This window comes from Medicago truncatula, chromosome 7 (genome assembly GCF_003473485.1).
Source record: "Medicago truncatula cultivar Jemalong A17 chromosome 7, MtrunA17r5.0-ANR, whole genome shotgun sequence".
In the NCBI taxonomy this organism is placed as follows: Eukaryota; Viridiplantae; Streptophyta; class Magnoliopsida; order Fabales; family Fabaceae; genus Medicago; species Medicago truncatula.
In genome coordinates, this window is record NC_053048.1 from 4565953 (window position 1) to 4638041 (window position 72089).

General features: G+C 33.3%; 2 protein-coding genes and 1 long non-coding RNA gene across 3 annotated transcripts; all 3 read right to left on the reverse strand.

The window, feature by feature from the left end:
- Positions 1-2433: 2433 nt before the first annotated feature.
- LOC11414862 (receptor-like protein EIX2) lies at positions 2434-5826 on the reverse strand. The gene has a single exon (XM_003621433.3). The coding sequence runs from the start codon at positions 5601-5603 to the stop codon at positions 2823-2825; it is 2781 nt and encodes a 926-aa protein (XP_003621481.1). The 5' UTR covers positions 5604-5826; the 3' UTR covers positions 2434-2822.
- A 6038-nt stretch (positions 5827-11864) lies between these two features.
- Positions 11865-16670, reverse strand: LOC25497533 (uncharacterized). The gene is made up of 2 exons (XR_003007203.1): positions 15561-16670; positions 11865-14307 (listed from the first exon to the last, which is right to left on the reverse strand). It is a non-coding gene; the product is annotated as an uncharacterized lncRNA (long non-coding RNA).
- Positions 16671-17561: 891 nt separating this feature from the next.
- Positions 17562-19024, reverse strand: LOC112416538 (uncharacterized). Its single transcript, XM_024770744.1, has 3 exons — positions 18420-19024; positions 18046-18239; positions 17562-17938 (listed from the first exon to the last, which is right to left on the reverse strand). Exons 1-3 carry the CDS (start codon positions 19022-19024, stop codon positions 17562-17564), a joined length of 1176 nt encoding a protein of 391 aa, XP_024626512.1.
- Positions 19025-72089: the final 53065 nt, after the last annotated feature.

The window sequence follows — 72089 nt, forward strand, 5'->3', positions numbered from 1 at the left end:
TTTCTCCAAAAACTTGTTTCACGTGAAAACTATTCTGACCTATGTTTCTCCTATTTATTTCCTCAACCCTCTTTATCTTATATCCACTTAATCCACTAAACTCTTCTAAATTCAAAAACAGCTCCCACAACTTAATCTTATTTAATTTTCAAATCTTATTCTATTAAATAATAAAATAACACCACTTAATAAAATAACAACACACCACATAATCATTTAAATCACATAAATCATATAAATATACTCTAAACTTAATAAAATAATCTAATAATTAAATAATTAAAGAGGGCGTTACATCAATGATGTCTTCTTAAGAGTTTTTAGGTTAACCAAATTTTCTCCGGGAAGCTAATGAGGGCAGCTCCTACCCCCCAAGTCAATGGTGTCCCCTATTTAGCTTCCGACCCTCTTAATAATCAACCAGTTTTAGGCACTTGATCATTTGATTAATGTCTTGGTGACCAACCAGTTTTGGGCACTTAGTCACCTTGATCTTTTTATTCCCCATACTAACTTATATTACTTTTACTTTGAAAACTTTTAAGGGTCAATTTACCACTAAACTTAGAACGTGCTCCTTAAAATACCTAACTAAACACTTACTCAAAGACTGCAACTTTGTGCTTTTCTCAAGGAGAATTTTCACAATAAAACTGATGTGGGTATAGCAAGAACACACAAGAAATCATTTTCATGTACAAAAACAACCATTTTGGAAGAAACTTAAAAAAATAAAGTTGCTTACATGCTTTTTGCAACAAAACAAAACAAAAATTCAAAATTCAAGGGAGTTTGAAACACTACGACACTTACTGGACTAGACACTTTATTGACTCCCCCCATACTTGGGTTAAACATTATCCTTAAAGGAAAGCTCACGATTTATTGTGGACCCGATGGAGGATCTTTTATGTGGCTTTTCTTCTATTAATCTGCAAAACATAAACAAAGAAAAAAAATAACATTAACCCGTGGGTTGCCTCCCACGCAGCGCTCTTTTAACGCCATTAGCTTGACGATCAAAATGTTTCTCTACCCTTACCAAATCTTTCACAAAGGAACAATGACATCAAAATAACACTCGCTCCTAAGTCACGCATGACTTTCTCAATGGTTTCATTCCCAATCACACAGGGGATGGAAAAACTACTAGGATCTCTGAGCTTTGGAGGCAATATCTTTATGACAGCACTACATTCCCTTGTCAAAGCTATTGTCTCATTATCATGTATCTTTCTTTTATTTGATAAAATATCTTTCAAATTTTTTGCATAGAGAGGCATTTGAGACAAAGCTTCAGTAAAAGGGATATTAATGTATATTTTTTTCAACATGTCAAGAAAATTTTTAAACTGTGCCTCCAGGTTAGGCTTAGCAAGCCTTTGTGGAAAATGAATTTTGAGCTTATGAGGTGGTGAAATAATTGGCTTATCATTCTCTCCTATGGCTTTCTAACTTTGCGGTTTTTCACTTTCTATCTCACTCTCAATTGTCTTAGTTTTCACAACGGGGTCTTCTAATTGCTTACCATCCCTAAGTGTAATAGCATTTATATGGTCTTTGGGGTTGTCTTATGTTTGACCCGGAAAGATTCTGGAGGTTTGTGAGGAAGAGGCTATTTATTGGGCTACTTGAGATATTTGAGTCTCTAACATTTTCTTGTGAGTACAAATAGAATCCACTTTTGATGAAAGCTTAGCGAGAGAGTCATTCAAAAATCCAGTTTGGGTTTTAAGTTCTTGGAACTGCTTGGATTGACCCATTACATAATTTTCTAGCAAAAGTTCCAAGTTGAAGTTTTGAGGGACTCTTTGGTTGTTTGCATAATCGGGTGGTGCTGTTTGTTGTCCAAAAAGATTTTGAGGGGTTTTATTATAAATTTTTTGATTGTTCCTAAACCCTTGATTATATTGAGCATAGTTTACTTGCTTAGGACTTCCAACAGCACTACCTAGTTGGCATTCAACACCAGTATGACCAAATATTCCATAAACTTCACAAGGTGGCAAAACAGGGGCGTGTGTGACAACATTAACAGTTAACTTATCAAATTTTTGAAAAAGTGCGTCCACCTTAGCATTCAAGTGATCAAGGGTAGAAGTCCATTGATAGTGGTTTTGAGCCATGTCCTCAATCAAAGCAGTTGAAGGTAGAAAAAAAAAAATTCAGTCTAACCGGTACTAAAAAGGTAATCAATATTATCTAACTCCCCGGCAACGGCGCCAAAAACTTGATGTTTATTTTCCGCAAGTGCACAGTTTTATTGAAGTAATAAAAGTATTGTTTCAACAGGGAGTTGTTGTAATTGTGATTCTCTTTTTAAAGGTGATTAGCTGAAAGTTTAAAGGTTAAAAAGTTTGGATTTTTGATTGATAAAATTAATAATAAAAAGCGCCTCGGGATTATTGGTTCAAAAAAAGACATAAAAATAAATAACAAGAAAATAAGAACTTTTATTCAAAGAAATAATTGTCGCGGAAAATTCCCAATAATAAAAGATGAATAATAAGTCTGTTGGCTGCTCTTTTTATAGCCTAAAAGCTAACTTAAGCCCTAAAAAAGGTACAAACATTACATAGCAAGCAACCCATGGACTTTTGGGTCTGAAAAATAACAAAACATAGCAGTCTGGGACTTGGCACGGTCGTGCCTGTACAGGCACGGACCGTGTCTGTCTTTAACGGGGCTGGATATCATATACTTCCAACATCCTGGTAGTATTAACAATATGAGACTTCAATGCAACTTCAATATCGACCAGACTCCTAGTGGCGTGCGGTATGGTCCAATTTCCACATTTTCATCCCTCTTGACAGGCAAAGTCAAAATACTGCAATTGTCCTTCTTACCTTTAAGACAAAGGTCTCATAAACAAGATCTTTCAAGCGGTCAAGAAAATGAAAATAAGCATGCCTGCAAGTTCTGTTAAAGAAAATAGCAATGCAAACCCCCCAAAACCCTGCTGCAAATCCAACTCCCATTCCTACGTAGAAATCTGATGTGTCAACGAAACCAGCATCAGAATTTCCACGCTCCAAAACTTGTTTCATTTTTGTACAATTATTCATCACAGGAGGACCACAAAGCTGAGGATTACCTGCATAGTTAAGTGCTTCAAAGCTCTGAAGTTGAGTGCTAGTTGGAATTCTTCCTGATAAGTTGTTGTTTGATAGATTCAGGAAACTTAAAAATGACAAATCAGACATACTTTGAGGTATTTGACCTGAAATTTTGTTCAATGAAAGATCAAGTGATTCTAACAATTTCATTTTCCCCATGTCATTTGGTATCTCTCCATAAAGACTGTTTTGAGACAAGTTCAAAAACCGAAGCGCGGATAGCTTCGCAATTTGAGGAGGAATAGTTCCAAAAAGATTATTACTTGAAAGATCAATCATTCTCACAAGTATCAAGTTGTCTCTATACTCCAACTCATCTCCTTTTGGAACCAGGACAAGACTTTCTTTGTAATTGTTATAGTTAAAGCCAAAACCATAGTTATATTTTAAAGGGTTGGCAAAGAAATCATCTTCACCAGCCATTGTTTTCATTTCATTCAAACAATTGGGGATTGTTCCTGATAGGCTATTGTTGGCAATATCTAGCACAATAAGGGACGAAAGTTGACACATCTTTTGAGTAATGCTACCTTTGAATTCGTTAGATCGCAGACGAAGAACCATTAGATATTGCATTTCCCAAATCCAAGATGGTAATGTGTCAGAAAGTTTGTTATTTCCCAGGTCAATGAACTTCAACATAGAACAATTTTGCAGAGTTGAAGGAATGGATCCATAAAAATCATTGTCATCTAGTAGCAAAGATTCAAGTTCAGATAAAAAACCAATGGAGTTTGGAATTTCACCAGACAAATTGTTTCTTCCTAAATTCAAGTGCATTAAATTTTGCCAATGAATCCAACAGTGGCCAAGATTACCAGATAACAAGTTATTTGAAACATCAAGCACAGTTAACTTGTTCTCAAAATTCAATCTTTCACATAGAAAAGGAGAAGAAATTGGACCTGAAATTGAGTTATTGGCAATATTTAACACTTCAACATTTGCAGACACACTTGGTAATCTACCCTTGAAGTGATTAGAACTCAAGTTTATGATGCTTGAATTTAGGTAGATGTTAGATATATCTCCACTTATGAAATTGTTAGAAATATCAAGAAATTCAATTTGCAAAATCCAATTCCAAAACCAACTTGGAGCCAAATCCGAAATACCAGAATTCGACATTGTAAGCACTTTGACGGAACTTTGCATTTTCAACCAAGATGGAAACTTGGGACCTATTCCACAGGAACTCAGTAAAACATATTCAAGTTGAAAAAGAGGAGTCCAACTCGAGTCGACATTGAGGAACACATTCGTTGAAGACAAACGTAGTTCCTTTAATTTGGAAAGTTTTTCGAGACTTTTTCCGTGGACTGGTCCTTCCAAAAGATTAAATGAAAGGTCTAATGTCACTAAGTTTGATAGAATTCCAAGGGTTGCAGGAATTCCACCAGTTAAGGAATTAGCTCCAAGGTTTAATACCTGCAAGTTTCTAAGGAACCCTAAACTCTTAGGAATTGTACCATTTAGTTGATTGTGACCAAGATTTAATGTCCTCAATGATGATAAATTTGAAAATGACGTGGGAATTGAATGAACAATGGTATTCTTACTAAGATCTAGAACTTCAAGATGCTTAAGTCGGCCTAATGAATCAGGAAGTGCACCACTGAGTTGGTTTCCTTGAAGTTCTAAAGTTTTCAAGTTTTGAAGATTTGAGATGATTTGAGGAATTTCTCCTTGTAGAATGTTACTACTCAAATCAAGTTGGACAAGAGTTGTACTTAGATTGGAGAACCATGAAAGGATTTCATGATTGAGATTGTTATTTGAAAGATCAAGGACTTGGAGATTTGTGAAATTTGTTTTCCTTGTTGCTTCTATGTTATCAAGTTGGCAATTTTCCAAATGTAATTTTAAAAGAGAAGGAAGTGAATTACTCAATAGTTCAAACCAGTTTGTTTCATTATAAAGGTCTACACCACTTAAATCAAGATGTTCTAACGAAGGAAGTTTTGTTATCCAATCAAGATTATCTATTTGAAGAGCATAATTGTATCCAAGATTAAGGTACTTTAGGTTTGAGAGATTTCCTAGCTGATGAGGGATTAGTCCCATGAAACCACTATAACTAAGGTCAAGGTAAGTTAACCTCTCCATAGAGCCAAAAAAGCTTGGTATTTTAGTATGGACAAAGTAATTTAAGCTCAAGTCCAAACGAATCAAATATTTTAGTTCTAACAAGGAAGGACTAATCTCACCACTCAATTCCATGTATTCAAAGTCAAGAGGTGTAAGATCGAGTTCCATGACTCGGCCTGTCATGTTGTTGCATCGAACTCCCATCCATCGACAGCAATCGTCTGCAGCAGACCATGATGACAGACTTTTTGAAGGGTCAGACAATCCATGCTTGAATCTGAGGAGTGCATTCCTCTCTTTATCATTGCAAGTCACCTCCATGCATACAATGAAGTTGAGAGTTGTTATAATGGAAAAAATCAATACAAGAGCTTGAGTTACATATTGGACTGCCATGAGGAACAATTAAGACCAGAGAATAAGATTCAGTTACACAGTTGAATGAGAAACTTTTACAAACAAAAATAATGATGGTTGCATATGCAAACATATGTATTGTTTTTATTTTGGGTTACAAGGCAAACATATGTATAGTTGTGTCTAACAATATAATTTCTTTCGAAGTGATCTATATTTATGTAAAAAATTTGGTTCGTGATGGTTCAGAAGCCTTAAATAATGGTTCGTAATGGTTCAAGTTCAGTTCTGTTTTTCTTTTTATTAAACCGTTCGGTTAATAACTGATACTGAAATCTCGTTGGTTTCAATATCGGTTCAGCAGCTCAGTTCAACATTTTGGTTTTTTTGTACATTCCTAGTAATAATACTAAATAGGCTTTTGAAGTCGAGTTAGTTGGTTTGGGTCTATGAAGTGTGTTCTTTTCCTAAGTCTCATATTCAATTCTCCCCTGTATAATTTCGGTATGCTAATTTAACTTCTTAAAAAAAAAAAACGTGTTTATTAAGTGCTTAAAATACGAAAAGTTTGTAGAGTAGTTATTCTTATATACCATCTTCTACAAATGATTTGTATAATGGTAAACAACTACAAAATAATTTCTATTTCTTCAAAAAATATATAAATTAATTTTACAAATATAAATTATTCATAAGTTCTTAAATAATAGGATAGCTCATTCTTACTACTTTGAATTTTAAGCTATGCTAGTCTTCCTTTTTGTCACTGTATTTTGTGGTAGAATCCAATTTGTTTTTTGTAAATCTCATGCAACTCCAAAATTTGCATAAGAATTTTATGTGGTCTTCGGCAGCGTGTGGAAAGTTCTTGTGGATGATAGCATAAGAACTATGTATTCCACTCACATAACAAGTGATAAAAGTCATGACACCGCAAAGCTTACTTTGTAGACGACTGTTATGGTCTTTCCAACCATTTTCCTTAGACATTTGAAATATGGCTATTATTTTTTTTGTCCTATAGTTTTCTCATGCACCTTATTCGTATTCTAAAATCTGAAATATTTTAACTTCTTTTAGAGATTTTTATCGAATGTTTTTGCCATTGGAATTCTATAATCCAAATTGCATAGAATATGGTGAAATCAATAAAGTGAAAAAGGAATGAATCTTGAGGTATCTATTATGCAAAGAAGAAAATAAGTAGTTTTAGACTTTTGGCTTTAAGGTTGGTGCAGTAAACAGGGAAGAATAAGCTATTCAAATTGCCAATTGTAATTTTGTTTTTTTAAACTATTGGAACACAAGGAGTGTTAATGTGTGAATTAATAAAATTCTTAAGCCAACTTTTCCAACAATTACTCATTTATGAGACGAGAGTAAACCATTAATTTTATAACAATTAAACGATCCTAGCCATTTGATTTGCTACTCATCTACGGCTTATCACCTCTAAATAGAGCACATCTCCTTCAGTTCTACTCGCACCAAAAGTTATCTAGAGTTGAGTTGCAATAAACTTTTCTCTCTTCTCCCTCCTTCAGCATGAGTTGTCAACAAACTTTATGCCCGTTGGATTTAAAGAGTGTTCTTAAGACCATATTTCGTTCAAGTTATAATGTCCCTTTAGAATTAAGTGTGGTTTTAATATCATAGTCCATTCAGTAAATTTTGTCCCTTCAAAAATAAAAGTATTCTTATGATCAAAGTGTATTTAGATATAAATTGTCACTTTAGAAAAAAAAAAATAGTGTTCTTAAGAATATAGTTCATTTTAATGTTTTATGCCCTTGAAGAAATTAGAGGTTAATTGTTTATTGGTGTTTTTGATAATAAAATAAGACTAATTTTAAATTATTACTTGTAGGATCAAAATTTAAATTCTAGAACATAATGTGCAATGATTTTCCAGAAAATATATTAACATTCATTATATTCATGAATTCGTTTATTAACAAGATGAATAACACTGTTTTGGGATGAAGATAAATGTCTTTCCACATAAATAAACAAATTAAAATAAGTAAAGACTTAAAGTTTTAAAGGCAAAAAGAATTAAAGAAAAGTAAATTGAATAGCATAAAATGAAAAATGGTTCATAAGATCATCAATATATACATTCTGACTCATTTCTCTATGGGTTGGTACTTTGCGTGTATAGAACTTTTCCTAAATTATTTGTGACATGTTTTTCCTATGAATAAGAAATACATAAACAAAATAAAAATAATTGCACAGACCAGCGGTCAGAAACTAAATCCTTTCGACAACATTGACTTATTTTTCATGTGTTTGGCCCTTCAATCTTGCCTCTTCAAAGAATTTGAACTCTTCTGGTCGAACCCTCAAAACCTTATTGAAACAAGCTTTGTCAAAAGCTTTATCTTTTGTCTTGGAGTTAGAGAATTATGTAGTTTTGGCTTCCTCCTTCCTTGTCGAAACACATACTAAAAAATACAGGCTAACACCCCATGTGTCTGAACTTTCAACCTTGCCTCTTCCGGGAGGATTTAAAGTTGGTTGAAATCAAAGAGACTGTCAAAAACATGCATGTCAAAAGCTTCATGCTTTAATCCTGGACTTCGAGAATCTTGTAGTTTTGGCCACCATTTTGCTTGTCGAAATGCACATAAAAAATAAAGGCTAACACCTTCAATTTTGATTATTCAGTGAGAATTCAAATCTTCCCAGACAAAGTGAACAAACACTTGTCGAAACCCTTCCATAAATCTGTCAAAATATTTGTACTTCAACTTGTACTCAGAGAATTTTGTTGTTTTGATAACCATTTTGCCTCTCGAAATGCATACTAAAAAATACATGCTAATATTAGTATGGTGGAAACACCATATCAGACTGGTCCAAGTTCCATGTCATAATGGTTCTAGTATCATATTAGAATGGTCTCAGTACCATAAATGGTGGTATTAATACCATATTAGAGTTGTCTTAGCACCGGTGGCAGAGCCAGAAATTTTAGATTGTCGGGGCAATATCCATCCATATACTATAATACCAAAAATATTAGTTTACCAAAAATAAAACTATATATTATTGGAGATAGTGCAAGATGAAAGTAAAATAATCATCTTACAGTAATATAGCGAAGTGAAATAATAATACTTTTACAAAATTACTCTTATCAAATATTAATTTATTACATTTCAATAGATATCAAGTGGAAGTCATTAACTTGAGAATTGGAGCATAAATAGGCTGAGTTGAGTTAGGTTTTACAAATTATGAGTATGTACTCAACAGGCCAACCTTGTATGCAAAAAAGACTTTATCTATGGTTTGTGGCCTGACTTTTCAGCTAAATAAGATTCTAATAAAATATTGGTATTCCCTATTTAAAAAAAAAAATGGTTTAACCTAATGTAGGCTAGATTAAAGGCCGGACTAATCTGTTTTCACATGTACTTGCAAATAATTCAACTATTAGTGTATAATAAAAAAAAAAAAAAGTGTTTACGATTGCATTGAAAATTAAAACGATGATTTAATTTCTAAAAAAAAAAATTATTACAAAGAATCACTTATAGCACAAAAGAAATATATGTTATGATTAATGAATCAATTTATCAGTAAATGAAATATTAATTAGTTAGACTAACTCTACTTTAGTCAAATGAATTATTTACTTTAATACTAAATAATGGGGGAACGAAGTTGGCTTATCAATAATGTTATATACTAAAATTAATAAGTAGTGGAGGCACATTCCCACACAAGGGTACATGTAGCTCTGCCCCTGCATAGCACCATATTTGAAGGTGTATTTTTATAATGGATTCTACTGAGCAGTAGGACTCCGATATAGTTGTAGCAAGGTTGTTTTATTTTAGCAGCGTCGTGATTGATAATCTATCTACAAAATTTTAATTTATGCCACAAAATATCTTAATGAGAAAGACTTAGTCCGCGACTCGGCCTAATAATATCTTCAATAACAAAAAATATTTTCAACTATTTTTTTTACTATTGTTCCAACATAAACTTCTATTTTTCTACAAGTCATGGCTAATGTTGATCAAGAAGTTATTAATTGCGCATATTAAGATGTATATGGAGATTCGCATAGATAGTAGTCACTCGGTTTTATTTTAATTTCTTACCGAAAGTGTGCACTTTTAAATCTATTTATCAAACAGCAATTATGTCTCCGTGGGATTAGTTCAGTTGGTAAGAACAATGCATAATATATACATGAAAAAATGGTAAAATGTTTTTTGGCCTTTCGAGGACATCTGATAAAATTGGAACGATATAAAAAAAAGGGCAAAAAAAATTTTGGGGTGAAACAAAGGGAATACTATTATATTATGTTTCATATTTTAAATTATATTATAAAATTACTAACCTTTTCAATAATTTAAATTCATTAACTTACATGAATTAATTTTCACATATGTTTAAATGTCTTATTAATAGGTTAGTAATTTCTTTCGAAGTGATCTATATTTATGTAAAAAATTTGGTTCGTGATGGTTCTGAAGCCTTAAATAATGGTTCGTAATGGTTCAAGTTCAGTTCTGTTTTTCTTTTTATTAAACCGTTCGGTTAATAACGGATACTGAAATCTCGTTGGTTTCAATATCGGTTTAGCAGTTCAGTTCAACATTTTGGTTTTTTTGTCCATTCCTATGTATAATACTAAATAGGCTTTTGAAGTTGAGTTAGTTGGTTTGGGTCTCTATGAAGTGTGTTCTTTTCCAAAGTCTCATATTCAATTCTCCCCCGTATAATTTCCGTATGCTAATTTACCTTCTTAAAAAAACGTGTTTATTAAGTGCGTAAAATACGAAAAGTTTGTAGAGTAGTTATTCTTAAATACCATCTTCTACAAATGATTTGTATAATGGTAAACAACTACAAAATAATTTCTATTTTCTTAAAAAAATATATAAATTAATTTTACAAAAATAAATTATTCATAAGTTCTTAAATAATAGGATGGCCCATTCTTACTACTTTGAATTTTAAGCTATGCTAGTCTTCCTTTTTGTCACTGTATTTTGTGGTAGAAGCCAATTTGTTTTTTGTAAATCTCATGCAACTCCAAAATTTGCATAAGAATTTTATGTGGTCTTCGGCAGCGTGTGGAAAGTTCTTGTGGATGATAGCATAAGAACTATGTATTCCACTCACATAACAAGTGATAAAAGTCATGACACCGCAAAGCTTACTTTGTAGACGACTGTTATGGTCTTTCCAACCATTTTCCTTAGACATTTGAAATATGGCTATTATTTTTTTTGTCCTATAGTTTTCTCATGCACCTTATTCGTATTCTAAAATCTGAAATATTTTAACTTCTTTTAGAGATTTTTATCGAATGTTTTTGCCATTGGAATTCTATAATCCAAATTGCATAGAATATGGTGAAATCAATAAAGTGGAAAAGGAATGAATCTTGAGGTATCTATTATGCAAAGAAGAAAATAAGTAGTTTTAGACTTTTGGCTTTAAGGTTGGTGCAGTAAACAGGGAAGAATAAGCTATTCAAATTGCCAATTGTAATTTTGTTTTTTTAAACTATTGGAACACAAGGAGTGTTAATGTGTGAATTAATAAAATTCTTAAGCCAACTTTTCCAACAATTACTCATTTATGAGACGAGAGTAAACCATTAATTTTATAACAATTAAACGATCCTAGCCATTTGATTTGCTACTCATCTACGGCTTATCACCTCTAAATAGAGCACATCTCCTTCAGTTCTACTCGCACCAAAAGTTATCTAGAGTTGAGTTGCAATAAACTTTTCTCTCTTCTCCCTCCTTCAGCATGAGTTGTCAACAAACTTTATGCCCGTTGGATTTAAAGAGTGTTCTTAAGACCATATTTCGTTCAAGTTATAATGTCCCTTTAGAATTAAGTGTGGTTTTAATATCATAGTCCATTCAGTAAATTTTGTCCCTTCAAAAATAAAAGTATTCTTATGATCAAAGTGTATTTAGATATAAATTGTCACTTTAGAAAAAAAAAAATAGTGTTCTTAAGAATATAGTTCATTTTAATGTTTTATGCCCTTGAAGAAATTAGAGGTTAATTGTTTATTGGTGTTTTTGATAATAAAATAAGACTAATTTTAAATTATTACTTGTAGGATCAAAATTTAAATTCTAGAACATAATGTGCAATGATTTTCCAGAAAATATATTAACATTCATTATATTCATGAATTCGTTTATTAACAAGATGAATAACACTGTTTTGGGATGAAGATAAATGTCTTTCCACATAAATAAACAAATTAAAATAAGTAAAGACTTAAAGTTTTAAAGGCAAAAAGAATTAAAGAAAAGTAAATTGAATAGCATAAAATGAAAAATGGTTCACAAGATCATCAATATATACATTCTGACTCATTTCTCTATGGGTTGGTACTTTGAGTGTATAGAACTTTTCCGAAATTATTTGTGATTTGTTTTTCATAGTACATAAACAAACGAAAAATAATTGCACAGACCAGCGGTCAGAAACTAAATCCTTTCGACAACATTGACTTATTTTTCATGTGTCTGGCCCTTCCATCTTGCCTCTTCAAAGAATTTGAACTCTTCTGGTCGAACCCTCAAAACCTTATTGAAACCAGCTTTGTCAAAATCTTTATCTTGTCTTGGGAGTTCGAGAATTATGTAGTCTTGGCTTCCTCCTTCCTTGTCGAAACACATACTCAAAAATACAGGCTAACACCCCATGTGTCTGAACTTTCAACCTTGCCTCTCCGAGAGGATTTAAAGTTGGTTGAAATCAGAGAGACTGTCGAAAACATGCATGTCAAAAGCTTCATGCTTTGATCCTGGACTTCGAGAATCCTGTAGTTTTGGCCACCATTTTGCTTGTCGAAATGCACATTCAAAATATAGGCTAACACCTTCAATATTGATTATTCAGTAAGAATTCAAATCTTCCCAGACAAAGTGAACAACCACTTGTCAAAACCCTTCCATAAATCTGTGAAAATATTTGTGGTTCAACTTGTACTCAGAATTCTGTTGTTTTGATAACCATTTTGCCTCTCGAAATGCATACTTAAAAATACATGCTAACATTAGTATGGTGGAAACACCATATCAGACTGGTCCAAGTTCCATGTCATAATGGTTCTAGTATCATATTAGAATGGTCTCTGTACCATAAAGAGTGGTATTAATACCATATTAGAGTTGTCTTAGCACCGGTGGCGGAGCCATAAATTTTAGATTGTGGGGGCAATATCCATCCATATACTATAATACTAAAAATATTGTTTTACCAAAAAAAAAACTATATATTATTGGAGATAGTGCAAGATGAAAGTAAAATAATCATCTTACAGTAATATAGCGAAGTGAAATAATAATATTTTTACAAAATTACTCTTATCAAATATTAATTTATTACATTTCAATAGATATCAAGTCGAAGTCATTAACTTGAGAATTGGAGCATAAATAGGTTGAGTTGAGTTAGGTTTTACAAATTATTTGTATGTACTCAACAGGCCAACCTTGTATGCAAAAAAGACTTTATCTATGGTTTTGGCCTGACTTTTCAGCTAAATAAGATTCTAATAAAATATTGGTATTCCCTATTTAAAAAAAAATGGTCTAACCTAATGTAGGCTAGATTAAAGGCCGGTCTAACCTGTTTTCACATGTACTTGCAAATAATGCAACTATTAGTGTATAATAATAAAAAAAAAGTGTTTACGATTGCATTGAAAATTAAAACGATGATACATGTTATGATTAATGAATCAATTTATCTGTAAATGAAATATTAATTAGTTAGACTAACTCTACTTTAGTCAAATGAATTATTCACTTTTTTACTAAATAATGGGGGAATGAAGTTGGCTTCTCAAGAATGTTATATACTAAAATTAATAAGTAGTGGAGGCACATTCCCACACAAGGGTACATGTAGCTCTGCCACTGCTTAGCACCATATTTAAAGGTGTATTTTTAGAACGGATCCTACTGAGCAGTAGGACTCCAATATAGTTGTAGCAAGGTTGTTTTATTTTAGGAGCGTCGTGATTGATAATCTACCTACAAATTTTTGTTTATGCCACAAAATGTCTTAATGAGAATGACTTAGTCCGCGACTCAGCCTAATAATATCTTCAATAACCAAAAATATTTTCAACTATTTTTTTTACTATTGTTCCAACATAAACTTCTATTTTTCTACAAGTCACGGCTAATGTTGATCAAGAAGTTATTAATTGTGCATATTAAGATGTATATGGAGATTCGCATAGAGAGTAGTCACTCGGTTTTATTTTAATTTTTTACCGAAAGTGTGCACTTTTTAAATCTATTTACCAAACAGCAATTATGTCTCCGTGAGATTAGCTCAGTTGGTAAGGACAATGCATAATATATGCAAGAATAAATGGTAAAATGTTTTTTGTCCTTTCGAGGACATCTGATAAAATTGGAACGATATAAAAAAAGGGCAAAAAAAATTTAGGGGTGAGACAAAGGGAATACTATTATATTATGTTTTATGTTTTAAATTATACTATAAAATGAAACACCCCTACTAGACATTACCTAGGATATCTAGCATGTGTGTTAAACTTGGCGGTGGATGCATTAAAATTACAATAATAAAAATTTCTTCTGAATAAGATATGGAAATGCTCGTCTTATACCTCTGAAATAATACCACTGACGTGAACTTTATATGATCCAGCTACTTCTGCTTTCTCTTCACGAACCATCATGTCGTATAATAACTTATACATCTGAAATAAATAAAAATGATTGGGGTGAGACAAAATGTCTCAGTGAGTTCCACCTATCCTAGGCTGTAGGCAACCTCGGGAAACCTAGGATCATCATCTGTTACTAAACTCAACCCATTTCAGGTTTATATGATTTCATTATGCATAACTGAGCGATCAGGGGATAACTAAAATCGTTGTCTAAATACTAATTTGATTATATCATAAACATAGTTAAACTCATAACTTTAATCATAAGCATAATCACCATAATCATAATAATAATCACAGTCATATATCCAATATATCGTATTCTGGTATAACTTATACTTTGACATACTTATCTGAGTATGTCTCTGATTCTTTTCTGATAACAACTAGTTTCGGCTAACTAAACCGGAGTTCCATAACTAAAATTCCTCATTTCCAACGATTGGTAAAATGTCCAATGAAATAATGCCTCGTAGCTAATTCATTCTAAACATAACTTTCATGTTAATATGTGTATGCTATGTTAGTATTCATGTTGGAGGGTTCTTGAAATTTTTCCTTGGTTCCATAATTGAAAAATATAAGTTTTTTTTTTTTTTTATACTAACCGAATAAATCTTTGACTTAAAATTTCATATCATTAACTATATATTTTACGCATTTGGACCACATTGTCTCTTCGTTGTGGCAAATGGAGTTTTTCTCAATTTGTTACTATGAGCCGTACCTCATAGGCTACATTATCTCTTCGTTGTAGCAAACGGAGTTTTCACATTCGTTACTATGAGCCGTACCTCATAAGCTACATTATCTCTTCGTTGTAGCAAACGGAGTTTCGCATTCGTTACTATGAGCCGTACCTCATAGGCTACATTATCTCTTCGTTGTAGCAAACGGAGATTTTCTCAATTTTATTATTTATTTCTTTTTTTTTTTTTTTATATGAGCATGTTACTCATTTCAATTTTCTTTCAAATCATTACTATAATTATATACATCAATTGCGTTGATAGAATTTCCTTCCAACATTTATACTAGCATAAACATACTTATTAACATAAATGAGATTTTAGAATAAACAAATAAGGATACCTAATTCAGAAATAATCATTCTACTATCTCATATTTATTCTGTTTCAAATGTACCATTCATATGGCATGATAGTCATGCTTGCACAATCGGCAAGTAATCATAAAAATGGTCTAATTATCCATATTATCTCAATAATCTAACATAATCATAATTGATCCCCAAAGGTGGGTTCTAAGCTAAAGGAACTCACCTTGGCATTAGTCCCGAAATTGCAAGCAACTTATCCACAATTTGAAGCTTTTGCTAGCTCCAAAACTCCATAATCCATTTTCCAAAATAGCTTATGTCTTGGACTATAGGTCTTGCTCTTTCCAAAACAATTCAACTCAGTTGTGACATACTCTAACTTCATCAAACAGCATATACAAAAATTTCATTCCAGTCCCTGCACCCGAAGCTCGACATTTGGCTATTTAAGCACTTCCAAAACAGCTTAATTACCATTTAAGCACCTTTACCATGATTATAACAGCTTATTCTTTCTCCATTGCTCATATACCAATTCAACATATCCCTCCTGAACTGTTCATCACAAGATAATACCTGACACAACTTAAATTCCAACTTAAGCTATTATCCAAAGGGTTTAACTAGCAACTTATGACTTTTTTTTCATATCAAATTCGACCCAAACTTTAACGCAGCTGTTCCAACCTGTATAGTAAGCCCTATGAACCACTTACATAGCAGTTTAAATTCACAACTTAGTCATTTAAGGCATTTTGCTTAAAACAGCTTAACTGACAACTTATACCCTCTAAACAATTCAATTTCTGTTCAAATTTTCCAGAAGCAAACCATACATGTATACACAGCTCCTAACCCATCCCTACAGCAATTCTAACACGTTCATTCCAAAAATCAGTTACGAAAGCTTTTGAAACAACTTATGGCTTTTAGCTTCTAGCTTTTCATTCCAAACAGCAACAACAACAACATTGCTACTACTAACAGCCCAAAATACAGAGTTATCTCAGAATCCAAAGGCAATAACAGCTTATGCTTATAATTAATCAACATAACTTAAATTTCTTCTCAAAATAAGCACTTTTACCTCAATTTTAGCTTAATTTGCAAACACCCAAATCTGAATTTTGAAGAAAAGGCACGACCAGGGCAAGGTAGGAAAAAGATTGAGCTTGTTAAATAATCTAGAGGCTCCAAGAATCAATATTGTGTGATTGTTTTGTTGCATTTTTGGAAGAAAATGAAGAAAAAGAACTTGAGAGTGAGAGTGAGAGGAAAGTCGGTTGTGAGGAAGGTAGAAGAAGAAAATTCAGATTTTTCTATTATAAGAATGTTGTAGAAAAGTGTAAGAGTTCCATATGATTTGTCTTATATGCCCCCAATCATGGAAAAGACCATTTTACCCTCATCTACATTTTTCTACACTCTTCTTCAAACCAAAATATCCGATAAAAATGTTGCGTAAGTTTTAAGCGAGATATTTCATTCCCCGTGGTCCGTTGAAATATTTGTTATGATTAATGAATCAATTTATCAGAAATATTAATTAGTTAGACTAACTCTACTTTAGTCAAATGAATTATTTACTTTTTTACTAAATAATGGGCGAATGAAGTTGGCTTATCAATAATGTTATATACTAAAATTAATAAGTAGTGGAGGCACATTCCCACACAAGGGTACATGTAGCTGTGCTACTGCTTAGCACCATATTTGAAGGTGTATTTTTAGAACGGATCCTACTGAACAGTAGGACTCCGATATAGTTGTAGCAAAGTTGTTTTATTTTAGAAGCGTCGTGATTGATAATCTACCTACAAAATTTTAGCTTTTTTTTAAGAGGCAAAAATGAAACATATATTAACAATAAAGGCAAAAAATTTAGTTTTTTTTCAACCAATTGATGTATAGAACTTTCGATGTTATTGAACTGTCTGTTATTACGCTCAGTCCACAACACCCACACACTAGCTAACCATAAAAGTTGCATGAAAGACCGATATAGTTGTAGCATATAAGTGAATTGAACAAAGTGATCAGAGATGTCGAAGGGATCGAGCCCACTAACCCCAATCCAAGCACGAATCTGCTGCCATAATTCTCTGAAAATATGGCAGGAAACAAATAAATGTTGAGCTGTCTCCACTTCCCCGCAACCAGAAACACAAAGATGCATATCATGAACCAAGATACCACGGCTCGCCAAATTTGACTTTGTTGGCAATCAATTGCGAAGTAGCCTCCAAGCAAGAATAGAGACCTTTAGCGGGACTTGTCTGTGCCACACTAAAGATGACACCTCATCCACATTAACATTACCACCTGAAGTTAACAAATCATAAACATAACGGACATAGTATTTTCCTAGATTATCAAGTCGCCATCTCCATTCATCTGACTTTGTGATATGCAAAATAACATTAGCAAACAACGCCCTACACTCCTCGACTAACGCTTCCTCCCAATCCCACAACCGCCTGCGCCACTGCCAAGCCTCACCTCCCTCCTCCCACCCCAACACATGCATATCCTCCACCGTACAATGCTTATCGACACTTAAATCATATAAGCGTCTAAACCGCACCGCTAAAGCAATACCACCTAACCATGGGTCATTCCAAAAATAAGAATTCCTCCCATTCCCCACTACTTTCGAAACACAATCTCCAACCACTCTCCACCCACTCCCCCTCCTCCATCACGCACACGAGCAAGCTCACGCCACCAACTAGAAGCCCGCCGCCCTCTATCCTTCAAAACACCACCCTCCTCACCATAACGAGCCACTAACACCCTATACCATAAACCATTTCTATCATCTAGCATCCTCCAACACCATTTTCCGAAGCGAGCCAAATTAATTTCTCTCATTCTTCGCACCCCCAAACCTCCTTCCTCCTTACTAACACAAATGGAATTCCAGCTAACCCAGGAGATTTTCCTATGATCCTCACTACCCCCCCCCCCCCCCCCCCCAATTTTTTTTTTTTTTTTATTAAACATAGATTCAATAGAAGAGATTATACATGAGGGAGCTTTGAAAAAGAAAATGGCATATACAAGTAGAGAAGATAGGACATACTTTATGAGAATCAAACGGCCACCAAACGATAAAAACCTACTCTTCCACATAGACAACCTCTTCGCAATACGGGCAACAACATGATCCCAAAAAGATAATCTGCTAGCATCCCTTCCAACGGGAAGTCCCAGATACATAAAAGGGACCCTCCCCATCCTACAATTCAGAACAGTGGCTGCTGCTCCCAACCAAGAGTCACTAATATTAATACCTGACAACATGCTTTTATTGAAATTCACCTTTAAACCAGACACACTTTCGAATAACACCAAAACAGCCCGTAAAGCACGGACATTCGCCCAATTCTTCTTACCCAACAACAATGTATCTTCTGCGAACTGAAAATGGGAAACAGACAACCCATTAAGCGCTCCAAAACAATACCCCGTAAACAATTGAGAGTCCACCACCGCCTTCATCAAAACATTGAGACCCTCTACAGCCAAAAGAAAAATAAATGGTGACAAAGAGTCACCCTGTCGTAACCCACGCTTTAAAGGAAACTCTGCCGTGGGACTACCATTTACCAACACAGATGCTGAAGCAGTTCCTATACATTCTTTAATCCATTTCCGCCATGGAGTTCGAAATCTCATTTTGGCCATGACTGTATCCAAATAATTCCAATCAATTGAATCGTACGCTTTCTCAAAATCAACTTTAAATAACAGTAATTCTTTTTTCAATTTTTGAGCCTCATCCACCGCCTCATTAGCTATAAGAAGGCCATCCAATATATGTCTGTCATGAACAAAAGCAGTCTATCTCTCCGACACTACCTTACCCAAAATTCGTTGCAGTCTATTAGCAAGAAGTTTAGCTAATATTTTATACAAACTTCCCACTAGAGAAATGGGTCAGAAACCATTAAGCTTCTGCGGACTCTCCACTTTCGGAATCAATGTAATGGAAGTACTATTAATTCCTTTAGTTAGCTTTCCATTACGGTGAAAATCTCCAATGAAACTCATAATGTCTCCGCTCATCTCCGATCGAAATTCCTTTATAAATCCAAAATTAATTCCATCAGGACCTGGACTTTTGAAATTGTCGCAATCCCACACCGCCGCCTTCACCTCATCGATAGAAAAAGGGCGCACAAGAGGCACCCCATCCCCATAATCAAGTTGTCGAAATACCATCCCATCCATACTAGGCCTCACGGATTCAATAGACTTGAACTGATCTGAAAAATAATTAAATACCACTTCACGCACCGGATGAACACCTTCAACAATGCTACCGTTGACAACAAGAGATGAAATCGAATTAACACGCCACCTTCCCGTCATGACTACATGAAAGTACTTTGAGTTGACATCACAATCTTGTAACCATAATAACCGCGACTGTTGGCAAGAGATACTAGAGGACAACCGAGATAAAGAATGCATATCAAGAGTATTACTTCGCAAATCATATAGTTCCTCCGCTGTCAAAGCATTTTGTTCCGCCTTTTTATCCAACATATGACATGCTCTTTAATGGCCTGAATTCTCCCAGGTAAGTTTCTGACATGAGTACTGTGCACTCTTTCAGATCAAATTTAATCTTCCTTAATTTTTCTTGCAAGACAAAACCGCCCCACCCTTGAAAGTCCATAGCCCTCCACTTTTCAATAACAAATTGTTTATAACCAGGGACGTCCGACCAACATTTTAAAATACGAGATGGCTTAATGAGAATGACATAGTCCGCGACTCGGCCTAATAATATCTTCAATAACCAAAAATATTTTCAACTATTTTTTTTACTATTGTTCCAACATAAACTTCTATTTTTCTACAAGTCATGGCTAACGTTGATGAAGAAGTTATTAATTGTGCATATTAAGATGTATATGGAGATTCACATAGATAGTAGTCACTCGGTTTTATTTTAATTTTTTACCGAAAGTGTGCACTTTTTAAATCTATTTACCAAACAGTAATTATGTCTCCGTGAGATTAGCTCAGTTGGTAGGGACAATGCATAATATATGCATGAAAAAATGGTAAAATGTTTTGTCCTTTCGAGGACATCTGATAAAATTGGAACAATATAAAAAAAGGGCAAAAAAAATTTAGGGGTGAGACAAAGGGAATACTATTATATTATGTTTCATATTATAAATTACTAACCTTTTCAATAATTGAAATTCATTAACTTACATGAATTAATTTTCACATATGTTTAAATGTCTTATTAATAGGTTAGTAATTTCTTTCGAAGTGATCTATATTTATGTAAAAAATTTGGTTCGTGATGGTTTAGAAGCCTAAAATAATGGTTCGTAATGGTTCAAGTTCAGTTCTGTTTTTCTTTTTATTAAACCGTTCGTTTAATAACTGATACTGAAATCTGGTTGGTTTCAATATCGGTTGAGCAGTTCAGTTCAACATTTTGGTTTTTTTGTCCATTCCTATGTATAATACTAAATAGGCTTTTGAAGTCGAGTTAGTTGGTTTGGGTCTATGAAGTGTGTTCTTTTCCAAAGTCTCGTATTCAATTCTCCCATGTATAATTTTGGTATGCTAATTTAACTTCTTAAAAAAACAACGTGTTTATTAAGGCCCCGTTTGGATTGACTTATTTTAAGCTTATGTGGGCTTATCTACTCCCATAAACTTTTTTAAAGGTGTTTGGGTAAATAAATAAAAATAGCTTACCATAGTTTCATAAGCTGCTTATGCCATATTTTAACAAGCCTAAATTTTCAGCTTACCCTCGAGCTTAACAAGGAGCTTATGAATTTATGTAACCCCTTCTATTCTCTCTGGATCCACTTTTTCAAAACATATATTTTTTTTCTTAGTTATCTGTGCCTGAGTAACAAAATTGTTATACTTATCTTACTAAAGTATGTTGGAACAAAATGTGTTTCACAATGAACCTTATTAAGTTTTGATGATAACAAGGTATTAAAAATTGTCAATTGGTTATTACTAATAATTGTTCAAGTGTACAGGACCAAAGGCTACTCAAGTTATTTCAATAGGTCTTGGAAGAACAATGGAAAGAAAAAAGAAATTCTGAGCATCTGAAGAAAACTGCTCCTGAAGCTAAACTGCTCCTGAAGAGATGACGTCATCAGAAGCAGAAAGTCATCAGAAGCAGAAAGTCATCAGAAGCAAAAGTTTTCATCAGAAGCAATATCTTCACCAGAAGCTACTTTTGATCCTTTAATCAAACTGAAGATTCAAAGTTGCTGATTCTGAATTCAGTCTTATCAAAGAAGAACAAAGAATTGAAAGGGAGGTATCAACGGATATATGGATAGCACTGAGCTCTTGTCTCTCGTTAATAGAGTTGACAAAGTACAAGTGTACAACCACTACCTCCACTACTCTGTTTTCTGTCTACGCTACAAGACAAAACAACAGCCATGCCTGCAGAATTTGTACACTCAAGATGGGAATGAATTTGAAGTTTATTCTTCAAAGGACTACACCCAAATCAGGCAAAGGATCACTGGTGGATAATCAAAGGATTTCAAACGACTCTTTAGACGTGCTGATTATCTCAACGTCTCTTTCACACCTCTATATAAAGGAATGAAGACTTGAAGATTTAAGATAGAGATACATAAGTTCAAAAGCGCCAAAACTCTGTCAATTTGATACTACAAAGCACACTGAATTTCTGCACTGATTTGATACATCTTAGAAATTCAAAGTCTAGAGTCTTTTCTGTATTGTATTGTGAACACCACTGATTGTATATCAAGTGTTCAATTCAAACTCAATTCTCTGTATTTTTGTTTGATTAGAAGTCTCTTGCCTGCGTGCTTGAGCATTAGAAGTCTCTTGCTTAGTGCTTGAGCATTGGAAGACTCTTGCGTGTGTGCTTGAGCATTGTTTTGTGAAGTCTCATACTTAGAAAGTATTGAGCAGTTGTAATCTTGTGATTATAGTGAAATCTCCTTGGAAGTGCAAGGGGGACTGGACTACTTCCGTGTTGTGGAAGGAACCAGGATAACTGCTTGTGTCTTTGTCTTTCTTTTCTCTGCTCTGTTCTTTCCGCTGCATATCTGATTCTGATCATTTCATCAGAAGCACTCTCAAACTGCTTCTGAAGTTTTATCAGAAGAAGAATTTTCTAGACAGAAAAAGAAAACACAATTCAACCCCCCCTTCTTGTGTTTTTCTCACCTTCAATTGGTATCAGAGCTTGCTCTGTTATCACAGCACTTAACCGTGTTACAGTTCAAGATCTATTAGAAAAACATGTCTGGAGATGAGGAATCAACTACTACAAAATACACAAGTGTCAAGCATGACTATGATACTGCTGACAAGAAAACAGACTCTGGAAAAGCTCCAAAGTTTAATGGAGATCCAGAAGAGTTTTCATGGTGGAAAACTAATATGTACAGCTTTATCATGGGATTGGATGAAGAGCTATGGGATATACTGGAAGATGGAGTTGATGATCTGGATTTGGATGAAGAAAGAGCTGCTATAGACAGAAGAATACATACTCCTGCTCAGAAGAAGCTTTATAAGAAACACCACAAGATAAGAGGAATCATTGTGGCTTCTATACCTCGCACCGAATACATGAAAATGAGTGACAAATCTACTGCGAAGGCCATGTTTGCTTCTCTATGTGCAAACTTTGAAGGCAGCAAGAAAGTAAAAGAGGCTAAAGCTTTGATGCTAGTTCATCAGTATGAACTTTTCAGAATGAAGGATGATGAGAGTATAGAAGAAATGTACTCAAGATTTCAAACTTTAGTTTCTGGATTGCAAATACTGAAGAAAAGCTATGTTTCTTCTGATCATGTTAGTAAGATTTTGAGAAGCCTACCTTCAAGATGGAGACCCAAAGTAACTGCCATTGAGGAAGCTAAGGATCTAAATACTTTAAGTGTTGAAGATCTTGTTAGCTCACTCAAAGTGCATGAAATGAGTTTAAATGAGCATGAAACCTCTAAGAAGAGTAAATCTATTGCTTTACCATCTAAAGGAAAGACCTCAAAATCTTCCAAAGCTTACAAAGCCAGTGAATCTGAAGAAGAATCACCTGATGGAGATTCTGATGAAGATCAATCTGTAAAGATGGCTATGCTGTCCAACAAGCTTGAGTATCTGGCAAGGAAGCAGAAGAAATTTTTGAGCAAGAGAGGTAGCTACAAGAACTTCAAGAAAGAAGATCAGAAGGGATGCTTCAATTGTAAGAAGCCTGGTCATTTCATTGCTGATTGCCCTGATCTTCAGAAGGAGAAGTTTAAAGGCAAATCCAAGAAATCAAGCTTCAACTCCAGTAAATTCAGAAAGCAAATCAAAAAGAGCTTGATGGCAACCTGGGAAGATTTGGATAGTGAATCTAGTTCTGATAAAGAAGAAGCTGATGATGATGCTAAGGCAGCCGTTGGGTTAGTAGCAACAGTATCATCAGAAGCAGTATCAGAAGCTGAATCAGATTCAGAAGATGAAAATGAGGTATATTCCAAAATCCCTAGACAAGAACTTGTTGATTCTCTAAAAGAACTTTTATCACTGTTTGAACACAGAACCAATGAGTTGACAGATTTAAAAGAAAAATATGTTGATTTGATGAAACAACAAAAGTCAACTCTATTGGAACTAAAAGCTTCTGAAGAAGAACTCAAAGGGTTTAACCTCATATCAACAACATATGAAGATAGACTCAAGAGTCTTTGTCAGAAGCTACAAGAAAAATGTGATAAAGGTTCAGGAAATAAACATGAGATTGCCTTGGATGATTTTATTATGGCTGGAATAGACAGAAGCAAAGTTGCTTCTATGATCTACAGCACATACAAGAACAAAGGCAAAGGGATTGGATATTCTGAGGAGAAATCCAAAGAATACAGTCTCAAGAGCTACTGTGATTGTATCAAGGATGGATTGAAATCCACCTTTGTGCCTGAAGGTACAAATGCTAAAACTGCTGTTCAGTCAAAACCTGAAACTTCTGGTTCACAGGCTAAGATCACATCAAAGCCAGAAAACCTTAAGATCAAGGTAATGACAAAATCTGTTCCTAAGAGTCAAAAGATTACAATTCTGAAAAGATCAGAAACTGTTCATCAGAATCTGATTAAACCAGAATCTAAAATCCCAAAACAAAAGGATCATAAGAACAAAGCAGCTACTGCCTCTGAGAAAACAATACCAAAAGGTGTCAAACCTAAAGTATTGAATGATCAGAAGCTACTCAGCATTCACCCTAAGGTACAAGGGAGGAAAAGTAAAACCTCCAAAACTAACCCAAAAGGACCCATAAAGATATGGGTACCTAAATCTGAATTGTCCAAAAATGCAGGTGTGCTTAAGGGCAAGAGAGAAACAAAGGTCATGGTACCTAGACAGCGGATGTTCAAGGCACATGACTGGAGAGAAAGCTTTGTTCCTTACCCTTACAATGAAAGATGGAGGAGAAGTGAAGTTTGGTGGCAACCAAACTGGAAAGATCATTGGTACAGGTACTATTGGTAATTCCTCCATCTCAATTAATAATGTGTGGCTAGTAGATGGTCTGAAGCATAACCTATTGAGCATTAGTCAATTTTGTGACAATGGGTATGATGTAATGTTCAGTAAGACCAACTGCACACTAGTCAACAAGGATGACAAATCCATTACATTCAAGGGAAAGAGAGTTGAGAATGTCTATAAAATAAATTTCTCTGATCTGGCTGATCAGAAGGTAGTTTGCCTTCTGTCAATGAATGATAAAAAATGGGTATGGCATAAAAGGTTGGGACATGCTAATTGGAGATTAATTTCTAAAATTAGTAAGTTACAACTGGTCAAAGGATTGCCCAACATTGATTATCATTCAGATGCACTTTGTGGTGCATGTCAGAAAGGGAAAATTGTGAAAAGTTCTTTCAAATCTAAAGACATTGTATCAACTTCCAGACCCTTAGAATTACTCCATATTGATCTTTTTGGTCCAGTTAACACTGCATCTTTATATGGAAGTAAATATGGATTAGTCATTGTTGATGATTACAGCAGATGGACTTGGGTAAAATTCATTAAAAGTAAAGACTATGCATGTGAAGTGTTCAGCAGCTTCTGCATTCAAATACAATCTGAAAAAGAACTGAAAATTTTGAAAGTCAGAAGTGATCATGGTGGAGAATTTGAAAATGAGCCATTTGAACTTTTTTGTGAAAAACATGGGATTCTCCATGAGTTTTCTTCTCCTAGAACTCCACAACAAAATGGGGTTGTAGAAAGAAAGAACAGAACCTTACAAGAAATGGCCAGAACCATGATCCATGAAAACAATTTAGCTAAACATTTTTGGGCAGAAGCAGTCAATACTTCATGTTATATTCAAAATAGGATCTATATCAGACCTATGTTGGAGAAAACAGCATATGAACTCTTTAAAGGAAGAAGACCCAATATCTCTTACTTTCATCAGTTTGGATGTACTTGTTACATCTTAAACACTAAAGACTATCTGAAGAAATTTGATGCCAAGGCTCAAAGAGGAATCTTTTTAGGTTACTCTGAAAGGTCAAAGGCATACAGAGTGTATAATTCAGAAACACAATGTGTTGAAGAATCTATACATGTAAAATTTGATGATAGAGAGCCTGGAAGTAAAACTTCAGAGCAAAGTGAAAGTAATGCAGGTACAACTGATTCTGAAGATGCGTCAGAATCTGATCAACCTTCTGATTCTGAAAAGTATACAGAAATTGAATCTAGTCCAGAAGCTGAAATCACTCCAGAAGCTAAGTCTAATTCAGAAGCAGAACCTAGCCCAAAAGCACAGAATGAAATTGCTTCTGAGGACCTTCAAGATAACACTCAGCAGGTTATTCAACCTAAATTCAAGCACAAATCTTCACATCCTGAGGAGCTAATCATTGGAAGCAAAGAAAGTCCTAGAAGAACAAGATCACATTTTAGACAAGAAGAATCATTGATAGGACTGCTTTCAATAATTGAGCCTAAAACTGTTGAAGAAGCTCTCTCAGATGATGGATGGATATTAGCTATGCAAGAAGAGCTAAATCAATTCCAAAGGAATGACGTGTGGGATCTGGTACCTAAACCTTTTCAGAAGAACATTATTGGAACAAAATGGGTATTCAGAAACAAGCTGAATGAACAAGGAGAAGTAACCAGAAACAAAGCCAGACTTGTTGCTCAAGGCTACAGTCAACAAGAAGGCATTGATTACACTGAAACATTTGCTCCAGTTGCAAGATTGGAAGCAATCAGGTTACTTCTATCCTACGCAATTAATCATGGCATAATATTATATCAAATGGATGTCAAAAGTGCTTTTCTTAATGGTGTCATTGAAGAAGAAGTGTATGTTAAACAACCTCCTGGGTTTGAGGATCTTAAGCATCCTGACCATGTTTATAAACTTAAGAAATCTATATGGCTTGAAACAAGCTCCCAGAGCTTGGTATGATAGACTAAGTAATTTCTTAATTAAAAATGATTTTGAAAGAGGACAAGTTGACACAACACTCTTCAGAAAGACTCTTAAGAAAGATATTTTGATTGTGCAAATATATGTTGATGATATAATATTTGGTTCTACTAATGCATCTCTTTGCAAAGAATTTTCTAAGTTAATGCAGGATGAATTTGAAATGAGTATGATGGGAGAATTGAAATTCTTTCTGGGAATTCAAATCAACCAAAGTAAAGAAGGAGTATATGTTCATCAAACAAAATATACAAAGGAGCTTCTGAAGAAGTTTAAGCTAGAAGACTGTAAAATGATGAACACTCCAATGCATCCAACCTGCACCTTGAGCAAAGAAGATACTGGAACAGTAGTAGACCAGAAGCTTTACAGAGGTATGATTGGTTCTCTGTTATACCTCACTGCATCTAGACCTGATATTTTATTCAGTGTATGCTTGTGTGCAAGATTTCAATCAGATCCTAGAGAATCTCATTTAACTGCAGTTAAGAGAATCTTCAGGTATCTGAAAGGAACAACTAATCTTGGACTCCTGTATAGGAAATCCCTAGATTATAAGTTGATTGGATTCTGTGATGCTGATTATGCTGGTGATAGGATTGAAAGAAAATCAACCAGTGGAAATTGTCAATTCCTGGGAGAGAATCTGATATCCTGGGCAAGCAAAAGACAAGCAACTATTACTATGTCTACAGCAGAAGCAGAGTACATTTCAGCTGCAAGTTGTTGCACACAACTACTTTGGATGAAACATCAGTTGGAAGACTATCAGATCAATGCTAGCAGTATTCCCATTTATTGTGATAATACTGCTGCTATTTGTTTGTCAAAGAATCCAATTCTACATTCAAGAGCCAAGCATATTGAAATCAAACACCATTTTATCAGAGACTATGTTCAAAAAGGAATTTTAGATATACAATTCATTGATACTGAACATCAATGGGCTGGCATATTTACAAAACCTTTGTCTGTTGAAAGATTTGATTTTATTAAGAAAAATTTGAACATGCATTTTGTGTCTGATTGAAAAATTGCTTGCCTCTGAATAAGAAGTTTGGTTCTGAAGTTTATTCAGAAGCATTATGGTTCATCAGAAGCTCTTAACTGAGGTTCTGAGGAAAATGTGCTTCTGAAGATGACGTCAGCACTAAAACTTCAGAAGTGTTATTCTTTGCTTCTGAATAGCTTGGTTAGTGGGAACGGTGGAAGTTACTTTATGTAACAGCTGTCTCATTACCCAAAAGGTAGTTTTCTGAAGAGTCTCTGACGTGGTTTATTTGTATTGGAGTATAACAAAAAGGGCAATGATGTTTTATTCGCTTTTTAACATACTTACACGCGCCCCCAATTTGTCATTAATGCTATGTTTGTTTGTCTCTATTGAATTGCAAACGGTTTAATAAAAACACTAAGTCAATTCACACACTACTCACTTCACAACAAACACTTTCTATTTTTCGTCTTAACCCTCTGCGAAAGTAAACGCATTCTCTCATCCTCTCAAAAACTCTTTAGAACCCTAAAACCACTTCATATCAATGGCATCTTCAAGTTCTGCCGGTGGTTCTTCATCGAATATGGATATAGATACTCCTGCTTATGAAATCAAAGGAAGAACTATGTCGATTGAGGAATGGGATCTAATCATTCAAGCGGAAAATCCAGTGGATTTCACTTCTCTAACTCATCATGGATGCGACTTGGTAAGATTCTACAAAAAGCAGAAGCTGATGAGTTACTTCAGTCTTCTCAACGGTCCTACTTATGAAGTGCTTGTCAGACAATTCTGGGTAAGAGCTTCAGTGTTTGACAAAGTTGCTGCTAAACAGGAAGAAGCTCAGATGATTCTGGTTGATCCTACTTTGGAGGGAAAAACCAGAGAAGAAATGGGTCTACTCGCCTTCACTGGGACTGAGATTAGATCAAACGTCATGGGGATTCCTGTAACAATCAATGAGCATGTGATTGCTCAAGCCATGAGAAGGGATGCTTCTGGGACATACGATGGAGAAGAGATTCCTAACCCCAGAACAAGCCCATGGAAGGAGATAGTAAACAACACTATCTACGGATCAAAGGATGCTAAGCCTTACAGCACCTTAAGCATGGAAAAGAAAATGCTGCTGAAGATCCAAAATGAAAACATTTTTCCCAAAGGTGGAGGAAATGATCAACCTTCACTTGGTCACAAAGTCTTTCTGCATCACACCATCTCTCAGGAAACAACAATGAACGTTCCCAAGTATATGTTTAAATACATGATCAAGGAACTCAAGAAGAGCCAGATGGAGAACTGGAAGTTTGTTCCCTATGGAAGGCTGCTCTCCATAATCTTTCAAGAAGGAGGACTCCTAAGTGCCCTGAAAGACGTGGGTATTTATGATAATCAGAAGCTGGGAGCAGTCACAGGAAAAATAATCAATGGGGCAACTCTAGTCAAGATGAGGCTGATTTCAACTTGCAAGAAACTAGATACAGATATGCATGAATCTGATGTCATATCTGATCTAGTCACTCATCACATCCCTATCTGCAAGAAAGATCCCCTGGATGTGCAGAGGGCCTACATCTTGGACTACTACAATAGCTACAACAAGAAAATCAGCCTGAAAGATATCCCAGAAGAAATGTATGGTGGTGATCTGCCTGTGGCCAAAGGCAGAAAATCTAAAAAGAAGCAGATCACCAAGGAAGAATACCTTGCTGAAGATGCTACTGAGGTGGGTGCTCAGAAGCATAAGAAAGCTAAGAAGGAAAAATCTGCTATGTCCACCATTCTTGAGGAAGTGGAGGATTTGGATGATGTCCCTCTTATCAGAAAAAGGACAAGGAGTACTCAAGAAACAGCAGAACAGCCTGCTTCTGAACAAGCTGGTTCTGAACAAGCTGCTTCTGAAAAGCCTTCAAGTCCCAAAAATAAAAGAGAAGCTGCTCTTCAGACCATCAAAAGGAAGAGGTCTAATTCAACAAGAAATCTGAAGACAGCTGAAGGAAGAAGGGAAGAAATGTTGAAAGAACTGGAAGAGAACTGGGATGAAGACTCTAGCCCCAAGAAGGCAAAAAGGACTGCAACTTCTGAGCCCATAGTCATGCCCAGTTTTGAAATGACTGAAGAAATGAGGCAGTACGCTAGAGAGGTTTCTGCATCCAAGATAGCAGAAAAGAAAAGGTTGAAGGAAGTGTTTGAGAAAGAAAGGGATGAGCGTCTCAAGGCTGCAGGGTATGTGCCTACTCCTGACATTGCTGCTTTAGCGTCTGAGTTAGAAACAGTTCAGTATGGAGCAACTCTGCTTTCTCAAGCCTTGAAGAATAAGCAAGCTTCAGGAGCAACTTCATCAGAACCTGTTTCAACAGCTCCAGAAGCAATTCATCCAGAAGCTCAGTCCTCAGGTAATCCATCTAAAGCTCCAACTAATACTCAGTCTCTATCTCTACCCTCTTCACCCTCTTCATCATCCACAGAATCAGATGACCAACCCCTTAGCCAACATATAGACAAGCTTCTAAAAACCAAACCTACCAAACTAACAGAATTTGGAACACTTGACTATGAGAGTATTCAAATAGAATTTTCAAAAAATAGGATAAAACTTTGTGAGAAATTCAATTTGCCTACTACTCATCCACTATATCCAGATACTCCAGAACCTGTTAGTATACAACAACCTGAACCTACCCAAACAAACTCACCAAATAACCAATCTCCACAAAAAGCCTCTGAAGTAGCTTCAGATGCAACTACTTCAGAAACCCCCCAACACCAAGAATCCTCAACCCTTCACAACTTAGAAAAACATCTAGGTGGTGAAATGCAACCAACACCCACTAAGGCCTCTAAGACAGTTCCTAAAAAGACTGTCTTGGAAACCCAAACAGAAACCCAAACCATCCCTGAGCAAACTGTTCAGGAGCAAACTGCCTCTGAACAAGTTGCTCCTGACCAAACAACTTCTGACCAACATATACCTTCTGACCAAACAACAGAACAACAACAACAACCAGATTCACCCACTATAATAGACTTAACCCCTGACCAACCTTCCACATCAAATACAACTCAAACTGAACCTTCACCCATCCCTGACCATATCCTAGAGTCTGAGTATATAGAGGAACAACTGATCAGACTTAGTGATGAGATTCAGACACTGATTCTTCGCAGAACAGTTCCTGTACCTCCTATTCACTATTATGATCAGTGGATGGATCTACAGAAAAGCTTTGATGAGCTGCTGGATCAGCTTAGAACTAAATGTGTGTCATCTCACTCTGCTATGCTGAAAAAGCTTTTGGATGATATGCATGAAGCAGCTAAGGAGAAAGAGCTGAATTTTGTGCCTCTGCTGGACATCACTCCTTTCTATCCAGAAGAAGAGTACATCACTAGGGCTGCTAGAATTCAGGCTGGATTTAAACGAAGAATGAGGGAAAAGGATGAGCTACTTCAGAAGAAGGATGATCAGATCAAGTATCTCTTAGAACAGTTGTATAAGCAAGCCCAACCTTAGTTGCACACCCAACTCTAGCTTGTTTTTTACTTTTGTTCTTCGTAGCTGTGTCCTTGTATCTTAATCTTCTTTATATATATTATCATTGTTTCTGGATCTTGTGCTTTTTCACCTTCAATATGTTTTACAAGCTTTAATTCTGATGATATTTACTGTTTTCAATGCTGCTTGCTCTGAAATACTATCTTTAAAGGTTATATGTTTATTCTTTTGTTTTGTCTTGCTCTGATACTCTTTCTTTTGTTTCTATTCTTTTTGTTGATGACAAAAGGGGGAGTAAATGTATAGTATTTGTTAAGGCACTGAGCCCTACTATAACCACTTCTAAATTTCTTTTAAATACTTCTGATTTGATTTTATAAGTATTTTATTGAAATTTAATTAATAAGAATAGAACTTAGGGGGAGCTTACAAACCTCACCTTAAAGAACTATTAGACTCAGGGGGAGCTTACAAACCTCTGTCCCAGTAGTCAACTTATTAATTAGATCAACAACAATTGAACATTTTAAATACTATTGTTTGTCATCATCAAAAAGGGGGAGATTGTTGGAACAAAATGTGTTTCACAATGAACCTTATTAAGTTTTGATGATAACAAGGTATTAAAAATTGTCAATTGGTTATTACTAATAATTGTTCAAGTGTACAGGACCAAAGGCTACTCAAGTTATTTCAATAGGTCTTGGAAGAACAATGGAAAGAAAAAAGAAATTCTGAGCATCTGAAGAAAACTGCTCCTGAAGCTAAACTGCTCCTGAAGAGATGACGTCATCAGAAGCAGAAAGTCATCAGAAGCAGAAAGTCATCAGAAGCAAAAGTTTTCATCAGAAGCAATATCTTCACCAGAAGCTACTTTTGATCCTTTAATCAAACTGAAGATTCAAAGTTGCTGATTCTGAATTCAGTCTTATCAAAGAAGAACAAAGAATTGAAAGGGAGGTATCAACGGATATATGGATAGCACTGAGCTCTTGTCTCTCGTTAATAGAGTTGACAAAGTACAAGTGTACAACCACTACCTCCACTACTCTGTTTTCTGTCTACGCTACAAGACAAAACAACAGCCATGCCTGCAGAATTTGTACACTCAAGATGGGAATGAATTTGAAGTTTATTCTTCAAAGGACTACACCCAAATCAGGCAAAGGATCACTGGTGGATAATCAAAGGATTTCAAACGACTCTTTAGACGTGCTGATTATCTCAACGTCTCTTTCACACCTCTATATAAAGGAATGAAGACTTGAAGATTTAAGATAGAGATACATAAGTTCAAAAGCGCCAAAACTCTGTCAATTTGATACTACAAAGCACACTGAATTTCTGCACTGATTTGATACATCTTAGAAATTCAAAGTCTAGAGTCTTTTCTGTATTGTATTGTGAACACCACTGATTGTATATCAAGTGTTCAATTCAAACTCAATTCTCTGTATTTTTGTTTGATTAGAAGTCTCTTGCCTGCGTGCTTGAGCATTAGAAGTCTCTTGCTTAGTGCTTGAGCATTGGAAGACTCTTGCGTGTGTGCTTGAGCATTGTTTTGTGAAGTCTCATACTTAGAAAGTATTGAGCAGTTGTAATCTTGTGATTATAGTGAAATCTCCTTGGAAGTGCAAGGGGGACTGGACTACTTCCGTGTTGTGGAAGGAACCAGGATAACTGCTTGTGTCTTTGTCTTTCTTTTCTCTGCTCTGTTCTTTCCGCTGCATATCTGATTCTGATCATTTCATCAGAAGCACTCTCAAACTGCTTCTGAAGTTTTATCAGAAGAAGAATTTTCTAGACAGAAAAAGAAAACACAATTCAACCCCCCCTTCTTGTGTTTTTCTCACCTTCAAAGTATAACACGTAACTAAGATTTTTATTAATTTTTTTTAAGGAAGAATTTTATTATTTTTTTGTTACGTAACAAATTTTAACTGAATAAAAAAAAAAACTTAACTTGTCTTTTTTTTTTTTTTGTAACAAACTGTACACTGGTATCTATTTTATTTTATTTTATTTTTATTTTTAACTATTATTTATAAAGATTTTTTCAACAATGGTGTAAGACTATATTATTATAATTTTTTTAGAAAAGAAAGCTTATCGTATATTATTATACTTGTGTATGATGATGTTTAGACTATTTATTTACACCTCTAATGTTAACTTTGTCTTATATGAATATTGATATTTTTTTAAGGACGAATATTGATTATACTATATATATAATTATAATTAATATATTATAATATCGTTTTTTACATCTTGATTAATTTTATCAAAAAAAAATTGATAATTGTGGTTCGATTGTTTGATTTTTTTGTTAAACAAAAAATATTTAAAATTTCGATAATTGCTTATGTAATGTCACATCCAAATACTTCAATTTATTTAAATACTTTTTAGTGTACATATCCAAACATAAATAACTTATCAAGTATATGAGCTTATGATATAAGCTCTAATGATATAAGCTCTAATGCTATAAGCATCTATATAAGCTGTTTATCAAAATAGGGTCAAATGCTTAAAATACGAAAAGTTTATAGAGTAGTTATTCTTAAATACCATCTTCTACAAATGATTTGTATAATGGTAAACAACTACAAAATAATTTCTATTTTCTTAAAAAAATATATAAATTAATTTTACAAAAATAAATTATTCATAAGTTCTTAAATAATAGGATGGCCCATTCTTACTACTTTGAATTTTAAGCTATGCTAGTCTTCCTTTTTGTCACTGTATTTTGTGGTAGAAGCCAATTTGTTTTTTGTAAATCTCATGCAACTCCAAAATTTGCATAAGAACTTTATGTGGTCTTCGGCAGCGTGTGGAAAATTCTTGTGGATGATAGCATAAGAACTATGTATTCCACTCACATAACAAGTGATAAAAGTCATGACACCGCAAAGCTTACTTTGTAGACGACTGTTATGGTCTTTCCACACCATTTTCCTTAGACATTTCAAATATGGCTATTACTTTTTTCGTCCTATAGTTTTCTCGTGCATCTTATTCGTATTCTAAAATCTGAAATATTTTAACTACTTTTTGAAATTTTTATCAGATGTTTTTGCCGTTGGAATTCTATAATCCGAATTGCATGGAACATGGTGAAATCAATAAAGTGGAAAAAGAATGAGTCTTGAAGTATCTATTATGCAAAGAAGAAAATAAGTAGTTTTAGGCTTTTGGCTTTAAGGTTGGTGTAGTAAACAGGGAAGAATAAGCTATTCAAATTGCCAATTGTAATTTTGTTTTTTTAAACTGTTGGAACACAAGGAGTGTTAATGTGTGAATTAATAAAATTCTTAAGCCAACTTTTCCAACAATTACTCATTTATGAGACGAGAGTAAACCATTAATTTTGTAACAATTAAACGATCCTAGCCATTTGATTTGCTACTCATGTACTGCTTATCACCTCTAAATAGAGCACATCTCCTTCACTTCTACTCACATCAAAAGTTATCTAGAGTTGAGTTGTCAATAAACTTTTCTCTCTTCTCCCTCCTTCAGCATGAGTTGTCAACAAACTTTATGCCCGTTGGATTTAAAGAGTGTTCTTAAGACCATATTTCGTTCGAGTTATAATCTTCCTTTAGAATTAAGTGTGGTTTTAATAGCATAGTCGATTCAGTAAATTTTGTCCCTTCAGAAATAAAAGTATTCTTAAGATCATAGTCTATTTCGATATAAATTGTCACTTTGAAAAAAAATAGTGTTCTTAAGAATATAGTTCATTTTAATGTTTTATGCCCTTGGAGAAATTAGAGGTTAATTGTTTGCTGGTGTTTTTGATAAACAATAAGACTAATTTTAAATTATTACTTGTAGGATCAAAATATAAATTCTAGGACATGTTGTGCAATGATTTTCCAGAAAATGTATGAACATTCATTATATTCATGAATTCGTTTATTAACAAGATGAATAACACTGTTTTGGGATGAAGATAACTGTCTTTCCACAGAAATAAACAAATTAAAATAAGTAAAGACTTAAAGTTTTAATTGCATATATACATTCTGACTTAAAGTTCACAAAATCATCCATATATACATTATGACTCATTTCTCTATGGTTGGTACTTTGAGTGTATAGAACCTTTCCTAAATGATTTGTGACATGTTTTTCCTATGAAAAACAAATACATAAACAAAAGAAAAATAATTGCACAGACCAACGGTCAGAAACTAAATCCTTTCGACAACTTTGACTTATTTTCGATGTGTCTTGCCCTTCAATCTTGCCTCTTCAAAGAATTTGAACTCTTCTGGTCGAACCCTCAAAACCTTATTGAAACCAGCTTTGTCGAAATCTTTATCTTTTGTCTTGGAGTTAGAGAATTATGTAGTCTTGGCTTCCTCCTTCCTTGTCGAAACACATACTCAAAAATACCGGCTAACACCCCATGTATCTGAACTTTCAAGCTTGCCTCTTCAGGGTGGATTTAAAGTTGGTTGAAATCAGAGAGAATGTCGAAAACATGCATGTCAAAAGCTTCATGCTTTGATCCTGGACTTCGAGAATCTTGTAGTTTTGGCCACCATTTTGCTTGTCGAAATGCACATTCAAAATATAGGCTAACACCTTCAATTTTGATTATTCAGTGAGAATTCCAATCTTCCCAGTCAAAGTGAACAAACACTTGTCGAAACCCTTCCATAAATCTGTCGAAATATTTGTGCTTCAACTTGTACTCAGAGAATTTTGTGGTTTTGATAACCATTTTGCCTCTCGAAATGCATACTTAAAAATACATGCTAATATTAGTATGGTGGAAACACCATATCAGACTGGTCCAAGTTCCCTGTCATAATGGTTCTAGTATTATATTAGAATGGTCTCAGTACCATAAAGAGTGGTATTAATACCATATTAAAGTTGTATTAGCACCGGTGGCGGAGCCAGAAATATTAGATTGTGGGGGCAATATCCATCCATATACTATAATGCTAAAAATATTATTTTACCGAAAAAAAACTATATATTATTGCTTATTTTTATATGCTTTTTAGTTTAGTTTTAAGTAGATTTTATTTTATTTTATATTAGTATTATTTCCTTTTTAGGATAGTTTACTACAAATTGCATTTTATTGTATTTCAGGAATGAATTTTGAATGGATTGAGTCTTGGAGCAAAAGAAAGGGACTTTGAGCTGATTGAATGCAAAAATACGAAGATTCGGAGACAAAAATATGCCTCCCTCAAGTAAGAAGCTTGGCACGGCCCGTGCCATCGTTGGCACGGCCGTGACACCCTCCAGAGTCACTTTTGCTGCTTTTGCTTAGATTTTAAGCTACTCTATTTTTAGCCCGAATGTAATTGCTTAGATTTTAAGTCGAATGTATGCTATAAATAGAGTAGCCATCCATCACAAATATTCATCTTTTCTTGGAATTCAATAAGTGACAATTGTTTCTAATAAAAGTTCTTTTCCTTTCCTTTACTTTCTTGTCATTTACTTTTATGCTTTCTCTTTTCTCCCCTATGTCTACGATGAACATGACTGAGTAGACTTCTCTTTGTCTTGGGATTGTTGGATAAGTCTAAAATGACGTAATCCTAATCAAGCCAAGCTCTAAGCCTTAATCTTATGTAACCCTAGTTTCTTATCTAAATTCACCGCTTTAACATGAATCAACCATTATCAAACTGTGGAAACGAAAGTGGAGGGTTTGATAATTGTTTATCCATCATCTCAAATATCAATTCATAAAACGAAAGTGGAGCTTTGATATTCAAACAAGTGAATTTAGACAAGGATTGCAAAGGCAGCGAAATAGTCTTTGCAATCTTTGAGACATATAGTTTCGATCTTCAAGGGAACTAATAATGATCAAGTCATCGAAATAGGCTTGGTTGTTAGAGGAACCAAAATCTGATAGTAATCAAGTCAGCGAAATAGGCTTGGTTGCTAGAGGAACATAAGAGAAACTGTCTTGAGAAATTAGGTCTAACGTAAGGTTATAAGCTTATAGTTCGGTTTGTGAAGGATTTGTCATTTAGATGAACCAATAATCCCAAGGCTCTTTTATATTATTATCTTTCAATCGTTTGAAAACCCCTAACTTACAACTTGTTTCTCCTCTGATCATCATCAAAGGTTAATTGAATTAAACTACTCCATGTCGGAACGATACTCTCTTCATACTACTTCGGTAAGACCGTGCACTTACGGTTTTATCTCATCAAGTTTTTGGCGCCGCTGCCGGGGAGTAAACTAATTTAATTAACTCTTTCTTTGTGATCAGAACTCTTTCTTCTCCCTCTTTTCTTCTACTTCTTTCTTTCTTTGTGTTACCATTAACTTCTTGGGTTCTCGATTTCTTATGCGAAGAAGTAAAAGTCTCGGAGAATTTATTCCTGAGATTGAAAGATATTTGCATAAGAAAAAGAGAGAGGCAAAAAATAATATTGCTATGGATGAACGCACTCTCAAAGAGTATGTTTGTTGATGCAGCTGCAGGTGGAGCACTAATACCACTAAGATGTCTGTTGATGCAGCTGCAGGTGGAGCACTAATGAACAAGAACTATACGGAGGCTTATGCTTTGATTGAAGATATGGCTCAGAATCACTACCAATGGACCAACAAAAGAGCCATCACCACCTCTACGCCCTCCAAAAAGGAGGCAGGTATGTACGAGGTCTCCAACTATGATCACCTTGCTGCCAAGGTTGATGCATTAACTCAAAAATTTGAAAAACTTAATGTTAATGCTTGTTGTACCCTGATTTTGGACCTAAAAATACTCATTCAAATTTCTTTTTCAACACTGATAATTGTCAATTTACTGTGGTTTTACTCCGAACCTTTACTCTCTTTTCATCTGCATATTTTAATGTCTCTGTCTCAAAGTACGTTCAATCACAATTTTCTTGCATAAAGCTATCCAAAATGTCTTTCTTGCATTACAAGTCATTTGAAAAACTCTCTCAGAAACATCATATTGCATTTTCCTGCATTTTATTTCAAAAAATCACATAAAAGGGTATTTTGGTCATTTCCTGCAGTGGAACCCATTTTAATCCCTGTGTTGGTCTCTGAGTCTTTTCAATTTGTCTGTACAAATCTTTGTTGAGTCTTTATTTGAAAATCATTTCAAAAGTTGCATTTAAGTCAGTTTGGGTCAGTTTAGTCCCTAGGGGCATTTTGGTCTTTTCCTGTCAAAATTTCGGCAGAGAGGTATTTTAAAATACCTCATTTTTGTAACTGGTTCATTTTTGTCCTTTTGTTGATTTTATTTTTGGTTTCACTTTACGTTTTGTCCAATTTACCAATTTTAATTCAATTTTATTTTTTAATTACATTTTAGTCCATCAAACAATTTCCAGAATTGCATTTCAGTCCACTACTCTTTAAAAATTGCATTCTTAGTCCTTTTTTCTTATTTGCTGTCCAGTCCTTTAATTTCATTTTTTTGCAGAAAGGTCCCAAAACAGATGTCCTTTTCTCAAAGGATCCATTAATCACACGCCAACTCAACAAACACAATCAAATTTTCTCTCTCCTTTCTGTTAAGATCAAAAATCAGAAATTCTCAAGAACATGAAGAACACCAAACCCTAATTTTCTTCAGAAATCATAGAAGTTCATCAGAAATCAACGAATTTCGTATCAATTCTCAGAGATTCGTATGAATCTTCATTCTTGAATTGAAGATTTCCCTACAATTCTAAGTGCGAGCTCACATCAAAGCAAGCACAAGCACCGACACGCACACACGTTGCATGATTACCGTTTAGATGTATGCTTAGGAAACGCGATTTTTAGACAAATGTCAATTTTCAAAAAATAATGAAACAATTCCATCACTCAAATTTTTCCAAACAAACCTTGGAGTCAAAACTCCATTGAAGTTCTTCTTTTATTTTCTTAAGCAAATCCAAATGAATCCTAATTTCTACTTAGACTTTTTTTTGATAACAATTGAACCAACCATTCACCATTTTTCTCTCTTATGCCTTTAAGGCTTCTTTCTCTTCTTCAAAACCATTTTCCAACAAAAAACTAAAATCAACCAAACACACAAAAAAACATTTTTTGAGAGAGAACTACATGGAGTTTGATCCCTTAAATGGGTATGTAGGCATGAGGTCAAAACCTCTCCAAGTCCACTAAAATAAAACCTCAAACACTTTCACCCCCCATTCTTCACTCAAATAAAACTTCTTTTTTCAATAAGTAGGCAATAAAAATAAAGCGTAGAAATAAGCTTAGGAGAACGGTTCTTATGGAATACCATAATCGTTCCGGGTGCCTAACACCTTCCCGTAGCGAAAACGACCCCCGAACTTCGAATCTAAGGGTTTTTTCTCAATTTTGCCCTTCCCAAGAAAAAATAGAGAATATCAAAGATTGAAAGGTTCAAGCCTAATTTATGACTTGACACCCGAAAATCGCGATAACAATGCTATCGCACCTTCTCCTACATCTCCTCCTTGTGAAATCTGTGGTATATTTGGTCATATTGGTGTTGATTGTCAGTTAGGTAATGCTACTAATAGTATTGAGCAATTGAACTATGCTCAATACAACCAAGGAACGAGGCCAAATCAAAACTTTTACAAAAACCCTCAAGGTTCCTATGGGCAAGTAGCACCACCTGGCTATACAAACAACCAGAGGGTGACTCAGAAATCAAGTTTGGAAATTTTGTTGGAAAATTGCATGATGAATCAAAATAAACAACTTCAAGAACTGAAAAACCAAACAGGATTTCTGAACGACTCTCTCTCCAAACTCACTACCAAGGTTGATTCTATCGCTACACACACCAAAATGCTTCAGACCGAAATCTCCCAAGTGGCCCAACAAGTGGCCACCTCTTCTCAAACACCGGGAGTCTTTCCCAGTCAAACCGAAACAAACCCCAAAGCTCATGTCAATGCTATTTCTTGTGGGGGTAGTAAGTTAGAAGAGGCCGTTGTTAAAGCCAAAAGTATTAAGGGAGAGAGTGTTAAGCTTTTAGGATAGAAAGATGTGATAGAAAGTGAGAAATTGCTTGATAAGAGTAGAGCTCCTTCCCTATTAGGGCTTACTAAGCTTAACTTGGAGGCACAATTCAATAAATTTGTTAACATCCTCAAGAAGATTTGCATTAAGATTCCCTTTGCGGAAGCTTTGTCTCGAATGCCCCTATATGCCAAGCTTATAAAAGAAATTTTTTCAAAAAAAAAGGCTATAGACCACAAAGAGACAATAGCTTTGACTAGGGAAAGTAATGCAATCATCAAGAAGCAACCCCAAAAGCTTAGAGATCCAGGTAGTTTTACCATCCCTTGTGTGATAGGGAAGGAAACCGTAGACAAAGCCTTGTGTGACCTAGGAGCTAGTGTTAGTTTGCTGCCTCTATCCCTCTTTAAAAAGATGGGAATAGGAGAGTTGAAACCTACCGAAATGACATTGAAGTTAGTCGATCGTTCTGTTATCCCCATAGTTGGATACGCTGAGGACATCCCCGTTAAGATAGAAGGGATATACATCCCGACTGACTTTGTGGTTGTTGACATAGAGAAGGACCATGATTGCCCTATGATTCTAGGAAGACCCTTCCTCGCCACTGCGGGTGCTATAGTTGATGTTAAGAATGGTAGGATAGTTTTTCAAGTGAGTGATGATATGGTAGGATTTGAGTTAGAGAATGTTATGAAAGATCCCGCACTTTACTATTGCAATATGATTAAAGATCATGATGTGAAAGAACGCTTGTTAGCGTCATCTACACAATATGATCTCTTTGATCCTTTCTAAGGACACTTTTGTAACGTCAAGCTAATGACTATAAAGAAGCGCTTCATGGGAGGCAACCCATGCATTTAACCGCTTTTGTTTCTTTTTTGTTATTTTAAGTTGTTTTGTAGGTAATTGTCCGAGTATGATTCAAGAAAACGGAAAATTTTGAAGCCTCGTAGTCTAGAACCTTGGCACGGCCTGTGCTCACACTGGCACGGCCATGCCAGACCTTGCCAAGCAAAAACCATCCCACTTTCCATAAACTTGGCACGGCCCGTGCTAAGGTTGGCACGGCCGTGCCCGACTTCAGGTAGGTTATACCCACTTTTTCTCCCTTCTTCTTCCCCCATTTTCCTACACAAACGTCTCTCTACCTTCCAACTTCTCTCTAAAACCTCCAAAGCCACAAAACCTCAAACCTCCATATCTCCCTCAAAACCTCGCCAATTTTTTTAACTCCGCAACCCAATTCTTCAAACTCACTTAAACCTTCACCACATCACTAAACCAATTTTTTCCACCACAAACCATCCCCAAAACCCAACCACACCAAAACCAACCAAGGTCAAGGAAATGGCTTCAAAGAGAGGTGGAAAAGAAGTTGCAAGCTCATCAGAGGGTCCTCCTCCAAAGAAGAAAGCACAAGCAAAGAATCATGGCATCATCTTCAGGGACAACAAGCAAAGGGATAGGTACAAAATTCTACTCTCTAAACCTTTACATCCTTGCAGGTACTCTGATAGTTATGACTTGAATAAACTAGGCCTTAGAGACAATGTGTTTTAATTGCTAGGAAGATTAGGATGGGTTGATATGCTGAGACCTATGAGAGGGTATGAGAATTTCACCTATGAATTTTTAAGTTCTATTGTTTTTACAAAAGATAGGTTGAATTTTGATAACCCTAACCATAGAGTATCCTTCCGGCTTATGAGTATTGATTATGAGATGTCTCTTCAACACTTTTGTGATGAGATGGGTTTCGCAAATGCGGGGTTCATCCACGACTCTTGGGATCAAAATCTAAAGCCGGTTGACTATCAACCCGCCGCCTTTTGGGAACGCATTACTGGTTTGGACCAGTTTAACACACGTGCCAACAAAGCTAGCAACATTCACAACCCTGTACTTAGGTACCTTCAAAGGGTTATGGCTTGCACCATTAGGGGTAGGACCGAATTGGGGAACACTAGGACCGACGAACTCTTCATGTTGTGGGCTATGCTGCACAACCACCCCGTTAACACTTGCTTTTACTTACTTGACTACCTTTCCAATATAGGTAATAGGTCTGATGGTAAGGGAGAAATAGTAGTTGGTGGTATCATCACATACATAGCTAGGCAATTGGGAGTGAGTGAAGACCAATGGATAAACAAGATTGAGGGAAACAATAGGCTTAACATAGAAACTCTTGTCTCTATGAACTTCATCAAACCTCGACTACCCTTTGTTTATACACTCAAACTCAACGTGCCTATTTTAATTTTACTTCCTAACCCATCTCGGACTAACACCGAGGTGGAAGAGAATTTGTTGTATGTTGGTGACAACTCGCAGGTACACGAAGAGCACATCGCGGAAGAAGTGGATGGTGCACACTTGCACTATGAGGAGGAGCACCATGGCCATGATATCAGAGGCAACAACGATCATGAAAGATGGACATGGATGCAAACCGAGGTTGAAAGGATAAGCACCGAGCAACAAAGGCAAGGTGTTGAATTATCCAGACTCCAAAATGATGTCCTAAGGGGCAACCACATCACCGAAGAGAATAATCAAATGCTTCGGCACATGATGCAACACCTAAACCTCCAAGGTCCTCCCTATGGACCTCAATGAAAATTGTGAGCTTTCATCTTCCTCTCTTCCTTCTTCTTCTTCTTCCTCTTCTTCTCTTTCTTCTATTTTTCTTCTATCTTGAATCATTGAGGACAATGCTTCTCCTAAGTGTGGGGGGAGCCTAATAAAGCGTCTTTAGTCGTAGTGTTTCCAAACTCCCTTGAACTTTATTCTTTTTGTTTTGTTGTGAAAGGCATGGTTAAGTAGCTTGTTTTTAATGAAATAAATCATGACATAAATTTTTTATTGTCTCCTCTTAGTTGGTTGTTTCTTGTACATGAAAGTAAACTCTTGTATTTTAAAGTTTTCTTGATATACCCACATCTTGTTTCAAAATGAATGAAATTCTCCAATGAGAAAAACACAAGTTGCTTCCCTTAAGTAAGTGTATAATAGGTATTTTAAGGAAATGCGTTCTAATTTTAGTGGTACGTTGACCTTTAAAAATTCTCAAAGTAAAAGTAGTATAAGTTAGTATAAGGGAGCCTGTAAAAAGCCAAATAGCCAAAATAATTTCAAGATTACATTATTGAATCTAGATCGGGGAAGGAGGTAGGCCCTCCGACTTCCTACGTGAAGATAATGTTATCTTAGAAAAGAAACTTTAAAAGACATCATTGAATCTAGATTGGGGAAGGGGGTAGGCCCTCCGACTTCCTACGTGAAGATGATGTTTTTAAGGGGCACCATTGAATCTAGATTGGGGAAGGGGGTAGGCCCTCCAACCTCCTACGTGAAGGTGTTGTTCCTTAAATAAAGTATCCAAAATGTAATTGGCAAAAGATAAAAAAGATCACAAAAAAACTCCCATCTCTCTTATATGAATTGAAAGAAGAATTTTTCTTGGTTAATTTAGTACTAGGCTTAGAACATATTCCTCATTATATCTATCTTATACAGGAGCAAGAAAAGGGTTGGACTACACACACACACTCACTTAAGACTTGATTGTTGGGTTGAAAAAGGATTATAAGAAATGCTTGAGTTTGTGATTAGTGTACTCTTTGAAATAAAAGTCTTTGAGGAGACATGTGCTTTAATGAAATTGTCATATGATAATGCTACCATGTTTATGCCTTTTGCTTGAGGACAAGCAAATATTCAAGTGTGGGGGAGTTTGATGAGTCATTTATTGCTTATTTTTATACGCTTTTTAGTTTAGTTTTAATTAGATTTTATTTTATTTTATATTAGTATTATTTCCTTTTTAGGATAGTTTACTACAAATTGCATTTCAGAAATGAATATTGGATGGATTGAGTCTTGGAGCAAAAGAAAGGGACTTGGAGCTGATTGAATGCAAAAATACGAAGATTCGGAGACAAAAATATGTCTCCCTCAAGTCAGAAGCTTGGCACGGCCCGTGCCATCATTAGCATGGCCGTGCCACCCTCCAGAGTCACTTTTGCTGCTTTTGCTTAGATTTTAAGCTACTCTATTTTTAGCCCGAATGTAATTGCTTAGATTTTAAGTCGAATGTATGCTATAAATAGAGTAGCCATCTGTAACGCCCTCTCTAATTATTTGAATATTTTTAATGAGTTTAGAATACACTTATATGATTTGTATAATTTATATGATTTATTTTGATGAGTGATATTTTGTTATGATATATGTTGGTATTTATTAGTATAACATATATGTTATTTGGTTTAGAAATATAAATGTTATTTGATTTAAAAATATAAATGTTATTTGATTTAGAAATATATATGTTATTTGATTTAGAAATATATATATGTTATTTGGTTTAGAAATATAAATGTTATTTGTTATAGAAATACATATGATTTGTTGCAGAAATAAATGTGATTTGTTATAGAAATAAATGTTATTTGTTGTAGAAATACACATGATTTGTTATAGAAATAAATGTTATTTGGTGTAGAAATACACATGATTTGTTGTAGAAATATATGTTAATTTGTGTGGAGATATATGTTATTTTGTGTAGAAATATATGTTATCTGGTGTAGAAATATATTTCTTATTTGGTGTAGAAATATATATATGTTATAGAAATATATTTGTTATAGAGATATAATTGTTATTTGTTGTATAAATATTATATATATATATATATATATATATATATATATATATATATATATTAGAATAGAAAATTGAGATTTTGGTAGACAGTCTAATATATTTTTGTACTGAATAATATATTTTTGTACTTAATATAATATATTTTGGTACTCAATTGATATATTTAATTACTAGATCTAATAGGTGCATTACTTGTTTCCAAAGTTTCTCACTTATTAGTTGTAAATTATCTCTATAAATAGAGAACTCACACAGTGCATTCTACACACCGAAATTCACAGTTGATACTTCCTGTGCTTTTCTTCTCTTCTCCCTCTTTTGACTTGTGTTGACGAGTCTTTCTTCTTTTTCTACTCCTTTCTGTCCCTTCGGAATTAAAAGTGTTTTTAAGACCATAATCCCTCTTCGGTTTAATATCCTTTTAGATAAGAGAAAGCAGTAGAGTCCTTCGTCGATCAATCCAAAGGTAAGGGTGAGACTAACTTTGCAATTCTATTAAGTATGTGAATCAATGGTTAGGTTTAACATGATGTAGGATGAGTTTTTGAGGAATTGAAAAGTAGGTTAAAATTGTAGAATTAATGAATAAACGGTGGAAACTTGTTAAAAAGATGTAGAAACTGTCCTTAGACCTTAGATAGTGATTAAGATGATTTGATGATATTTATAATGTTATATAATTAGATATATATTGCATGAATTATGTTTGATGATTGAGATGTTGATGACGTGCATTTGTAATTGTTATATATGATGATTATCATTATTGATTGATGCTATTTTGTTGTTGTGATGAATATGATTTACTTTGATGATATGATTAATGAGAGAATATTATATACTGTGAATTAATGATTAAATGCATTACTTGAAATATTATTGAATGATCAAGATGTTGAAATGAATTGTTATTAAGCTTGATATGAATTGATTATGCTGCAATTGTTGTTAAACTAAGTTGCATGAGTTGTTGTTGATTATCATTTGATATTGTTATATCTTGAGATGTTTACGTGTCGCCTATGTTGTTGTTGTTGGTTATGTGAAATATTTATATCACTTATGTGGAAGATGTATGATGTTTAAGTTGTTGATACTTTATATTAATATTGTTATGTTGTGAATTGCTTGTGCTGTTTCTGTTGCTTTTATGAACTGCTAAGTTGTTTATAATGTGATTTAATGATTAAATGCATTACTCGAAATATTATTGAATTATATTAGGAGCTTTGTCCTCCGCACGATTATTAGTATGAATAAGTTGATGATGAACTCCAAATTATTGGATGTATAAGTGATAAGTTGATTAAGGTGTCTTGTCGATAGAGTCCATGCATTAGCATTCATTGAGCTTTGTCCTCACCACGATTAGGAGCTTTGTCCTCCGCACGATTAGGAGCTTTGTCCTCCGCACGATTAAAGTATATTAATACTTATGATGACGATTGGTACCACATGCATATAAGTGTCTAAGTTGCATTGTCGCATTTGTCGAGTCAAAGTCGTTGTCGATGAATTATCATCTATGAGTTGTCGAGTTGTCTTCTACCCATGTGTTGTTAAAGAAGTACCTATGAAGATTATACGATGTTTACGATGTGAATTATATGATGTTGACTAAAATATTGCTATGTTGTTTAACATGTTGATTATGATACTGTTATGTTGCTACGTTGTTTAAGATATTGATTATGATATTGTTACGTTGCTATGTTGTTTAAGATATTGTTATATTGTTATGTTGTTATGATGTTGTATATGATACTGATTATAATGTTATGATGTTGTTTACGATGTTGATTATATGATGTTATTATGATGCTATATGTTGTGATGTATATAAGTGTTATTATTAAGTGATGAATATGTTGTTCTATATATGATTAATATTATTAAGTGAATATTATGCTATTTTATTGATGATGATCGAATGTTGTGATTACTTGGTAATTGTTTGTCAAAGATGCTATGATGTTTAAGATGATATTGTTTAAGATGATTATGTTTAAGATGTTTATGTTGAAGATTTATGATGTTGATTATGGTGTTAGTATGTGTTGATTATATTTTGATAAGATGATGAATATGTTGTTGTTGTTATATTATTATATGAAGATGAATATGTTGTTGTTATATTATTATATTATGACGAGATGATGTATATGTTGTTATTATATAATTAAGATGATTAATATGTGTTGTTCATGTCGTTATAAGATGATGATTTATGTTGTATTGTATATGATTATTATTATTAAGCGATGATTATGTTGTGTCATATATGATTATTATTATAGTGAGATGTTGATTACATTGTGTTGTTTTAAAGTTATTAGTGATGATGATATCTATGAGTTGTTAAGTGTACTTGATGATGTTTATGTTAAATTGATAAGTTGTCTTTTATTCATGAATTGATAATGAGATGTTTGATGAATAAGTATTATTACGAATTAAAGATGTTGTTATGTTGTATATGAACTATGATGTGATGATCTATGTTGGTTATGATTTGGTTATTATGTGTTATATGATGATGTTTATAATGTGATGAATATGAAGTAAATGATAATTAGAAGTTGGTTGAACTATTAAGAATTATTACATGAAGAATTATTATTACTAATAGATGAAGTTATTTATGTTGTTAAATATAATTATTGAATTATATGCTTGATATTATTGTTTTGTGAAATCTCACCCCTTCTGCTTGAAAATGTTGCTCTTCGTATGAGTAACTTGCAGGTATTAATGATTAGTAGGAGTGGTGGCTCAAGTGTCTCTAGGTGCTCTGATACGTAACGAGATGGGAACTTTGTTATTGCTTTCTATTCCTTACGTATTGTTTTTGAAGAATTATGACTATGTTTTTAGAATGGATTTTTATGACATAATTGTAAAGAGGCCTTAGTGCCAAAGACTGGTTTTAGTTATTGAATAAATTCCGCTGCGAAGTATTAAAGATTTTGTTATTGAATTTTAAAGGATAAATAGTTATTTATTCAGTTTATGATTTTATGAAAAGAAGTGTAGCATTCCGTTTACGTGAATAACTTTGATTATTAAATGAAATTTTTATGTTGGGAAAACGGGGTTGTTATCATGGTTTTTGGGTGCCAAGCCATTAATTGGACTTGAACCTTTTGACCGTTGATATCTCTCTTTTTTCTTGGGAAGGGTAAAAGGAGAAAAACCCTTGAGTTTCCGAATTCGGGGGTCGTTTTCGCTACGGGAAGGTGTTAGGCACCCGGAGCGATTATGGTATTCCATAAGAACCGTTCTCCTAAGTTTACTTCTACGCTTTATTTTTAGAGACTATTTGTAAAAAAAATGAAGGTGTGATTAGTGAAGAATGGGGGTAAGAAGAAGTAGAATTTGATTTTATTTCGGCTTGGAGGGGTTAAAGTCCCTTGCCTACGTACCGTTTTACGGGATCAAAACCGGCGTAGTTCTTGCTAAAAAAGACTTATTGCTTTTTTTGTTTTAATTGTTTGATTTTAAATTTTGAAAATGATTTGAAGAAGGGGATTGAGAGGCTTCATGAGCATTAGAGTATGAAAGAGTGAGGGTTTGTTTAGTGATTTTGCAAAAAAGTCTTAATGATTAGGTTTATTTGAGAATTTGATTAAGAAAATAAAAGGGGAAAAATTATTGGAGTTTTGACTCCATTTTTATGAAAAATATTTGAAGTGAATTTGTTTGCATATTTTTTGGAAAAAATTGGATTTTCTCTAAGTGTTCGAAACTAAACGTTCATCTAATCATGCAATCCTAGCCATACATCTAGGCATACAATCCTAAGCATACATCTAGGGTGAGTGTGTGCGTGTCGGTGCGTCATAGTGTCCATAGTCCATATTACAAAAATTGCCTAAATACATTCTATGGCCCCTTTGCCAAGCTACAAACCAATGATAACAAATTACACCTCTAAATGAATTAAAACTTGCAAAAATGAATGCTAAACTAAAGGAAGTGAAGGAGATAGTGGTAACATGGAGAAATGCTCATGAAATGAATGGAACAAAAGAAGTGAGATGATTAGTAAAATAAAGCATAGAATAAAAGAAGTGCACAAAAAAAGTATTAAGAGGAAAGACATAAAAGAGACTAATAAAGTGACAAAATGTACATGAAAGTGGCCATAAAACTCTAGCATGTGTATGACCTATGATCCCTTCATTATGGCAAAATTTTAGAAGTCTTGCTTTGTGCCATAAGGTGAGAATTAATAGGACATATTCAAGCTAAAACTCATGGCACATTTTTAAGACATTTTGCACCTTATTTAATTATTAGAACACATACTAATTGCAAGGTAAGAAGGAAAAATAAGATTCATATTCACAAGCAGCAAGCCACACATAGGATCAGCAACAAATTTATCATAAAATTGCATTCCAAAAGTCCAAATCACATGTCAACAAATCATGAATGATATGCTACTAAAAAATGCATAAGTCTATGCCTAAACACACTTATTAACCAAAAAATATCACACGCCTTTTTTATCATTTTAAAGCCATTGAGAAATACAAAAAAGAGTCATGAAAATACATCAAGAAACATGAGATAATTTTTGGAGATTTTTAGAGAAAATTTTAAGCATGCAGGGGTTCAAACAGCAAAGAAATAGGGTGCAGATAGCAAAAAAAGCAGCAAAAACGAAAATGAAAGGCCCAAACCATAACAAGAAAATCTGGAGCATCAGGGAGCGTTAGATTGATCTGAAGGCTGAGAACGAGGGAGTAAAACCGAAAATAAACCGGACCGGTTTAAATCTCTATATATATATGTGAAATCCGGTTTTTTCTCATTTGTTACTCCTCTTTCTCTTTCTTCTCTCTTTTAGAGAGAGAAGCTCCACCTTCTCTCTAACTTTCCGGTCATCTTCTCCGGTTGGCATGGCTTTTCCGGCGCGGCGGACGGCGGTGGCGCCTCCGCGCCGGAGTTCGAAACTGCTCCGATTCAAATTTTTTTTACGTTTTTAAACATCCTTTTTTACGTACTACTCGAATCCGAGTTTAGATTTTTCAAAAGAGCTTTGAATCGGAGTAGATCTAAACTTGAACCTTGATGAAAAAACTTAAGAAAACGGAAAGGAAAAGAGGGAGAACGACGGCGGTTACCTCACGATTGCGGTGACTCTTGGCTTGGCGTTGTTGCTTCGTGTTCTTCGCGTTCTTCACGTTCTTGTTGCTCCGCGTGTTTGCTTGCTTGTTGCTTGCTTGCGTGCGCGCTGCTTGCTTGCGTGTTGCTTGCTTGCGTGCGCGTTGCTTGCGTGCGCGATTGCTTGCTGTTTCTTTGGTTCTGTCTTCTTCTCCTTCCTCTGTGCAGATTCGGTTTGCCTTCTTCTTCTCCCACCGTGATCGGTGCTGGAGTTCTTCACCTCCGGTGAGGAATTCGCACCTTGTATTGCGGTGGAATCGATTCGATGATGAAGATTCGTACACGAATCTCTGAGAATTTCTGATGAATTTTCGGTTTTGGTTCTTGTGTTCTTGGTGAATCTGTTTTTTTGATCTAACAGAATGGAGAGAGAAAGTTTGGATCTGTTTGTGATGTGGCACTGTGTGAATGGAATCCCTGAAAAAATCTGACACTGTTTCCCTTTTATATGCTGCCATGTGTACCTGAACCAATAAAAAAGTGACATCTGGATCTGGAGAAGAAATGGCACGGCTTTGCAATTTTGGGCTTTGAGGACCTCCCTGCAATTTTGTAAAATATGGGACTGGACTGCAATTTTAAAAATAGAACTAAAAAAAACATAAAGATTGGACAGTTTGGACTTAAATGCAATTTTAAAAAGTTGAAGGATTAAAATGCAAAGTAAAAATAAAAATGAATTAAAATATGTAATTTGACTAAACGTAAAGCGAAACAAAAATAAAACTGACAAAACGGACTAAAACGAACCAATGGCCTAAATGAGGTACTTCAAAGTAACCTCTCTATGCCAAAATTTCGTGTGAAATGACCAAAATGCCCCTAGGGCTAAAATTGACCTAAACAGATTCAAATTGACTCGACACTGACTCAGACGCAAGTTTGAAACGAAATTAACAAAGTTTACTGATGAAATGAAAAAAAAACAATTTGAAAAGACTCAGAGACAGTCACAAGGATGAAAATGGGTCCCACTGCAGGAAATGACCAAAATACCCTTCTGTATGACTTTTTTGCAAATTTTGAAATAAACTGTAGAAAAAGCAATGAAATGATTCAAAGACACTTTTGAACGACTTACAAGACAAGTAAAGACATCTTGAAAGGTTTTATGCAAGAAAAACATAGGTAAAATTGTGTTTGAAAATACTGCGAGGCAGAGACAATTTGAGCTGTGCAGTTGAAATTTGATAACTGACAAAGTTTGAAATGAAATTGGGCCCAGTATTTTTAGGTCCAAAAACAGGGTATAACAGGGGTGTTACACCATCCATCACAAATATTCATCTTTTCTTGGAATTCAATAAGTGACAATTGTTTCTAATAAAAGTTCTTTTCATTTCGTTTACTTTCTTGTCATTTACTTTTATGCTTTCTCTCTTCTCCCCTATGTCTACGATGAACATGAGTGAGTAGACTTCTCTTTGTCTTGGGATTGTTGGATAAGTCTAAAATGACGTAATCCTAATCAAGCCAAGCTCTAAGCCTTAATCTTATGTAACCCTAGTTTCTTATCTAAATTCACCGCTTTAACATGAATCAACCATTATCAAACTGTGGAAACGAAAGTGGAGGGTTTGATAATTGTTTATCCATCATCTCAAATATCAATTCATAAAACGAAAGTGGAGCTTTGATATTCAAACAAGTGAATTTAGACAAGGATTGCAAAGGCAGCGAAATAGTCTTTGCAATCTTTGAGACATATAGTTTCGATCTTCAAGGGAACTAATAAAGATCAAGTCATCGAAATAGGCTTGGTTGTTAGAGGAACCAAAATCTGATAGTAATCAAGTCAGCGAAATAGGCTTGGTTGCTAGAGGAACATAAGAGAAACTGTCTTGAGAAATTAGGTCTAACGTAAGGTTATAAGCTTATAGTTCGGTTTGTGAAGGATTTGTCATTTAGATGAACCAATAATCCCAAGGCTCTTTTATATTATTTCAATCGTTTGAAAACCCCTAACTTACAACTTGTTTCTCCTCTGATCATCATCAAAGGTTAATTGAATTAAACTACTCCCTGTCGGAACGATACTCTTTTCATACTACTTCGGTAAGACCGTGCACTTGCGGTTTTATCTCATCAGTACTTGCAAATAATTCAACTATTAGTGTATAATAAAAAAAAGTGTTTACGATTGCATTGAAATTTTTTTTATTACAAAGAATCACTTATAGCACAAAAGAAATTTATGTTATGACTAATGAATCAATTTATCAGTAAATGAAATATTAATTAGTTAGACTAACTTTACTTTAGTCAAATGAATTATTTACTTTGTTACTAAATAATGGGGGAATGAAGTTGGCTTCTCAATAATGTTATATACTAAAATTAATAAGTAGTGGAGGCACATTCCCACACAAGGGTACATGTAGCTCTGCCACTGCTTAGCACTATATTTGAAGGTGTATTTTTAGAACGGATTCTACTGAGCAGTAAGACTTTGATATAGTTGTAGCAATGTTGTTTTATTTTAGGAGCGTCGTGATTGATGATTTTTACCTACAAAATTTTAGTTTATGCCACAAAATGTCTTAATGAGAATGACTTAGTCCGCGACTCGGCCTAATAATATCTTCAATAACCAAAAATATTTTCAACAATTTTTTTTACTATTGTTCCAACATAAACTTCTATTTTTCTACAAGTCATGGCTAATGTTGATGAAGAAGTTACTAATTTTGCATATTAAGATGTATATGGAGATTCGCATAGATAGTAGTCACTGGGTTTTATTTTAACTTTTTACCGAAAGTGTGCACTTTTTAAATCTATTTACCAAACAGCAATTATGTCTCTGTGAGATTAGCTCAGTTGGTAAGAACAATGCATAATATATGCAAGAAAAAAGGGTAAAATGTTTTTTGTCCTTTCGAGGACTTCTGATAAAATTGGAACGATATAAAAAAAAGGGAAAAAAAAATTTAGGGGTGAGACAAAGGGAATACTATTATATTATGTTTCATATTTTAAATTATATTATAAAATTACTAACCTTTTCAATAATTTAAATTCATTAACTTACATGAATTAATTTTCACATATGTTTAAATGTCTTATTAATAGGGTCTTAAGATACCTAAAAAAGAACCATGAACTATGGATTACATTATCAAAGGTTTTTTGTTGTCTTGAAATGATACATGGACACATATTGAAATACACTATCAGATGATTCTAAAGTGACCCATTGGAGAAGTTGTTTCTTGAAAATATAAGAAAAAGACTATTAGTTCAGTCTACTATAGCGTCTGAGATGATAGCACTAACAAAAACTAGTGAAGAAACAAGTTGGTTAAGATGTTTATTTGCAGGAATTTCTTTATGGGAAAAACCGTTGTCAACTATGTTGATCCATTGCTATAGTACCACAACTAGTGCAAAAATTAAGAATAGTTATTGTGACGACAAGAGATGACAACTACGTCATAAGAACAACGCTGTTATAGGGTTATTATTCACAAAGACTGTAAGAGTGGATCATGTAGACATTGATGAAAGATCCATTGACGAAAGGATTATGTAGAGAGAAAGTCCATAAACATCGGTTAAGATGAGACTAGTGCCAATGAAAAAATTATTTACTCACGACGTTAACCCGACCTAAATCACTGTAGATGCAAAGAAATAGATTAAATTGGTAATAGCAAGTTGTGAAGTGATAAGATGAACATGGTATAACAAATCATAAGAAGTTTGATAGTATATCAACTTATTCGTTTGTTACTTTTTTATAAAAATAAAATAAAATCACTTAGAATTTTTCATTCGATTAACACTTAAAAAAGAATAAAATGCCTAAAAATAATTTCTATAAATGATTTCTATTATGGTAAAAAAATTAATAAACAATTTCTATTTTCTAAAAAGATATTTAAATTATTTTACCAAAATAAATTATTCATAAGTTCTTAAATAATTTAATCGATGTTTTTAATTTGTAACGGATTGTGGCATAGTATTCTTGTCAATGATAGGATGGCCCAGTCTTATTACTTTTAGGGCCCGTTTGTTACGGATTAAAACAAAAGTGATTTTGATATAAAATAATTTAGAGATTAATTTTTTGAGATTTTATGAAAAATCAGAATCTATTTTGTGTTGTTTATCTTAATAAAAATCACTTTTTCTAAAAAAATAATTTAGTTTGTTTGGATACAACTATATAAAAGCAATTTTTTTTTTACAAAATTAGTTCAATCTTTAAATCCATATTTTCTCTATCATCTAAAAAAAAAACTATTTTTTGAGAAGCTGCTCTCAACAGCTTCTCATTTGAATCTGTTTTTATATTTTTTTTAGATTCTGATTTTTTTAAAAATCTGTAACAAACGGATGCAATATTCTTAAAAATGATTATTTTCTTAAAAAAGGTAATTTTTTTCCTAAAAAAGACTATAACAAACGGGCTATAAATTTTATGCTTTTTGGTACCGTTTGATCAGGCTTTTTTTCGGTCTAAAAGCTACTTTAAAACAAAGTTAAAATAAAGCCCTTTAAGAAAAAAGTTAAAGTTGTTTGGTTTCTTTATTTTTTTCAGTTCTAAAGTTATTTTTAAGTTAAAAGTTGTTTGACAAAATATTGTACAAAACTTTGAATTTAATATTTTTTTGGTGGTGTCTGGGGTTCGAACCCGGGACCTTGCATATATTTATGCATTGTCTATAAATAAATAAAAAACTTTGAATTCATTATGAATTAACATAATAAATAAAAAAATATCTAAAATATTTTTTGAAGGGAAAAAATGTTTAAAATATAAAAGATATATTTTTACAAATTCTATATTTACTCAATGACGTTTATTTTGTGTAACATGAATACAAATTTGTATCATCATATAAAGGACTTGTTAAATATTTGAATAGGAGAAATAATTTAAGGAGGCTCAAATAATAACATAAATAATATCAAAGTAGTTTAGAAAATTAAAAATAATAATCATCTTTTTAAAAAAAAAACATAAATCATCACTCTCCATCAACGCAACTCCTATTTAATTTCTAACTTTATTCATGTAGCCTGCATCTTATACTCTTCCTAGATTATATAAACTGATTTCTTCATTTATATTCACGCTCAATCATATATTCAGAGATAACATCTATAATATGTATATGTGTGTGTATATTTAATGAGAATAATTGGTTTTTTCTTTTCCAGTTATACTCTAACAAATTTTATTATAAGAATACCATATTTTTAGTGTCAGTAAAAAAGATAAGAGTTTATATTATATAATATTATATTTGTTACATTGTTGGTGTCTTTGGAAAATATATGTTTAGTTTTTTTAATAAGAAAAGATATGCATAGTTTGTTACAATACAAATGTGTAAAATATATATAAGTATAATTTTTTTAGGCAACTACACTTGTACTTTTAATTAAAATCAAAATTTTATAAAAATAGTTATACGTATTACTCTAAATGCTAATGTATGTGTGTATATTTCCGAGGTTGAAGAAAGGGAATAAAAATATTCGGTGTCATTCATTGACAGCGTGAATAAAAATATTCGTGAGGTTGTGATAATCAAAAGATATTAAAATTAATATATAAGAGATAAAAAAATAATAAAATTCCTTAAAAAATAGATAATAAACTTAAATGGACCGTCATTAAAAAAAATTAAATGGATCGGTTCAAAAAATAAAATAAAATAAAATGAAAGAAAAAAACATATTGAAAAAATAAAAGAAAAGGTTGTCAGCGTGAGTTGAAGAGAGGTGCTTGTGAAATAAATTGGGGAGAAATAGTTTTTTGAAGTAGCATTCAATAACATTTGATTAAAGCTCATTTCATTCAATTTTATACATTCTAACAAAAGTATTTTTTTCAAAGGTATTTTATTGATATTGTGTTTGGTCTAACTTCTCCTTAAAAACGTAGAGAAGCTGAAAAAAAATCGGATCAAACAATACCTTTGTCATTTTATTTTGTGGTAGAAGCGATTTATTTGTCAATATCGTATACCTCCAAAATTTATTAGCATAAAAACTTTATGTGGTCTTCGGCAGGGTGTGGAATGTTCTTGTGGATGATATTGATAGCAGCCCTTTTAGAGTTGAAAATTGAATTCCATTTTTAGATACTGTTTGATCCGGTTTTTTTTCAGCTTCTCTACATTTTTAAGGAGAAGTTAGGTCAAACATAATATAAATAAAGTACCTTCGAAAAAAAAGTACTTTTTTAGAATGCATAAGGTACCGTTTGGCCCGGCTTTTTTTTTCCATCTTTTCTACGTTTTTAAGGAGAAGCTAGACCAAACACAATATCAATAAAGTATCTTCGAAAAAAAGTACTTTTTTTAGAATGCATAAAATTGAATGGAATGAGCTTTAACCAAAAGTTGTTGAATGCTACTTCAAAAAACTATTTCTCCCCAATTTATTTCACAAGAACTTCTCTTCAACTCATGCCGGCAACCTTTTCTTTTATTTTTTAAATATGTTTTTTTCTTCCATTTTATTTTATTTTATTTTTTTGAATCGGTCCATTTAATTTTTTTTAATGAGGTTCCATTTAAGTTTATTATATATTTTTGAAGGAATATTTTTTTTATCACTTATATATTAATTTCTATATCTTTTAATTATCACAACCTCGCAAATATTTTTATTCACACTGTCAATGAATGACACCGAATATTTTTATTCCCTTTCTTTAACCACGGAAATACACACACACAAATTAGCGTTTAGAGTAATACTTTATGTTCGTCTTTCTGTTTTTTTTGTTATGCTAATGCGTATAATTTTTTTTAGTGTTGTGTAATGTGTATAATTATTTTTATAAAATTTTGATTTTAATTAAAAGTACAAGTGTAGTTGCCTAAAAAAATTATACTTATATATATTTAACACATTTGTATTGTAACAAACTATGCAAATCTTTTTCTTATTAAAAAAACTAAACATATCTTTTTCAATGACACCAGCAATGTAATAAATATAATATTATATAATATAAATTCTTATCTTTTTGACTAACACTAAAAATATGGTATTCTTATAACAAAATTTGTTATAGAGTATAATTGGAAAAGAAAAAATCAATTATTCTCATTATATATACACACACATACATATTATAGATATATTCTGCAGCTCCACAACTTTATTCGAATGTGTGGAGTTGAAGATGAAGAGTTTAATAAATGTGATGTTATCTCTGAATATATGATTGAGCGTGACGAAGAAAGCAATATAAATGAAGAAATCAGTTCATATAATCTAGAAAGAGTGCAAGATGGAGGCTACATGAATAAAGTTAGAAATCAAATAGAAGTTGCGTTGATGGAGAGTAGAAATGTTTGAGTTTATGATGATTTATGTTTTTTTTTAAAAGATGATTATTGTTTTTAATTTTTCAAACTACTTTGATATCATTTATGTTATTATTTGAGTCTCCTTAAATTATTTCTCCTATTCAAATATTTAACAAGTCCTTTATATAATGATACAAATTTGTATTCATGTTACACAAAATAAACGTCATTGAGTAAATATAGTATTTGTAAAAATATATCTTTTATATTTTAAACATTTTTTCCCTTCAAAAAATATTTTAGACATTTTTTTATTTATTATGTTAATTCATAATGAATTCAAAGTTTTTTATTTATAGACAATGCATAAATATATGCAAGGTCCCGGGTTCGAACCCCAGACACCACCAATAAGATAATAAATTCAAAGTTTATACAATATTTTGCCAAACAGCTTTTAACTTAAAAATTACTTTAGAACTAAAAAAAAAAAAAAAAAACCAAACAACTTTAGCTTTTTTCTTAAAGAGCTTTATTTTAACTTTGTTTTAAAGTAGCTTTTAGACCCAAAAAAGTTTGGCCAAACGGTACCTAAAATTGAATGGAATGAGCTTTAACAAAAAGTTGTTGAATGCTACTTCAAAAAACTACTTCTTCGTAATTTATTTCACAAGCACCTCTCTTCAACTCACGCAGGCAACCTTTTCTTTTATTTTTTAATATTATTTTTCAATTTGTTTTTGTCGTCCATTTTTTTTAACCGGTCCATATAATTTTTTTTAAAGGAGTATCAATTTAATTTTATTATCTATTTTTGAAGGAATTTTATTATCTTATTATCACTTATATATTTAATTTTAATATCGTTTAATTATCACAACTTCACAAATATTTTTATTCATGCTTTTATTGAATGACACCAAATATTTTTATTCCCTTTCTTCAACCTCACAAATACACACATACACATTAGCGTTTAGAGTAATATTTTACACCCTCCGGTCACAAATATAAGCAAAAATTCATGTTTAAGATTCATTTAATAAATGATGTATGTTGTCTATAATAAAGACCACATACATCATTTATCGAATGAACCTAAAACATTGATTTTTGCTTATATTTGTGACCGCAGGGTGTATGTCCATATGTCTGTTTTTTTTTGTTACGCTAATGCGTATAATTTTTTTAGTGTTGCGTAATGCGTACAATTATTATTTTTATAAAATTTTGATTTTAATTAAAAGTACAAGTATAGATGCCTATAAAAATTATACTTATATATATTTTACACATTTATATTGTAACAAACTATGCATATCTTTTTCTTATTAAAAAAACTAAACATATCTTTTTCAATGACACCAACAATGTAACAAATATAATACCATATAATATAAATTCTTATCTTTTTAAATGACATAAAAAATATGATATTTTTATAAAAAAATTTGTTATACATTATAATTGGAAGAAAAAAAAAACTATTCTCTAGCTTAGCTCAGTTGATATAGATAATGTATAAATAATATATGTAAGGTCGCGGGTTCGAATCTCGGACACCAAAAAAATAATAAATTCAATGTTTTGTACAATATTTTGCCAAACAACTTTTAACTTAAAAAATTTTAGAACTAAAAAAAATAAAGAAACCAAACAGCTTTAACTTTTTCCTTAAATAACTTTATTTTAACTTTGTTTTAAAGTAGCTTTTAGACTGAAAAAAAACTTGACCAAACGGTACCTTAATTGGTTTTCATCCTTAATCCACATGCTATCTATTCCACTCACATAACAAGTGATAAAAGTCATGACACCCCAAAGTCATGACCCCCCCTATTTTTATTAGTTTTTCCACCCTATAATTTACTCGTACGTCCCATTCAAATTTTAAAATATGAAATATTAATTTTAACCTTTTTTTTTTTGTTTTTATGCATTTTTATGCCGTGCAGATTCTATGGTCTAAATTGAATAAAGCATGCAAGAAATCATTATAGTATTAGTGAGAAAAAAAAGGAATCTTGAAGTATCTATTACGCAAAGAAATTAAGTAGTTTTGAACTTTTGGCTTAATGGTTGGTGTAGTATCCAGAGAAAGATAAGCTATTCAAATCGCCTTCCTAAGAAATATAGTAAGCTATTCAAATCGCCAATTGCAATTACTTTTTTTTTTTTTAAACTGTTGGAACACAAAGAGTGTTAATGTGTGAATTAAAAATAAAACTAAAGTTAACTTTCCTAACAATTGCAAAATTATTAGGCGAGTTTAAACAATTGATTTTGTACCGGTCAAACTATCCTTGCTATTGGACTTTTTTTTTTGAAGGACCTAGATATAGAGCATCTCTCATTCACTTTTACTCGGAGCAAAAATTATACTCCCTCCATTTCTTTTCTTTTGATGTTTTAAAACTTCAACTATATTCTAAAACATTTGATGTTTTAGTGAATTTATTATTGTTTTCTCAATTTTATCCTTGTTGGAAAACACCATAAATTATTAAAGTAGTTGTGACCTTTGGTTTATCACATGTGAATTTAATGATAAATAAGGACATTTTAGTAAAAATCACACAAATATTTATATATTTTAATTACTCCTTAAAACTTGTGCCAATAGCTAAAACATCAAAAGAAAAGGAATGGAGGGAGTATTGAATTGTCAAAGAATTTTTCTCTCTTCTCCCTAATTTATCTTATACCGACGAGATATTTTCTCTTCTCCCTTTTTTATGTCTAATTGTATTTAATGAGTGTTCACAAGACAGTTGTCCCTTCCAATTATAATGTCCTTTCAATTAATCTAAACATTTAGATTTAATACATTATATGTATGCTACCTTGATGGTACATTGACTAAATATGAAAAGATATTTTATCACTTTTATTGATTATTATTAAGACTATATATTGGTATATCTCATGAGAACTAAAAGTGGTGCGCTTGACAAGTTCAAAGTTTTTGTAACTGGAATTAATAATCAATTCAATAAGAAAATCAAGTGATTTCGTAGTGATAGTAGAACATAATTCGCACACTTCCAAAGTATTTTATAAACAGCACGAAACTATTCATGAAATAAAGAATGGTAACGCGGAAATAAAGAATAGAACCTTTACCGAGTAAGTTGTTGTCATCATGCTTAATTACGGCATTTTGGGGGAATTTTATTAACTACTTTATTTGTGCTAAATAGAGTTCATAAATCAAGAACAAAACTTCTCCTTATGAAATTATGAAGAAAAGACAATATAACTTGTCTTACATTTGAACTTGGGGTTTTAAAGAGAGTAAAACACACTGATAGAGTCTATGAATATGCACTCATCGGGTAAGTATATACACCCTCCGGTCACTAATATAAGAAAAAAACTACATTTTAGGTTCATTCATTTAATGATGTATGTGGTCTATAATAAAGACCATGTGCATCATTAAATGAATGAACTTAAAATATAGTTTTTTGCTTATATTAATGATCGGAGGGTGTAGATTTTATGACCTAAATGCTATAATGATCATAGAATTAAATGACGTTGAATTTTATAAAATTAAATTCCCTTTTAAATTCCTCTAGAGATCAGAAGCAGTTATGAGAATATTGTACTAGATGTAACAAAACCTTGAAGTGATAAGAGATCACGATTTTCGAATGAGTATGGATCTGATTATACGATATATACCTTATGGTCACTAATATATGCAAAAATTCACTTTTTAGATACATTCAATTAATGATGTATGTTGTCTTTATTATATGTCACATACATCATTAACTGAGGTATCGTTTGACCAGGCTTTTTTTTTCGGTCTAAAAGCTACTTTAAAACAAAGTTAAAATAAAGCTCTTTAAGGAAAAAGTTAAAGTTGTTTGTTTTCTTTATTTTTTTTTTAGTTCCAAAGTTAATTTTAAGTTAAAAGTTGTTTGGCAAAATATTGTACAAAACTTTGAATTTATTATTTTTTTGGTGGTGTCCGGGGTTCGAACTCGCGACCTTGCATATATTTATGCATTGTCTATATCAACTGAGCTAAACTAGAGAATAGTTTGTTTGTTTTTCTTTTCCAATTATACCGTATAACAAATTTTGTTATAAGAATACCATATTTTTGGTGTCATTTAAAAAGATAAGAATTTATATTATATGATATTATATTTGTTATATTGTTGGTGTCATTGAAAAAGATATGTTTAATTTTTTTAATAAAAAAAGATATGCATAGTTTGTTACAATAAAAATGTGTAAAATATACATTTTTTTGAAGGAAATATATATATATATATATATATATATATATAAATTATACGCATTAACGTAACAAAAAAAAAGACATAAAATATTACTCTAAACGCTAATGTGTGTGTTTGTATATTTGTGAGGTTGAAGAAAGGGAATAAAAATATTTGGTGTCATTCAACGACATCATGAATAAATATTTTTGTGAGGTTGTGATAATTAAACGATATTAAAATTAAATATATAAGTGATAAAAAGATAATAAAATTCTTTCAAAAATAGATAATAAAATTAAATTGATCCTCCTTTAAAAAAATTATATGGACCGGTTCAAAAAAATTAAATGGAAGAAAAAAACAAATTGAAATATAATATTAAAAAATAAAAGAAAAGGTTGCATGCGTGAGTTTTTTTTTTTTTGCTAAGCAGGGAGAAAGACAGACATCAGGAGGCCACACCGACATCCCAACTAGGTTGGCACCCCAGAAAGCCTCCGTCCTATGCCCGTCAAACTCTAAAATTTTATTAAAAAAGGGGGGAAAAATATACAAGGAGAGGGGGACTAGGCCAAAACTCTCAAATAAAAGAAAAGGTTGCATGTGTGAGTTGAAGAGAGATGCTTGTGAAATAAATTACGTAAAAGTACTTTTTTTCGAAGGTACTTTATTGATATTGTGTTTGACCTAACTTCTCCTTAAAAATGTAGAGAAGCTGAAAAAAAGTCGGGCCAAACGGTACCTGAATGTATCTAAAAAGTGGATTTTTGTTTATATTAGTGACCGGAGGGTGTATACATTAGAAGATAATCTTTCTTACTAAAGCGTCTGGTCAAGCAATATCATACCCTAATTTTAACCTAATATTTTCCCTCCATCACCCAAACATTAAATTCTCCTTAGTGTTTTTCCTAATCATCGCTCTAGATTCATTGCTACCTTCTTAACATGTGACTTAGGTACCGTTTGGCCAGACTTTTTTTTTTGGGTCTAAAAGCTACTTTAAAACAAAGTTAAAATAAAGCTCTTTAAGAAAAAAGCTAAAGCTGTTTGGTTTATTTTTTTTAGTTTTAAAGTTATTTTTAAGTTAAAAGCTGTTTGGCAAAATATTGTATAAACTTTGAATTTATTATCTTTTTGGTGGTGTCTGGGTTCGAACCCGGGACCTTGCATATATTTATGCATTGTCTATAAATAAAAAACTTTGAATTCATTATGAATTACTATAATAAATAAAAAAATGTCTAAAATATTTTTTGAAGGGAAAAAATGTTTATAATATAAAAGATATATTTTTACAAATACTATATTTACTCAATGACGTTTATTTTGTGTAACATGAATACAAATTTGTATCATCATATAAATGACTTGTTAAATATTTGAATAGGAGAAATAATTTAAGGAGACTCAAATAATAACATAAATAATATCAAAGTAGTTTGAAAATTAAAAACAGTAATCATCTTTTTAAAAAAAAAAACATAAATCATCATAAACTCAAACATTTCTACTCTCCATCAACGCAACTCCTATTTGATTTCTAACTTTATTCATGTAGCCTCCATCTTGCACTCTTTCTAGATTATATGAACTGATTTCTTCATTTATATTGCTTTCTTCGTCACGCTCAATCATATATTCAGAGATAACATCACATTTATTAAACTCTTCATCTTCAACTCCACACATTCGAATAAAGCTGTGGAGCTGCAGAATATATCTATAATATGTATGTGTGTATATATAATGAGAATAATTGGTTTTTTCTTTTCCAATTATACTCTATAACAAATTTTGTTATAAGAATACCATATTTTTAGTGTTAGTCAAAAAGATAAGAATTTATATTATATAATATTATATTTGTTACATTGCTGGTGTCATTGAAAAAGATATGTTTAGTTTTTTTAATAAGAAAAATATATGCATAGTTTGTTACAATACAAATGTGTTAAATATGTATAAGTATAATTTTTTTAGGCAACTACACTTGTACTTTTAATTAAAAGCAAAATTTTATAAAAATAATTATACGCATTACATAACATTAAAAAAAATTATACGCATTAGCATAACAAAAAAAAAAACAGAAAGACGAACATAAATTATTACTCTAAACGCTAATTTGTGTGTGTGTATTTCCGTGGTTGAAATTAATATATAAGTGATAAAAAAATAATAAAATTCCTTAAAAAATAGATAATAAACTTAAATGGAACCTCATTAAAAAAAATTAAATGGACCGATTCAAAAAAAAAAAAAAAATGGAAGAAAAAAATATATTGAAAAAATAAAGTAAAAGGTTGCCGGCGTGAGTTGAAGAGAGGTGCTTGTGAAATAAATTGGGGAGAAATAGTTTTTTGAAGTAGTATTCAACAACTTTTGGTTAAAGCTCATTCCATTCAATTTTATGCATTCTAAAAAAAGTACTTTTTTTCGAAGGTACTTTATTAATATTGTGTTTGGCCTAACTTCTCCTTAAAAATGTAGAAAAGCTGAAAAAAAAGACAGGTCAAATGATACCTTAATGCGCTAATCTTATCTTAATAAACATAAGTTGCATCGTAAATGTAAGGAAAGTTGAAAATATCCTTGGTAGCTTCTCCTTTGTGCAATGACTGATCTGATGCATATTTTCAAATCCTATCAGCACCATTGTATATTAATTAATTCAGCACATTGGAATTGATCAATGTGAATGGTACACATGCCTCCAAGGTCTTATATCTAGGCTCATTCCCTCTTTCCAAGATAACTCATGTTACCAAGAATTTAGAGAGCTTGCTATTCTTTGTCCTTCTCTATCAATTTTTTTTTTCCACATATCTCTTTGCTCTCACGACCCTTCTTATTTTCTTTTTCGATCCATTCTCTAGATTGTCCCATCTATTCCTTCTTCATTATTATTTTGAAATTTATTTTCGATTCATTTTAAGAATTCTTATTTTCTGAAAGGAACGACTACCAAATCCTTAATGGAAGACCTATTATGGAAGGAAGTAAATGCGGTTCTAACTCACGGTGATGGTAGCTTGCGGTGAAGGTTTAGGTGGTGGTGATTGCCTACCGAAGCTTTTCACGTGATCTCTAAAGCATTCCGTTCAAAACGTGACTTGGATTTGACGACTGAAGATCACAAATTTTCGGTCACCTTCAAATCCTGATCTAGAGTAAGTTCTTTCTTTTTTCTTCCATGCATTTATTTTTCTTTCATCACCTTTTGTGTAAAGTTTCCAGCTTTAATTAATTCTCCATTTACATCTTTGATTGAATATCTCATTATATTTCACCACTCATGTTCTTTTTGGGTTACAAATGTGTGTTTTAGATTTAGACTTTAAAATTTTCTTTGTTTCTGTTACATTCTTGAATGAATTCTTTGTTGGAACAAAATTGTTTCAGCAATAAATCTTTAAGAATTTTGATGATAACAAGGTATTAAAAATTGTCAATTGGACAAGCTAATATTTGTTTAAGTGTACAGGACATTGGACGAAAATTTGACATCTAAAATTGATCCTGAAAAAACAAATAAAGAGCAAGTTTTTCAACAAAAAGTGAAGCTTAAAGCCTCTGAAGAAAACTGCGTCTAAAGTTTGAAGTGCCTCTAAAGACAAAGTGCTTCTGAAGTGATGACATCATTAGGAGCAAAGTTTATCAGAAGCAAGTTCATTAGAAGCAAATTCATCAGAAGCTGTTTATCACCAGAAGCTGCAGTTCATCTGGAGATTGAACTTAAAGTTTCAAAAGCTGTTTCAAGGACTCTAACTCGCCTAGAAATTGCAGAAGACTGGAGAAGTATGACAACGGCTAACTTGAAAAGCATTGGATGCTTAATTCTCAAAGAGCGTTGACATTGTGCGTCTGTACGAACTGTACAACCACTACTTCCACTACTCTGTTTTTGTCTCTACTACAAGACAAGGAAAACAGCTCTGCCTGCAAACAATGTTTATTTACATTGGGAACGAATTCGAAATTGATCCTTCATAGGACAACAACCAAATCAGACAAAAGATCATTGGTGATTGATCAAGATTTCAGAACGACTCTCTCTGACGTGCTTAAAGATCTCAACGACTCTTTCTCACCTCTATATAAAGGAGTGAAGACTTGAAGATCAATGAGAGACAATATACAATTTAAAAGCGTCCAAACTCTGCAAAAATTGTTTCACATCACAGCACTTAGAATTTCTGTGTTCATTTGATATATCTTAGAAATTCTTAAGTCTAGAGAGTCTTTCATTTGTATTGTATTGTGAACACCATTGATTGTATATCAAGTGTTCAAACTCAAACAATTTTCTGTTTAATTCTGTTTGAATAGAAGTCTCTTGCTTTAGTGCTTGAGCATAGAAAGTCTCTTGCTTTAGTGCTTGAGCAAAGGAAGTCTCTTGCCTGTGTGCTTGAGCAATTTGAAGTCTCATACTAGGTGTAGTATTGAGCAGTTGTAATCAGTTGTGATTAAACTTAGTGAAACTCTCCTTGGAAGTGCAAGGGGGACATGACTGACTTCCGGTTTGTGGAAGGAACCTGTATAATTGCCTGTGTCTTTCTTTCTTCTCTCTTACTCTGTTTTACTCCGTTGTGCATCTGAATCTGAACTGCACATCAGAAGCAATTCAACAGCTTCTGAAGTGAACTCATAAGATGATTTTTTATTGAGAAAAAGAAAACACAATTCAACCCCCTTCTTTTGTTTTTCTCACCTTCAATTGGTATCAGAGCTTGCTCTGTTATCAAAACACTTAACCGTGTAACAATTCAAGATCTGAGAAAAACATGTCTGCTGAACCTGAATCCAGTACATCTACAAGAAGCACTACAATTCCATATGACTATGGCAGCAACAAGAAATCTGACTATGGAAATGTTCCTAAGTTTAATGGAGATCCTGAAGAATTTTCCTGGTGGAAAACCAACTTCTACAGTCATGTCATGAGTTTAGATGAAGAACTATGGGACATACTAGAAGATGGTATTGGTGACTTGGTTGTTGATGAAGAAGGAGCTGCTATTGATAGGAGGAAGCATACTCCTGATCAAAAGAGATTCTACAAGAAGCATCACACAATCAGAGGAGCACTTGTCAAAGCTATACCTAAAGCAGAGTATATGAAGATGAGTGACAAATCCACTGCTAAATCTATGTTTGCTTCTCTCTGTGCTAACTACGAAGGCAACAAGAAAGTCAGAGAAGCAAAAGCTTTTATGCTTGTTCATTAGTATGAGTTGTTCAAAATGAAAGATGATGAAAATATTGAGCAAATGTACTCAAGATTTCAGACTCTGGTTTCTGGACTTCAAATACCGAAGAAAAGCTATGTAGCCTCTGATCATGTGAGCAAGATACTCAGAAGCCTACCTGCCAGATGGAGACCAAAGGTGACTGCTATTGAGGAAGCTAAAGATTTAAACACTCTGAGTGTTGAAGATCTTGTCAGCTCTCTCAAAGTTCATGAGATTAGTCTCAATGAACATGAATCTGTCAAGAAAAGCAAATCCATTGCTCTTCCATCTAAGGGAAAGTCTTCAAAGTCTTCAAAAGCATTGAAGGTCGTGGAATCTGAAGAAGAATTACTTGATGGAGATTCTGATGAAGATCCTACTGAGAAGATGGCTATGCTCTCCAACAAGCTTGAGTATCTGGCAAAGAAGAATAGAAAGTTCCTGATGAAGAAAGGTGGCTATAAGAACTTCAAGAAGGAAGATCAGAAGGGATGTTTCAACTGCAAGAAGTCTGGTCATTTCATTGCAGACTGTCCTGATCTTCAAAAGGAAAAATCTAAGGATAAGCCAAAGAAATCTAGCTTCAATACAAGAAAGTTCAGGAAGCAGATTAAGAAAAGCTTGATGGCAACTTGGGAGGATTTAGATAGTGAATCAGACTCTGAGAAGGAGGATTCTGAAGAAGATGCTAAAGTAGCAGTTGGACTAGTGGCTACAGTGACTTCAGAAGCAGATTCTGACTCAGACTCTAAAGATGAAAATGAGGTATATTCCAAAATTCCCAGACAAGAACTTGTTGAGTCTCTCAAGGAAATTTTATCACTATTTGAACACAGAACAAATGAGTTGGTTGATTTAAAAGAAAAATATGTTGCTTTAATGAAACAACAAGAATCAACTCTATTGGAACTGAAGGCTTCTGAAGAAGAACTCAGAGGGTTTGACTTCATATATACCACATATGAAGACAGACTCAAGACTCTTTGTCAGAAGCTGCAAGAAAAGTGTGATAAAGGTTCTAAAAACAAATATGAAATTGCTTTAGAGGATTTCATAATTACTGGTATTGATAGAAGCAAAGTAGCTTCTATGATTTACAGCATTTACAAGAACAATGGTAAAGGGATTGAATACTCTGAAGGGAAACCTAAAGAGTATAGTCTCAAAAACTATTGTGATTGTATCAAGGATGGATTGAAATCCACCTTTGTGCCTAAAGGTGCTGAAGCTAAAATTGTGGTTCAGTCAGAACCTGAAGCTTCTAGTTCTAAATTTAAGATTACATCAAAGCCAACGAACTTCAAGACTAAGGTGATGACAGAGTCTGATCCTAAGACCACAAAGATCAAGATTCTGAAGAGATCGGAACCTGTTCCTCAGAGTCTGATCAAACCAGAAACTGGAATCCTAAAGTCAAAGGGTCCGAAGAACAAAACAATTGCTGCTTCTGAGAAAACAATATCTAAAGATGTTAAACCTAAAGTGTTGAATGATCAGAAGCTGCCCAGTACTCAGCCCAAGGTACAAGGGAGGAAAAGTAAAACCTCCAGAACTAACCCCAAAGGACCCATGAAGATATGAATACCTAAAACTGAATTAATCAATACTGCAGGTGTGTCTAAGGGCAAAAGAGAAACAAAAGTCCTGGTACCTGGACAGCGGATGTTCAAGGCACATGACAGGAGAGAGCTTTGTTCCTCACCATCACCATGAAAGAAGGAGGAGAAGTGATGTTTGGTGGCAACCAAACTGGAAAGATCATTGGTACGGGTACTATTGGTAATTTCTCCATTTCAATAAATAATGTTTGGCTTGTAGATGGTCTGAAGCATAACCTATTGAGCATCAGTCAATTTTGTGACAATGGGTATGATGTAATGTTCAGTAAGACCAACTGCACCTTAATCAACAAGGATGACAAATCCATTACCTTTAAGGGAAAGAGAGTTGAGAATGTCTATAAGATAAACTTCTCTGATCTGGCTGATCAGAATGTAGTTTTCCTTCTGTCATTGAATGATAAAAAAATGGGTATGACACAGAAAGTTGGGACATGCTAACTGGAGATTAATATCTAAACTTAGCAAGTTACAACTTGTCAAAGGCCTGCCTAACATTGATTATCATTCAGATGCACTTTGTGGTGCATGCCAGAAAGGGAAGATTGTTAAAACTTCTTTCAAATCCAAAGACATTGTATCAACTTCCAGACCTTTAGAGTTACTTCATATTGATTTATTTGGACCAGTTAACACTGCATCCTTATATGGAAGTAAATATGGATTAGTCATTGTTGATGATTACAGCAGATGGACTTGGGTAAAATTCCTAAGAAGTAAAGACTATGCATATGAAGTGTTTAGCAGCTTCTGCACTCAGATACAGTCTGAAAAAGAACTGAAAATTTTGAAAGTCAGAACTGATCATGGTGGAGAATTTGAAAATGAGCAATTTGAATCTTTTTGTGAAAAACATGGAATTGTCCATGAATTCTCTTATCCTAGAACTCCACAGCAAAATGGGGTTGTAGAGAGAAAGAATAGAACTTTACAAGAAATGGCCAGAACCATGATCCATGAAAACAATTTAGCTAAACATTTCTGGTCAGAAGTAGTTAATACTTCATCTTATGTCCAAAATAGGATCTACATCAGACCTATCCTGGAGAAAACTGCATATGAACTCTTCAAAGGAAGAAGACCCAATATCTCTTACTTTCATCAATTTGGATGTACTTGTTACATTCTAAATACCAAAGACTATCTTAAGAAATTTGATGCTAAGGCTCAAAGAGGAATCTTTTTAGGTTACTCTGAAAGGTTAAAGGCATACATAGTGTATAATTCAGATACACACTGTGTTGAAGAATCAATGCACGTAAAATTTGATGATAAGGAGCTTGGAAGTAAAACTCTAGAGCAAGATGAAAGTATTGCAGGTACACATGATTCTGAAGATGCATCAGAATCTGATCAACCTTCTGATATTGAAAAGAGTCCAGAAGCTGAATCAAGTCCAGAAGCTGAATCTAGCTCAGAAGCTAAACCCACACCAGAAGCTCAAGACGGAGTAGCATCTGATGAAGCTCAAGATGATTCTGAGCAAGCCAATCAATCCAAAAACACATTCAAGTACAAGTCGTCACATCCTGAAGATCAAATCATTGGAAACAAAGAAAGTCCTAGAAGAACAAGATCATATTTCAGACCAGAAGAGTCTTTGATGGGATTGTTGTCAGTAACTGAACCTGAGTCAGTTGTTGAGGCATTTGCAGATGATGGATGGATATTGGCTATGCAAGAAGAACTTAATCAATTTCAAAGAAATGATGTGTGGGATCTGTTACCCAATCCTAAGAACAAGAACATAATTGAAACAAAATGGGTATTCAGAAACAAGCTCAATGAAAAGGGAGAAGTAATCAGAAAGAAAGCCAGACTTATTACTCAAGGGTACAACCAACAAGAAGGCATTGATTACACTGAGACATTTGCTCCAGTTGCAAGATTGGAAGCAATTAGGTTACTTCTTTCCTATGCAGTAAATCATGATATCACCTTATATCAAATGGATGTCAAGAGTGCATTTCTCAATGGAGTTATATCAGAAGAGGTGTATGTGAAACAGCCACCTGGATTTGAGGATCTAAAACATCCTGACCATGTTTACAGACTTAAGAAATCACTATATGGTCTTAAACAAGCTCCCAGAGCTTGGTATGACAGACTAAGTAATTTCTTAACTGAAAATGATTTTAAAAGAGTTCAAGTTGACACAACACTCTTCAGAAGAACTCTTAAGAAAGACATTCTTGTTGTGCAAATTTATGTCGATGATATCATATTTGGTTCTACTAATGCATCTCTTTGCAAAGAATTTTCTAAGCTAATGTAGGATGAGTTTGAAATGAGTATGATGGGTGAATTGAAGTTCTTTCTTGGAATTCAAATCAATCAAAATAAAGATGGTGTGTATGTTCATCAGACAAAGTATACCAAGGAGCTTCTGAAGAAGTTCAAGCTTGAAGAATGTAAAGAGATGAACACACCAATGTATCCAACCTGCACCTTAAGCAAAGAAGATACTGGAACAAAAGTAGACCAGAAGCTGTACAGAGGTATGATTGGTTCTTTGTTGTACCTCACTGCATCTAGACCAGATATTTTATTCATGGTATGCTTGTGTGCAAGATTTTAGTCAGATCCTAGAGAATCTCATTTAACTGCTGTTGAGAGAATCTTCAGGTATCTGAAGGGAACAACTAATCTTGGACTTCTTTATAGAAAATCCCTAGATTATCAGTTGATTGGATTCTGTGATGCTTATGCTGGTGATAGGATTGAAGGAAAATCAACCAGTGGAAAGTGTCAGTTCCTGGGAGAGAATCTGATATCCTGGGCTAGCAAAAGACAAGCAACTATTGCTATGTCTACAGCAGAAGCAGAATACATTTCAGCTGCAAGTTGTTGTACACAACTACTTTGGATGAAACATCAGTTGGAAGACTATTAGATAAATGCTAACAGTATTCCCATTTATTGTGATAATACTGCTGCTATTTGTTTGTCAAAGAATCCAATTCTGCATTCAAGAGCCAAGCATATTGAAATCAAACACCACTTTATCAGAGACCATGTTCAAAAAGGGATTTTATATATACAATTCATTGATATTGAACATCAATGGGCTGATATATTTACTAAACCTTTAACTGTCGAAAGATTTGATTTCATAAAGAAAAATTGAACATGCACTATGTGTCTGATTAAAATTGCTTGCCTCTGAATAAGAAGTTTGGTTCTGAAGTCTGTCCAGAAGCTATGATCCATCAGAAGCTCTTAACTGAGACTCTGAGGAAAATATGCCTCTGAAGATGACGTCAGCACTAAAACTTCAGAAGCTGAATTCTTTGCCTCTGAATAACAGTGTTAGTGGAAACGTTGGAAGTTACTTTTTAGTAACACCTGTCCCACTAACTAAGTAGTTTCTCTGAAATGACTCTAACGTGGCCTATGTGTATTGGTGTATGACATTAAAGGGCTATGATGATTTTAAAAGCTTAAACGTACTTTCACGCGCCCCCAATTTGTCATTAATGTTGTGTTTGTTTGTCCCCTTTCTGAATTGCAAACGTTTTACTAAAAACACTTTGACAAAACACACACTACTTACTTCACAACCTACACTTACGTATTCT

Bases quoted from the DNA above. Each gene is read 5' to 3' on its own strand.
- LOC112416538 (XM_024770744.1), bottom strand. From the start codon at position 19,024: ATGGCCAAAATGAGATTTCGAACTCCATGGCGGAAATGGATTAAAGAA. The intron at 18,240-18,419 runs GTATGTCCTATC...CATTTGTGTTAG, and splicing joins GGCCGTTTGATTCTCATAAA to TAAGGAGGAAGGAGGTTTGG. The intron at 17,939-18,045 runs GTGTGCGTGATG...ACCCATGGTTAG, and splicing joins TTGGTGGCGTGAGCTTGCTC to GTGGTATTGCTTTAGCGGTG.
- LOC11414862 (XM_003621433.3), bottom strand. From the start codon at position 5,603: ATGGCAGTCCAATATGTAACTCAAGCTCTTGTATTGATTTTTTCCATT.